This window comes from Palaemon carinicauda, chromosome 43 (genome assembly GCF_036898095.1).
Source record: "Palaemon carinicauda isolate YSFRI2023 chromosome 43, ASM3689809v2, whole genome shotgun sequence".
Taxonomy (NCBI): domain Eukaryota; kingdom Metazoa; phylum Arthropoda; class Malacostraca; order Decapoda; family Palaemonidae; genus Palaemon; species Palaemon carinicauda.
The window spans coordinates 10487741-10559829 of record NC_090767.1 but is presented as its reverse complement, the minus strand read 5'-3'; the positions used below and the strand labels follow the sequence as shown (position 1 = coordinate 10559829).

The 72089-nt window shown below is 41.7% G+C and overlaps 2 protein-coding genes across 3 annotated transcripts; one reads left to right on the top strand and one right to left on the bottom strand.

The window, feature by feature from the left end:
- Window positions 1-12294: 12294 nt before the first annotated feature.
- On the top strand, window positions 12295-61724 carry Tmx3 (Thioredoxin-related transmembrane protein 3). 2 transcript variants are annotated; one of them, XM_068366217.1, is made up of 13 exons: window positions 12295-12361; window positions 26103-26191; window positions 37093-37256; window positions 43073-43256; window positions 43525-43602; window positions 47253-47319; window positions 50119-50246; window positions 50735-50805; window positions 51039-51062; window positions 55754-55807; window positions 57476-57668; window positions 58819-59008; window positions 60041-61724. In XM_068366217.1, exons 1-13 carry the CDS (start codon window positions 12328-12330, stop codon window positions 60067-60069), a joined length of 1305 nt encoding a protein of 434 aa, XP_068222318.1. In that variant the 5' UTR covers window positions 12295-12327; the 3' UTR covers window positions 60070-61724. The 2 variants fall into 2 exon arrangements, with proteins under 2 accessions (XP_068222318.1, XP_068222319.1); XM_068366218.1 differs by lacking the exon at window positions 51039-51062 and having other exon boundaries at window positions 60041-61723.
- Window positions 61725-64757: 3033 nt separating this feature from the next.
- Window positions 64758-65474, bottom strand: LOC137633714 (uncharacterized). Its single transcript, XM_068365962.1, has one exon. It carries the CDS (start codon window positions 65472-65474, stop codon window positions 64758-64760), a length of 717 nt encoding a protein of 238 aa, XP_068222063.1.
- Between the last annotated feature and the right edge of the window lie 6615 nt (window positions 65475-72089).

The following is a 72089-nucleotide window of genomic DNA, read 5'->3' as shown; positions in this document are numbered from 1 at the left end:
CTGGCTTTGACACAGTTTCACCAGATCAAACAGTACTAGGCAGGCAGTAGGCACTGAGCTATCGAGTGAACCTTTGACTTGGACCACGTGTGTCAGATGCCCATCCAGTAGTTGTCCTCTACTTGCGATGGCTATCCACTTGCAAAATTGGTAACAAGTGTCTGCCAGCTGTGCTTTTGCCCCTTTTCAAACATTTGAGAATGCACAGTAGGTAATCACCACAGACACTGTAATAATCAAAAGATTTTGAATAGATCTTTCATAGATACAAACCATTGTTTTACAAATAGCTTTTTTATCATTATGTTGAAAAAAAAATTTCTGAAAATCAAACTACATAATCAGTACATAAAGAGGCATTATGCTAATTTTCAATTTCTGAATATCAAACTACATAATCAGTACATAAAACGGATTTTGAGCTAGGCGAAAAATCTATTTTTGGGTGAAAATGCCATGTCGTGATGGAAGGGTTCCTTTAGGTAGCTTTCTAAGGGATATTTGCCACAGTGATACTCCCAGAGAAATAAACCGAAGGTCTCCAGGATTGTAACTCCTGGCGCGAGTATCCAATTAAGGATATCGCATAATATCAGGGGACGTATTTTAGATACGACACATAGCAATCTTCACCCCGAATAGATTTAACTATTTGATGTAAGGGGGAAGAATGCCGAAAGAAGGGGGTGCCGATCTAGGTACCCGGTGGACCCCTTTCCCTATTACTACTACGACGCCATTCCCTTTCTTGTCGTTAAGCAGAAATAGCCGCAGATAGAGTAATTTTGGGAGGGGTCAGCAAAAGGGTGGGTCCATCAGGACGACATGGTACTCTCACCCAAAAATGAATTTTTCGCTTTGCTCAAAATCCGTTTTTTGGGCTCAAGCCATGTCGTCCTGATGGAAGCATACTAGAGAATTAACTTGAAATTACTATAGCTGTGGGTTTGTGTATGTGCCTTCTACCTACCTTGAATGGATTCCCTTATTTGGTCTGCTAGACCTGTATGTGAAATTCCAGTTGACTGTCATTTTCACTAAGCCTGCAACTGGTTTAGTGCTTCCTGACCCCTGCAGGGAAAGTGTCGACATCGACAATAAGGATTCAAGGTTTGAATTTCCGCAGGAACGGAAGGTAAAACTTAAGAGATTACCTTTCATTTACCTTGGAACTCTGTATCCTGATTTCAAGTTCTGGGCGCTTCTAGGGCCTAATTAAAACTCTAGCATGTTTTATTTGTCCGTAACTGAGATAGCAGTAATAGGACGCAAATACGTTTAGTATTTTTACTTTGCAACTAGATTATCAAATGTATTTACAAGAGTATGAATCTGATCCAGCATTAAAACACATCAGGGTCTATATTTTCTCTTGTAGAGAAAAATATGTAATTTCATTATCGGAATAATGCCACTCAATGGAGATGTGAAACCAAATCTGTCTGACTTGTACAGATTTCGGGAATGCATAAACACTGACACAAACGTTCACTCGGCACTGGTGTTGTCGGTCAGATATGCACCTACAGTGATACCTCTGGATACGAAAGTTTCTGCTTACGAAAAATTCAGGATACGAAAAGCAATACAAAGATTTTTATGCCCCAGTATACAAAAAAAATTTCAGGATACGAAAAGCTTACGAGATCCCAACTCGTCACCGAGAGCACAGTACCTTTTTTTCAGGGTATCAACCCTTAATTTAGGTGTACAGGTAACAATACACCTTCACTGATCCAAATGCTTTACATACAGTACCGTAACTTTTATACAGTAGTAAAGAAAATGGACCGTTTTCTTAGGGCTTGCAGGGGATAACTAGGCTATAACTACATTATTGAATAATCTCATGGTGGTTTCTGGAATGGATTAGGCTGTTTTTAACGGTTGGGTTAATTATTGAATGATAGAAATGGCTGCATTGCATGTTTATTACTACAGTTTAGCGTGTTTATGAAAGAAAAGGTGACTTTTTGTAAGGCTTGGAACGGATTAGGCTATTTACATGTAAAACGCGACTCAGGATACGTAACCGTATCCTGAACGGATTACTTTCGTATCCTGAGGCATCACTGTATATGGAACGGTGTGTTTATCATCGTTGTGATTTGCACTAGAAGCTAAGTACTGCATACCCATGCACCCAATGCACTGTAAAGTCCCAAAACAGTTCACTGCTCATCGCAGCACTAGACGACGGGTTTTATAACACTACCCGCCGCCACCACAAAATGTTTTCTTTCATGTACTTGCATCGCATAGTGTTTGTAGAAGGCCCTGGATGATCTCCACCCAGTGTATGAGCGGAGTCTTTCAAAGTCCACATGTTGAAAGATGTTCAACGAAGAAGCAACTTTCCTCGGATCGTGACCTGCTGGTGTACTGTCAGGATCCGTTCTGCGAATAAAGTAGGTGAGCTTCGTTCTCAGTTGTCTTAGGGATAGGTTTGATCCTGAGGTTTCGCCTCTGAAGAGCTGTCCTCCCTTGAAGTCTGAAGTTCTTTGAAGATAGACTTTAAGACACTCTACTGGGCACAGAGAGGCATCTTCCTTCAGTGGGCAGATTCTCCAAGGACCCCATCTCTTAGTGGGTAGCTCATTCTTGGCAAGAAAGGCAGGATCAGGTAAGAGGTTCAATTCTCCTGTGTCTAGGAACTGAATATGGCCTTCATTTCTAGATAAGACCACTATTTCACTAACTCTAGCCCCTGAGGCTATGGCAAACAGAAAAATGACTTTCTGTGTTAGATCCTTTAGAGTACAATTTTCATTGTTTAGGTTCGAAGCATAGTGCAAGACTTTGTCCAAAGACCACGTGATGGGCTTTGGTGGGGTTGCTGGCTTGTGTCTAGCACATGCCTTTGGGATCTTATTAATGATTTCACTAGTGGTCACTCCAAAGGCGTACAGAAGTGGTCTAGCCAGGGTCGACTTACACGAGGTAATCGTGGTAGAAGCCAGGCCTTGTTCGTGTAGGAATATGAAGAATGCTAGACAGAAATCTATCGATATTTCTGTCAGTTTCCTTACTTTCACAAAGGAAACTCACTTCTTCCATGACGATTCATATTGGCTCCTAGTCGAACTTGACTTACACTCTTCGATGAAGTCAACTTTATCCTTCGAGAGTCCAAACTTTTTGTTCATTGCTAGGGCGAAAAAATCATGAGATGTAGGTTGTAGATTCTCGAGGATGAAGCGTAGACAGTCGACTTCTGGACCAGTTGGGATAATACTGGGTCCGGCAGAGGAAACAGCTTCAGTTTCAGCTCTAGAACTAGAGGGAACCAATTGCTTTTGGGCCACTTGGGGGGCCACTACTGCTGCTGTCCCTCTGAAGGATCTTAGCTTGTCGAGGACTCTTAGTTGGAGATTGGTTGGTGGAAACAGATAAATGCGATTCCACCTGTTCCAGTCTAGGGACATGGTATCCATCGCCTCAGCTTGAGAGTCCATATAAGGGGCTACGTAACGAGGTAGTTTCTTGTCGCTCGTTGCGAAGAGGTCGGTTTGCATTTCTGGGACTTTTTCCGAGGTGAAGGAAAATGAGTCTGCGTCTAGGGACCATTCTGTCTCTATGGGCTTTCACCTGTATAGAGCGTCCACCGTCACATTGCAGAACCCTTGTAAGTGAACTGTTGATAGGTGTCATCCCTTCTTCCTTGCCAGGTAGAAGGTGAGTAATATCACATGGTTGATGTGAGGCGATCTCGAGCCTTGTCGATTTAGACATTTTACTATCACTTCGTTGCTCAGGACCAATCTGATGTGGATTGTTCTGCGAGGAGATAGTTTATTCAACATCAGGAAAACTGCCAGAGCTTCCAAAACATTGAGGTTTTGAACTGGTGCTGTAGTGGTTTGCGGACTGTGGCCTTAGGTAGCACCTGAACTGCCTAGTATCCGAATGCCGACCACATAGGCCAGAGGGTCCAGGTTGGGAGCTACATAACATTGTAGCTTGTGGTTGGATTCCGTGGCAAATAGATCTACTTGGAAACCCGGAACTTGTTGGTAGGTCCAATTGAATGACTTTTTGTTCAAGGACCATCCCGACTCCCGCGGAGGTGTCCTCGATAGTTCATCCTCGACCACATTTCTTACTCCTGCCAGGTGAACAGCTGACAGGTGCTAATGGCTTCTTGTTGCCATTGAAAAGATAGCTATCATCACTTGATTTGGAACCTCCCCTGTTTATGCAGTGGACTATCACTTGGCTGTCTAGTATTAGACTGATATGTTGTTTCTGTGACGGGGAAAGTCTTTTTAGAGTCATGAACTCTGCCATGGCTTCTAGGATATTGATGTGTAGTTGTCGGAATGTCACTGACCACAACCCCTGGACCTTTCTGTATAGGGAATAGCCTCCCCAACCGCCTAGGGAGGCATCTATATGAACCACCAATGTTGTCGGTGGGAATCGTTTGCTAGGTTTTTGACCTTCGTCCATGGTTGAAGTCTTTTCCTTAGTGTTGTTGGAATCCGAGAAATTTGATCTCGATATTTCCCGTTTGCTTTGGACCGCCAAACTCGATTGATGTCTTTCGACTTGACTCAGTAATGTGTCTGTTACTGAGGCAAACTGGAGTAAGCCTAGGATTCTTTCTTGGTTTCTCCGGGTCGTTAGTTTGTCCTTGAGAAATCCTTTTGTGTTTCTTGCTATCTCTTTCCTCTTCTGTGGTGGAATCGACCGCTTGTGTTTGTGGTCAGGATCCATTATAGACCTAACCACTGGAAGCACATTGCTGGAGTAAGACGGGACTTTTTGAAATTTATTTGGAATCCTAAGTATTCCAGAAATTTTATTACTTTGTCCGTCGCCTTGTGGCATTCCTCGACGCTGTTGGCCCAGATAAGCCAATTGTCTAGGTAGGCCACTAACTGTATTCCTTGAGTCCTCAGCTCTTGGACTAGTGTCTCCGCCAACTTTATGAATATCCTGGGCGCTATGTTGCCTCCGAACGGCATCACTTTTAAGGTGTAAGCCCGTTTGCCTAGCTTAAATCCTAAGATAGGACGAAAAAGCCATGCTATTGGAACATTAAAATAAACGCCTGTAATATCGATAGAGGTGGTGACGGCCCCACGGGAACATAAAGTCCGCACCTGTGAGACGGTCAGCTTATGGAACTAGTCGCACTGAATATATGTATTCAAATGGGACAGATCTAAGTTAATCTTCGTTTGTTTGAGTCTTCCTTTGGCACTGAACAAATGTCCTTGAAATTTTAAGTGTTTTACCTCTTTTATTGCTTTCTTCAGAAGGAGATCTTCGGTGCAAAGTGTTAAATCTGCCGTTGGAATCTGATCAAAACTGGTTGGTGGAGGGGGCTTTTTCATCCAACTCCACCGCAGACCTTTCGTAATGATGCTGTATGCCCATTTGCTGAACGTCCAACAGCTCCGAAAGAGGTACAGCCTTCCTCCTACCTGGGGAGTCTCACTGGTTTGCAGAAGGTCTGCTTCCACGGCTCCCTCGAAATCCTCTACCTCTCCCGGAAGCTCTTCCGCCGCCTCTATGCGGGAAGGCTCCCCTAGCTCTACTACCTCTAGCATGTGTATTATATCCGTGAAACACTCCCTGTTTCAAAGGAAGGATTATACACTGGAGACGCAATAAACGGAGTAGTTGAAGTGGTTGGCTTACCCGTACATATTGATGTTGTGGATGGGTTCTTGAGGTGGAAGGCTGGCTCATCTGGGATCCTGGCATTGCCTGTAGCACATCTTAAGCCTGTGGCCCTTGGAAGGACTGAAACTCCCTCGGTCTTTTCCTGCCTCGTGATTGTGGGCTCGAATTTTCTTTTAGGAATTAGACCCCACCGGACTCTGAGGCTTTGGTTGACTCCAGCTGCTTCTCCGAGGACGCTATTTACCACGTCCTTTGGGAATAAGTCTGCTCCCTAGATCGAGGCCTTGATTAATCCGTTAGGCTCATGCCTAATGGAGGCCTCAGTTAAGACGTGCTTCCGGCAATTGCGTCGGACCACTGCAAAGTCGTATGTATCACACTGTAGTGTGTGAGGCAAAGACTCTGTCAGGATTTTAAAAAGTGGCTCCTCGCGTAGACTAATGAAGTCATTTCCGCCATCGTGGCGGAGTTGATAGATCGACTCAGCCTGGTTCTTGCATCGTATTCTATTTTAATCAGAGAGTCTGGAAGTCCGGGGAGTCGTTCACTAAACTGTGTGGTGGCAGTCCGAGTTCAATGACCCTGCTGTGAAAGTAGCCGGTGCGTCGATCCGGCATTCTTGGTCTCCCAGGAACAACAGAGAAGTTGGTTCCGTATCCTTTAGTTGCGGCGTGGGCTTGCCTAGACTAATTGGTAAGGGACCTCTGATAGTGGTTTCAACACGCCCTAGTTATTATAACCGACGCCCTATAAGGATGAGCGAGCTGGGTATATTCCTGGCAGTCCATGCAACTTTTTTTCTCTGGTATATTTAGCAGTATTTATACCTTAGAAATGGTGCTTTAAGGAGCATTTCACAGAGCGACACAGGTTGAGCCCAGAAATAATAATAATAATAATAATAATAATAATAATACTAATGTGGTTTCTGCCAAGTGGACAATACAGTAGTCAAAAGAAACTGCTATCAGTTGTTACTCAGATGCCGCTAAAACAAGTGACAGAAGATTAGAGGAACTTGCAAGCAATTCAGAAATGGCTAGCGGGATTAATTGTACGGCTCTGCCCACCCACATGGAGTCACAACCTGAAATGGCAGCTCTTCCATCCTGTTCTTCTACAACATTCCACTCAGTCCTTTGGGTCATTTCATTGATCCTCAACCTACACCTGTAACTGCATCGGACATCCCAGACTTGCTGCAAAACATAACGTCTCGATTAAACCGTGAATGGAAAATTGAGAAATTGAACAGCAATATAAAAATAGAAAAAAAACCTGAACAGAGAGATAAAACATTGAGAAATGGGAAAACATCTTATCAACACAGAAGAGGTAGTCTTGAATGTCCAGAAGTTCTTGTATAGATATAACTACACAGACAAGAGCTCAATATTGCAGTCTCATAGCCTGCTGGTGGAAATTATTTCCTCTCCTGTTACCTTTGAATGACAAACTGACTCAAATATATGAAATGAAAAAACAAAATACAAACAAAATAAAACTTGGGTCATTTTTATCCTATCTTACGTGGGTCTTTAAGACATGAAATAAGAATTAAGTACTGTACTATATTTCTCATGGATGATTAATATGTATCTGTTTTTTTTTATAAAGTGAAATGGCAGGTTTAAGTCATTTAAAGTGTTCAAGGGTATATTCATGCTGCGAAAATCCAGCCTACATCAAAAATCGACTTGGGTCGAGTCCCATGAAACCAATTTTAAAGACGTAGGGCAGGATATTACTGTTCAGTCACAACAGATTATTATTATTACTATCCAAGCTACAACCCTAGTTGGAAAAGCAAGATGCTATAAGTCCAGGGGCTCCAACAGGGAAAAATAGCCCAGTGAGGAAAGGAAATAAGGAAATAAATAAATGAAGAGAACAATTTAACAATAAATCATTCTAAAAAAAGTAACGTCAAAACAGACATGTCATATATGAAATATTAACAATATCAAAAACAGATATGTCATAAATAAACTATAAAAAGACTCATGTCCGCCTGGTCAACAAAAAAGCATTTGCTCCAACTTTGAACTTTTGAAGTTCTACTGATTCAACCACCCGATTAGGAAGATCATTCCACAACTTAAAACATAGTTTAAAGCAGATAAAGCATTGTAAAATAGTACTGTATGTACTAATGAGGTAATGCATACAGGACTATATACCCTCAACTCGACTGTTAAACTTAACGGATATCACCATACCGTACACTACATATAATATAACATCACAACTTATTAGTCATTTGTATTTTTCCTAACATACTTACCGAGAACTACTTTCTCAGGAGTTACTTGGAACCTCCTCTCAAACGACCAGAGTTTTGTGTAGTTTACCCTACTCCCGTTTTCTATAGTGGTAGGCCTAGCGGAGGAATACGTGCCCTGAGGGCAATACCAAGGTAGGCCACATGTTGGGGGGGGGGTAGCCGACATCAACAAATACAGCTCGCTAGCATGGTATGACATGCCCAAGAATTTTGGCGAGGATGAACCTGCCATCCTCAACTGGAGCCAGAAACAGATATCTTTTTCTTAAGGTGCTACAAAGTGAGGCATTCGGTCAACACTGTTAAGGGTACCAAACAGTCGTCGCAATATGGATGGTGTTGACCACTTAGTAGAAACGTGTGTCAACCGAGCGTGAGCAATGCAGAGACGATGCAACGAATGTTCTTATCTGATATATCTATTGTTAACATTACAGAATTGTCACTGACAGGAGAAAAATTCAGTTTGGATATTTACCCAGTAACAATAAGCTATCAGCACAAACAATGCCAAAAAAAAGACCAGGGTAAGCTAACCATAATTCTAAAAACTATATTATAAACCAAACCCCAATCTTGAAGAGGGGACAAAGTTTTAAAAGGTTGACTAGATAACACGATTGGACAAAGTGAAGTACACATGTATATACAGTATAAACAGATATATACATTTAGAAATTTATCCGTAGGATGTTACCATCTAGCTTCTTTCCAAAGCCATCCATACAGCAATAGTATATAAGCAGAGGTTAGCGATGGGGAGAGAAGGAACACAGGATAATTTTAAGCGATAGACGTCGGTGAGAGCTTCTCGACGCAAGGGCAGCTTTTCGAGGATGAAGCCACACGAACCTCGGAGGAGTTTCATAGAAGCAAACAGATAAAATTAGTCTGCAAGAACCTCTCTTTTATAATACTGTTACACCGCAATTAGCTTAGTCACTGACACATGTCCAGGGAGTCACTTCACTTCACTTCCACTCCCAGGTAGGCTTTCAGCCTGTCAGTGGAATCAGTTGTCTTCTCCACTCAATTCTGTTTTCAAAAATTTCCTCTCTTCTCAGCTATTCAATTGTTGGCATGCTGTTCTTTGTCAAAATCTCTTCAATTCCATCCCTCCAGCGTTTACGTGGTCTACCTCTTGATCTCCTCCCACCAGGCGTCCAGTCCCATCTATTCCTTGCAATTCTATTTCCATCCATTGTCATTAAATGTCCCAGCCATCTCAGCTGTCCCTTCTCAATCTTGTTCAACATAGGAGAGTGCTTAATTAAAAGCTTCCTCGCTAACCGCTTTCGTAACATGACATTAATAGGTATTGCATGTGTCTGCCTACTTACAAGGTTTCGATGATTGAAGTGTGTGTGTAGTTGTGTAGTATAAGAGAAAGGGTAGTGTGATTTATACAGACATTGGGAACCAGTTAATGTTTTTGGCTAAAAAAAGACCGAGCGAACCATAAAAGCATTGGGACACGTCGAATGTAAACACCAGTTCCTCCGTAATGACTCGTAGGATAAATGAAACAGCGTACGTCGAGATTTAATTCATATATATATAATTTTATAATTCCATATGAAAGCCTTAATCTAAATTATCATGCCCCTGACCCACATCTCTTAAATAAGGAATCAGAAACAAAAAGCAAAAAACTGAAGCTTCTCCTAAAATATCATTCATTCTTTAACAGCATATTAAATCCACATTCTTGGGAGGCAGTAGGAGACTTAGACTCACGACCCCCAATTGATTTAACAATTAAAAAAATACCCTTATTATTATTATTATTTTTATTATTATTATTACTTTCTAAGCTACAACCCTAGTTGGAAAAGCGGGATGCTATAAGAACAAGGGCTTCAACAGGGAAAATATCTCAGTGAGGAAAAGAAATAAGGAAAACCTACAAGAGAATAATATTAAAATATGTTTATATTTATATATATATATATATATATATATATATATATATATATATATATATATATATATATATATATATATATATATATATATATATATATATATATAAACAATAATAACTTGAAAACAACAAGTCTAAAAAGTTCAAAATAATGAGAGGAAGAGAAACAAGATAGAATAGTGTGCTAGAGTGTACCCTCAAGCAAGAAATCTCTCTTGCAATTTATCTATTTCCTTATATCCTTTCCTCACTGGGCTATTTTTCCTTGCTGGGGTCCTCAGGCTTATAGCATACTGCTTTTCCAACTAGGGATGTAGCCTAGCTAATAATAATAATAATAATAATAATAATAATAATAATAATAATAATAATAATAATAATAATAATAATAATAATGATATTATTATTATTATTATTATTATTATTATTATTATTATTATTATTATTATTATTATTATTATATTATCATTATTATTATCATTATTAATTATCATTATTATTATTATTATTATTATTATTATTATTATTATTTTTATTATTATTATTATTATTATTATTATTATTATTATTAGCTAACTCTTAGCACTATTAAACTACAAATAAGCAAGAAATAACTAAATTAAAATATACTAAAGCAAGATAACTGATTTAAAATGTATTAAAGTCAATAATATTAAAAAGATCATTTGCATATTAGGGGAAAAGGTCTGAATTATGAAGAATCTTATACAAAATGCACAAAAAACTAAACCACGGTGCCAGAGAATAATATCTAGGCTATACACAAAATAATGTATTTATTCAATAGTAAGTTTTGATTCAATTAATTAATGCAAAATTCAGCTGCTGAAAAGCAGACAGGAGAACGATATTCAAAACATGGTATAATTATAGTTAATCTATTTCCTTGTTTCTTTTCCTCATTGGACTATTTTTCCTTGTTGGAGCCCTTGGGTTTATAGCATCATGACTTTCCAATTAGGGTTGTAGCTTAGATAATAATAATAATAGTAGTAGTAATAATAATAATAATAATAATAATAATAATAATAATAATAATAATAATAATAATAATAATAGTTTCGAGTTTTAAGTTATCAGAACCGGACGTACCAATATATGAGAGAATTGCTATATATTGTGCAGCCAATAAATCGTGTAGACACGAGAATAGTTACAGATTATTTCAATTTATTAGACTCTAGATATATGTCTACTGCAGGTTCTAGAGCTTTCAAATATGAGGCCAAAGACAGAATAAAAAGCTCTTGGACCCTAGATATATGTCTACTGCAGGTTCTAGAGCTTTCAAATATAAGGCCAAAGACAGAATAAAAAGCCCTTTGACCCTAGATATATGTCTACTGCAGGTTCTAGAGCTTTCAAATATGAGGCCAAAGACAGAATAAAAAGCTCTTGGACCCTAGATATATGTCTACTGCAGGTTCTAGAGCTTTCAAATATGAGGCCAAAGACAGAATAAAAAGCTCCCACTAGATATAAGAAAGACTGGCTATAATAAGACAAAAGGAAACTAAAAGCTTTCTTGTTTTTAAGTGCTTCGATAATGTGGATTTGACAAGATTTAATATCCCTACTATTCTGTTAGTTATTTATATAGTTATTAAAGATATTAAATTATAAACGTTTCTTTGTAGCATTACAATTATGACTCATGAATCAGTAAAGCAGTATGATTCCTCGAACGTCATTTATAAATTTGGAAATTGAAACACAAAAGACAAAAACGTATTTAAATCAGTAAAACATTTAAGAAATCTAGATTTTATCACGTTATGAAACGTCACATGAAACCATTTATTAATAATGATAATAAATGATGTATTGATACGTTTATTATATCAATTAATTTATATGATATAACATGGAAAGCATTAAAGATTTGCAATTTATTATCTTTGGCTATGGTCCACGTTTTTCGAGAATGGCCTCCTGAAGCGTTTTTTCTCGTAAAGTTGGTCTTATATTGTTATAATTATAGTAAATTCTATGATTATTTAGATCATAGACATATTAATAGCACAATTATATATGAATATTTAATATATTTATTTAATAACTACCTATAAAAAGAGTAAATAGCGAATAAAAGCTTTATTTAAACATAAATCTCAAATAGACTTAAATAAACAGTGCAAACGTTTCTCCTACCGTCAGTCAATCATCTGACAGACCATTGCTCGCGCTGTCGGTTGCATCATGAATCGTTCGTTCTTATAAGTTTTGTATTTCACTGTAATAATTAGCGTATAAATTAATATTTTAGATATTAAAATAATATATTTGAATAAAAATTGAATTTATATTTATAATTTAATTATTTAATAGGGATAATATAACGTAAAAAAGCTTTAATATAACACAATTTTATAAATTAAAAGGAAAAAACGGTTCCAACGTTTGTTATTGTCTCTGGCAATCCTCTGACGAAACGTTCATCTTCAAGCGTCTAGCAGAAGACATCGCCATGGAAATCTTCAAAATACTTCTCTATTTCTCGGGTAAAATCACAATTTTAACATTTTTAACCCCATTTCACAGTAGTTTTTGTGTATTTAAATAATTTTATAACATTTTGAGAGGCAATTCACCCTGATATATTGTCTGGAAAGGAAATTATAAACGATTTTAAGTCGAAATTTTCCGCACGTTATTGATTTGTTAGCGAAGCCATTCAACTGTGAAAGTATACACAGCATTATTAACTATTGCTTATGGTGGCAGAGTCTTAACTTAATTGTTAGTATTTAGGCATCTGTGTCATACGTAATCTTTCGTAGCCATAAATAAAAGATCTTTGCTATATATCCAGCTTTTTAGCTTTTATGCCTCCGTTTCTGTCCGAACCTTTAAGCAGGCCATACACGTAAAGCCTTGCCTCTCAAATTTTACCCTGATTGGCATGAACCGGCTAAATCTTATCATGTATGAGGGTTAAAAATGGCAAACTGGCGAGACTAGCTTGTTCTTATATCTATTTAGCATGTTCAATCGGGCTGGCCAGTCTTGCCAAGACTGGCAGTATCCTATGCCAGTCTGGGGTTGTATGGGGATGAACTAGCATGGTGACTGGATTGGCTCACCTATTTTGACACAGTATTATGCGGCCATACCTTGACTTTTGATCGGAACGGTTTCCCAGCTAATAAAATAATGATAAACGGATTGCATAGGGTGTATGTATGATAGCGGCCACCTACTAGTATGATTACGGCTAACTTAGAATACGGCAGTGTAAGGGGGTCGCAGGGAAGCGTTTGGTAAGTAGGTAAGGACAAGGCTTGTAGGTTAGGTTAGAGGAGAAAGTTTAGGTTAGTTGATGTCCATTTTTAATCCACATGTGAAGAACTGGCCGCTGATATTTAAAAGCTCTCAGTGTAAGGTAAGATTACGGTAGCGTTACTTGGGTTGCAGGGGACGTCAGCTCCCCTTTAGGTAAGGACTCAGCTCGTAGGTTAGGTCAGATGAGGAAGTTTATGGTATGTTGTGTTCTTTTGGAGAAGTTTTGCTGAAAAACTATTTTATGTCTGACTAGAAAATGCGATGGAAATTCTCATTTTCTATGCACGAGGGAGAATCTGGCCGTTGATCTACAAAGGTTCCTGGTTTTCCAGCTATCAATATGATGATAAACAGATTGCGAGGACTGTATGTATGATAGCGGACATCTGCTAGGAGTGAAACAGGTTACGAATTTAACACAGGGTAAGCTAAGAATACGACAGTGCAAGGGCCCCCCCCCCCCCTCGTTAATTAAGTAGGTAAGGACACGGCTTATAAGTTACATTTAGTGGGGGGTAAGTTTATCCAAGGTGGTTCTTGTGTAGAGGTTTTCCTGATAAACTGTGACAGTTTTTGTCTTACGACCGACCAGAAAATGGGAATAAAATTCCCATTTTCTATGCTCGAGGTAGGAGCTGTATGCTGATATACACTACAAAGGCTCCGATTGCATTTCACAATCTTGTGACTTACTGTATTGAAACCATTTTTGCTTTATCATTTTTGTATTAATTTTGCATATATTACATTAGTTATTTGATGATCTTTTTCATTAAAGTTAATAATTATCGGTCATTACCTTTCATTATCTCATATAACATTTTCTTATAATCTTGCCGGTAGATTAACTTCTATTTATTCTTGTTATATGAATTTTCTGTCTGCCATACTATCAATTTCCAAAACAAGTTTGTAATATTTGGGATTTCATTGGCCAAGTTATGATTTAATGAAATTTTATTTCCTTTTGTATATTTTGTCTTTAAAACCACACGGTATTCTGCTTGAAAATGAGTATGATAAAATATGAGAATAAAAGTGTAAAGAATACTGTTCATGGGAAAAATGAGGGACTATAATAGGGACAGATTATAGATTAAGTAGCTGCCGATAATTCTATTTTTGCAACCTACCGGTATGTATATCCCTGCCAAAGTTTCTCTCTGTTTATTAGGCTATACACAATCCTCTTCAAATGTCTGTAAATTGACGCAGAAAGAAGTACGTTTAGATTGAAAGTGTAGTCTTTTATCAGCATGAGATAATCCCAAGAAAAGTCCAAAAATCAATTTAGTACAGTGATACCTCTGGATACGAAAGTTTCTGCTTACGAAAAATTCGCCGAGAGTACAGTACCTTTTTTTTCATGGTATCAACCCTTAATTTAGGTGTACAGGTAACAATACACCTTCACTGATCCAAATGCTTTACATACAGTACCATAACTCCTATACAGTGGTAAAGAAAATGGACCGTTTTCTTAGGGCTTGGAGGGGATAACTAGGCTATAACTACATTATTGAATAATCTCATGGTGGTTTCTGGAATGGATTATGCTGTTTTTAATGGTTGGGTTAATTATTGAATGATAGAAATGGCTGCATTGCATGTTTATTACTACAGTTTAGCGTGTTTATGAAAGAAAATGTGTCTTTTTGTAAGGCTTTGAACGGATTAGGCTATTTACATGTAAAACGCGACTCAGTATACGAAAAAATCAGCATACGAAACCGTATCCTGAACGGATTACTTTCGTATGCTGAGGCATCACTGTACGTTTAAATTAAAAGTGTACAGTAGTCTTTTATCAGCATGAGATAATCCCCAGAAAAGTCCAAAAATCAGGTTAGTATATCGGTCCCAGTAGACATTTGGACGCTCGGATTGAAATGGATAAATGGAAAAGTTAGTCCTATAACGACTTCAAGAGAATAATATTAGCACCGTAGCAGATGAAGGCCTTTAATCGCCACCATGTAAAAGCCAATAGGGAGAGCCAGACTTTCATTAATTTATTTCCAAGTCAGATTTCATAGATTTATATGCAATAAAGAAACTTAAGAATATCAAAATTTGGCACTTTCAAAATACATTGTATCAATTGTACACTTTCAAAAGGAGTTGTACCAGTGTAACAAATTTAGTACATTAACGTAACCATGTAGCGTTCTTAAAATGAGCGGGCAAGTCGGTAGGGTATGTACGTCCAGTCCAGTGTGGATAAACCCGCTGCCTTGTCTTTGCGTGTGTGGCCGGCTTGACTTTGTGGACACCAGCTCTGTAAGAGTTGAGCTTGACTCATTGGGCTGGTCAATCTCTTCCTTTCAATAATTATGATAATTTACTTTGTGGAGCAACAGTGGAGATTTCTGAAGGTACTCCCAGGCCCCAATGACGGTCCATTGGATCCAATTTCAATCAATTCAGATAGAAAAACATGACTCAAAATACTTGAAATCAATTGGTAAAGGGATAGCTCACCACCCGTACCATCTCACTGCTGTATTAACCAATTTAAGTAATACAGTAGTATTGCATTTCATATGCTGTATGAATGAATGTGTGTATTATACGTAAATATATACTTGGGGTGAATTTAGTTTGTTGGGATAGGCATGGAGTTTCTTATTAATTGTCAAATCGATTTTCTTGACAGGGAAAATGTTGTTTAACTTGGTCTGATATACGATAATATGACACTAGTGTTACTGTTCATAAAATATTATTATTTAGTGTTACCTTGAGACTTGGTCTTAAGGTACCCTAAGACTAAGTCTCAAGGATAAGGTGGTCTAAGGATGTCGCACCTGGTTAGGTGGGGAACCTTAGGTTAGGTGGTGGTCTTGTGTTTGTGGCTTTTCAGTCGTAACTTTTGAAATTTTACACTCGGTCTGTCCCAACCAGTGACAAAGGACCTTTTACTTTTCATTTTGAATTAGTGAAAGTGTAGATAATGTACAGAAACAGGTCAACTAAAGAGGTCCAGTAGAAGGTGCCTCACCAACTCATCGCTGTTTTGAAGAATGCGACAGGGCGGTGAGTTGTCTCGATCCCTGACCTCGGTTATCATAATTATCATTACTAGCCAAGCTACAACTCTAATTGGAAAAGCAGGATGCTATAAGCCCAATGGCTCCAACGAGGAAAAATAGCCCTGTTAGGAAAGGAAACAAGGAAATGAACATACAAGAGAATAATGAATAATTACTTCAGCCTTCATCCTAACACAAGTCTCGTGATGCTCCGATCAGTCGCCTCGTATGCTAAAGGGTTAGACGGTGCGATGCCAAGGACCAACCCAGTCAGGTAAGGTTGCTCGGTATGTGGGTACAGTATTGCAAGCTCCTACTACCATTGCTCGGGTTGGTATGAGACAGACCTCGAGATTTGACGTCTTCTACATGTTCTTTTAGAAGCCACATCCAAGACTAAACGAGATGAGGCAGAGGACGATAATGGAATATCTCTGTCTCTCACCACAGATACTATAGTTGTGAAGGGAAGGAATATGCCTCCTTGTGAGATTCCATTGCGTATGGGAGATAGAGAACTGGGCATGAGAGGAACCAGTAAGTGACAAAACATTCTAAAGCACGATTGCGAAGAACACAATTCTTGGTCTCCTCATCACTTTTTGTCCTAGATCTGGTTTCCTCATGTTCGTGCTATTGGGAACAAGATCACTGACCTCTGATCTCCTCTTTAAGAGCAACAAGAGAAACGGTAGCCGTGTGTTCATTTATCTGGAGTATGATCACCAGTATCCCTGTGACTATAGGATCCTGGGGATACGTTTCCACGGTCACCTGTCTGCCAATCTTTCCTATTCTATCGACCATGGACCGTGGAGTTGACGTCTATATGAGACTGGGAACAGGAATGGTCTCTGCCTCATACGAGCACTTCACATGCGTGCTTTCACGAACAAGGTCCATCTACCTAACTACCGGATTTACTCGCTGGCTGATACCTAGCTCCCCTGTGCGCTCCTTCCGTTTTGGAGGAGATGAGTTACAGCTGAGATCTCTCCGATATGGGCGGTGATTGCCCACATCACTTTTGCATACATCTTCACCAAGAGTCAGGCCTCGCACTGTACTTTAGAGCATTGAGACGGGCTATTGCCAGGAAGGTATACGCTGTGTCGTCGCTTCCGTCATCGTCGCGCTGGAGTCGATGGGCGAAACCTGAACCCTCTGAGACCGAGATACCTTTTTTGTCCCGAGAGAGCTGAGTGTTTAAGGTTTAAAGGCTGCTCATGAATGGCAGAATCAAGGGACAGTTACATTGCTCTATCAAGCAGGACAATGCCTCAGAGACTGACCATATATACATATGATCAGTTCCCAAGCCCCCTCTCCATTCAAGCTATGACCAAATAGACCTGTAAGCTCCCTTAAACCCCCAATGCCCAGTTAGCGATGTTACCACATATTCCTCCACAACCCTAGAACGAGGGACAAGGCTTCTCGCTGGCTTTGTAAGACGATCAAGCGATTGTATGTACTGTCCGACGAAGCGAATAAGCGTACGCCTCGGACAAGAGCTCACAAAATCATTGGTATCAGCCTTCTCATTTTAGGAAATTTCTCACTTTCCCCCTTGGCCTTGTGGTGGCTGTTAAACAGAATTCATAGCCAGCCCAGCACCCCAACAGGGCAGATAAATATTCTTCTAATGTCGGTAAATTCCGTAACCAAGTAACCGTTCTTCCTAACCTAACCAGCCACCCATTTGAGTCTTTTGACTGGCCAGACAGTAATAAACTGGATCCTTCTCTCTGGTCAGTGCTCATTTTTCCATTGCCTACACATATACTGAACAGTCTGGCCTGTTCTTTACACATTCTCCTCTGTCCTCATACACCTGACAACAATGAGATTACCAAACGATTCTTCTGTGCTCAAGGGGTTAACTACTGCACTCTCATTGTTCCATGGCTAATTTCCACTTGGTAAGGATAGAAGAGACTCCTTAGCTAAGGTCAGCAGTTCTTCTAGAAAAATAACACTCCAAAATCAAACCATTGTTCTCTAGTCTTGGATAGTGCCATAGCCTCTATACCCTGGTCCTTTACTGAGTTATGGTAGAGTTCTCCTACACAAAGGCACATTCTTCTATCTGTTTCCTTATTGCCTTTCCTCATAGGGCTGTTTTCCTTGTTGGAGCCCTTGGGCTTACAGTCACCTGTTTTTCCAAATAGGCTTGTAGCTTATCTAGTAATAATAATAGTGGGAGGATGGTCCATTGTGTATGTCCCCTTCATAGGGAGGTGTTCTCAGCTGTTGCCATCTAGGTATTCCCAGAAATTGGGTAGTACTGGCGCAGGTTGTAACAGCTTGTTAGTCCTAAGGTCGAAGGGGCCTTAGACTACCCTCTTCTTGTTAACGACTGAATGGCCAGAACCGTCTCCTGCTAAAAGGGTTTGTATAGGAAAATTACGAATTACTTTCGGAAGTATATTGCGATGCAGTTTTTCTAAAGTTAATGAGACACCTTAATTCAACCATTTTTGTTTGTGTTTGTCAATGATTATATAATTATCACTTGCTAAGCTACAACACTAGTTGCAGGATGCTATAATCCCAAGGGCTCCAACAGGGAACAATAGCCAAGTGAGGAAAGGAAACAAGGAAATAAATAGACTTTATAGGCCATAAGAAGTAATGAATAACAATATAGAATGTCTTAAGAACAGTAACAACATTAAAATAGATTTTTCAATATTAAACTTACCCGATAATCATGTAGCTGTCAACTCTGTTGCCCGACAGAATTCTATGGAGGGATACGCCAGCTATCACAATACTAGAAGGGGGTGTACTTACCAGCGCCACCTGTGGCCAGGTACTCAAGTACTTCTTGTTGACACCTCCTCAATTATTCCTCTGTCGTGCTTCTGACAAGACGTTCTGGGATACGCTTATGTTCTTGGAGTATTTTCACGACTTTGGTGAAGTATTTCTCTTTGATTTCGGCTGTCGCTTTACTGGAAACTTCTATTTTAGCTTAGTTAGCTTTTGGAATTAATTTGATTAATTTTGGTGACGAAGAGAGTATGAACTCTCGTTCACCTTTCAATGGCCGACCCTTCCCTTAGACGGAAGTGTTGGTGTCTAAGAGAGTATAGACTCTTTTTCTTAATTTTGCTTAACAAAAGTTATAGATTTATTTTATATCTCTCCGCCTCTTATAGGCCTCTTCGATTAACTTCCTTTTATTATAAACTTATTAAAATTAATTTTTATATTTGTTTATCTTCGACCTTCCTAATAGTAGGCGGTCTTTTCTTGGTACCGAAGTTAATTATCGTGAGCCCGTCATTTCGGTTTTACCTGTTAACATATTATGCTATTTTAAGGTCTTTGAAAGAATTTCTTTGATAGTCTCGTACTTTTTCAAAGTTGAACTAACGTTTTGTTTGTCTCAGCAGTTGTTGACGTTCAGAACGTTTCAACTTGCACTCTATCGTTACGATAGAGAAAGAATGTTCACGGTTTCACATTGCAGTAAGAGTAACCGTGTTTAGCGTTTTGTTCATTCTTTCTTAACTTAATGGTTTTGATCCTAATAAGGAACTTTTCTTTTTGGGAAATATTTCAGTTTTTTCCTTTAACAATAATATGTTTTAACGATATATATGATTGGGCTCTTCTCTCAGGTTCTAAGTCAAGAGAGAGAGAGAGAGAGAGATAGAGACGGAGGGAGAAAGAGGATAAACGTTTCCCTCAAGCCTGCCAGGCGTACGAGTAACGTCGTTATCGTTTTGCTCTTATCCCTAGTCTCTTTAGGGGAAGAAACTAAACGTTTCTAGAGTGATCTAGTGTTTAGTCTCTTTCCAGCCACTGAATTTTCTTTCATTAGTTTTTTCTGTTACATTGTAATTCTGTTTTCGCAATTACTAACTTTTGAGAAGGATAGAATTGCGTGTTTCAGGTACAAACCACTTAAAGTTTCGAGTTCAGTGAAATAAGTGCAAACAGAAATCAAAGTGATAAGTGATTAGCGCAAAGTATGTCAGTGTTATGCGTGAGGGTACTTTTGTGCGCGCCAGTCGTCCTCCCAGTCCGGGACCTCTTGCAAGCTCCCAAGCCCAGGGGAGAAGCAATGTCGAAGGATTAAAGGGTTCGGCAGGCCTTGATCGGCGCACAGAAGTATCCTCGGTGGTTGTGGGCGTGTCTTACCGAGACCGTCACTCCCACCCGCAGACGATTGAGCCCTTATTTTGCTCGTCTGCAGAAGAGATTTAGAGGAGAAAATAGCAGAGTAACGCTGGTCTCAGGTCTCAAGACCTCTTAAACGTAAGTCCAGACCTATGCCAGACGTACGAAGTAAAGTTCAACAACCCGGATGCAGTCATTGGGTTAGCTCTGACTCTCCTCAGTCATCAGTTTGTCGGGCTGAGAGTGCGCCTATGCTCGCTCCACCTGATCGCAGTACCACCTGCCAGGCGTACGATGTTGTGGACTCTACTACAGTCCATGCAAGCACAGCTTTCGGACCTGATGCGTGAGTGTCGTGCTGAGAGTGTTGCACCTCCTCCTCCTCCTGCACCGGTGGTGCACCAACCGCCTGCACCCGTTCAGCCTGTGCTGCACCCGCCTGCACCGGTGGTGCACCAACCGGCTGCACCCGTTCAGCCTGTGCTGCACCCGCCTGCACTCGCTGCACCCAGTCGCAGCACCATCTGCCAGGCGTACGATGTTGTGGACTCTACTACAGTCCATGCAAGCACAGCTTTCGGACCTGTTGCGTGAGTGTCGGGCTGAGAGTGTTGCACCTCCACCTGCACCCTTTCAGCCTGTGCTCAACCCGCCTGCACTCGCTGCACCCAGTCGCAGCACCATCTGCCAGGCGTACGATGTTGTGGACTCTACTACAGTCCATGCAAGCACAGCTTTCGGACCTGTTGCGTGAGTGTCGGGCTGAGAGTGTTGCACCTCCACCTGCACCCGTTCAGCCTGTGCTCAACCCGCCTGCACTCGCTGCACCCAGTCGCAGCACCATCTGCCAGGCGTACGATGTTGAACCTCTTTCTGTGTTCGCTGTTCCCAGTGTTGTTCAGCCTCAGCCTTCTTTAAGGCAACCTTTGGTTTGGGATCAGGAGGATTACTCCACTCTTCCTCCTCCTCCCCTGGCTGCTCCACCGGTGGTGCAACTCTCGGTGGAGGTACAACCTCTTCCACCTGTGAGTCAGTCTCCTCAGCTGCTGCACCGAGCTCAACCCGTGCACCCTGATCCTGCGCCTCAGACACCTCTGCTTGCGGGAACTTTACCTTGTTCTGCGCAACCTCGGTCTCTTCACGCTCCACTCATACCACAGGAACAGGAACTTTCTGCACCTTCCACTGTTGTTGTTCCAGCTCGTTCTGACTCTGCTGTTCAGCATACCTTACCTCCATTTTCAAACCATGGCAAAAATATGAATCATGAGTTATGAATGTAAGGTAAACATTATGTTGATTTTTAAACCCCATGCAAGCATGCATAAAGCACTCTAGCACTGGTCATGGAATTTCTGAGAATGTTAAACGCCATGCACACGCTCTGCTTTCCTTACAGCAGGCTCTGCTTACAGCAGGCTCTGCTTACTACATGCTCAGCATTCAGCATGCTCTGCATTCAGCATGCTCTGCATACAACATGCTCTGCATACAGCATGCTCTGCATTCAGCATGCTCTGCATACAACATGCTCTTCATACAGCATGCTCTGCATACAGCATACTCTGCATTCATCATACTCTGCATACCTTACCGCATGCTTCTCAACATATCTTGGGTTGTTGCCAACTCACTAGACTGTCAAGCAGTTTCATAACGTTGCCTTCTAGTCTGCTGCTTTTGCACCAGTGAACCCTCACTCAGAGAACTTAGCTTTTCTAGGATAAGGTCCCTGTAGATGAGAAAGTTCTTTTCTCCCTCCTTCTGATATTCCCTTGAGGACTCTGTCATTTGGAGGGAGCCTTTAGCTGCATAACCTCTTATGGACTTTTATTTAAGCATAACATGCTTACAGGGAAGGTAATGGTTCCACTTCAGCCGCTAATCCCGTCTGTTACCACACCTGCTCCCATAGACCTTGAGCTGTGTTGCATGACATGCAGTCCAAGCTTAGTCCTTGTTAGAGGATTTTTTGTTTACGGAGTCAATGTGTCACGGGGAAGACGTTCAACAACCAACAGAAGGGACTTGTTGTGACGCAGTGCGGCTACCTCAGCAACCCGTTAAGGAGTTGTCTGTACGACCCAGATAGTCTAGACAGATTCGGGTTGTCACTGTATTTCCTCGCTTGCCCATGATTGACAGTTTACAGACTGTGCAGCAGTATCATGATCTTGTGTCCGGCTCCGTCAGACGACTGGCTTTTAAGAGCTCCCACAAGTCGTCGCTGTCTGGAGATTTTCAAATGGACTATGGTTCTGACCAAGGAACTGGGCCTCCTGGTCAATTTTGAGGAGTCTCAGCTAGTTCCATCCCAGACCATTGTTTCCTTGGGTATGGATCTTCAGAGTCGAGCTTTTCGGACTTGTCCGTCGGCCCCAAGGATCTTCCAAGCCCTAGAATGCATCCAGAGCATGCTGAGAAGGAACCGATGCTTAGTCAGGCAGGGGATGAGTCTAACAGGGACACTTTCATCGCTGGCCCTGTTCATCGAGTTAGGGAGACTCCACCTCCGCCCCCTTCAGTATCATCTAGCTGCTCACTGGATAAAGGACATGACGCTAGAGACGGGCTCAGTTCCTGTTTCCGAAGAGATGAGGTCTACTCTAACGTGGTGGAAGAACAGCATTCTTCTCAAGGAAGGTCTACCTTTGGCTGTTCAGACCCCCGACCACCGTCTCTTCTCGGACGCATCGGACACGGGCTGGGGTGCGACACTGGACGAACAGGAATGCTCGGGAACATGGAATCAGGAGCAAAGGACACTTCACATCTATTGCAAGGAGTTGTTGGCAGTTCATCTGGCCTTGATAAACTTCAAGTCCCTCCAGCTTAACAAGGTGGTGGAGGTGAACTCCGACTACACCACAGCCTTGGCTTACATCTCCAAGCAGAGAGGGACTCATTCGAGGAAGTTGTTCAAGATCGCAAGGGACCTCCTCATTTGGTCAAAGATCGAAAGCTCACGCTGGTAACGAGGCTCATTCAGGGCGATATGAATGTCATGGCAGATCGCCTCAGCCGTAAGGGTCAGGTCTTCCCCACAGAGTGGACCCTTCACAAGAATGTTTGCAGCAGACTTTGGGCCCTGTGGGGTCAGCCAACCATAGTTCTATTCGCTACCTCGATGACCAAGAAGCTCCTCTTGTATTGTTCTCCGATTCCAGACCCAGCAGCAGTTCGCGTGGATGCCTTTCTGCTGGATTGGTCCCATCTCAACCTGTATGCATTCCCGCCGTTCAAGATTGTCAACAGGGTACTTCAGAAGTTCGCCTCTCACAAAGGGACACGGTTGACGTTGGTTGCTCCCCTCTGACCCGCGAGAGAAGGGTTCACCGAGGTACTGCAATGGCTGGTCGACGTTCCCAGGACTCTTCCTCCTAGAGTGGACCTTCTGCGTCAACCTCACGTAAAGAAGGTACACCCAAACCTCCACGCTCTTCGTCTGACTGCCTTCAGACTATCGAAAGTCTCTCAAGAACTAGAGGCTTTTCGAAGGAGGCAGCCAGAACGATTGCCAGAGCAAGGACGACATCCACTCTCAGAGTCTATCAGTCTTAATGGGAAGTCTTCCGAAGCTGGTGCAAGGCCAATGCAGTTTTCCTCAACCAGTACCACTGTAACCCAGATTGCTGACTTCCTGTTACATCTAAGGAACGTAAAATCCCTATCAGCTCCTTCGATCAAGGGTTACAGAAGTATGTTGGCAGCGGTTTTCCGCCACAGAGGCTTGGATCTTTCCTCCAACAAAGATCTACAGGACCTCCTTAGGTCTTTTGAGACCTCAAAGGAACGTCGGTTGTCCACTCCAGGCTGGAATCTAGACGTGGTCCTAAGGTTCCTAATGTCATCAGGATTTGAACCGTTCCAATCAGCCTCTTTTAAGGACCTCACATTAGAAACTCTTTTCCTCGTGTGCTTAGCAACAGGTAAAAGAGTAAGTGAGATCCACGCCTTCAGCAGGAACATAGGTTTCACATCTGAAACGGCTACATGTTCCTTGCGGCTCGGTTTTTTTTTGGCTAAAACGAGCTTCCTTCCCGTCCTTGCCCTAAGTCGTTCGAGATCCCAAGCCTGTCCAACATGGTGGGGAACGAACTAGAGAGAGTACTTTGCCCTGTTAGAGCTCTTAAGTACTATCTAAGAAGGTCAAAACCATTACGAGGACAATCAGAAGCCTTATGGTGTGCTATCAAGAAGCCTTCTCTACCAATGTCTAAGAACTCAGTTTCTTACTACATCAGGCTTCTGATTAGAGAAGCAAATTCTCATCTGAAGGAAGAAGACCTTGCTTTGCTGAAGGTAAGGACACATGAAGTGAGAGCTGTGGCTACTTCAGTGGCCTTCAAACAGAACCGTTCTCTGCAGAGTGTTATGGATGCAACCTATTGGAGAAACAAGTCAGTGTTCGCATCATTCCATCTCAAAGATGTCCAGTCTCTTTACGAGTACTGCTACACCCTGGGTCCATTCGTAACAACGAATGCAGTAGTAGGCGAGGGCTCAGCCACTACATTCCCATAATTCCATAACTTTTTAACCTTTCTCTTGAATACTTTTTATGGGTTGTTCGGTCGGCTAAGAAGCCTTCCACATCCTTGTTGATTTGGCGGGTGGTCAATTCTTTCTTGAGAAGCGCCGAGGTTAAAGGTTGTGATGAGGTCCTTTAGTATGGGTTGCAGCCCTGTATACTTTAGCACCTTTGGGTTGATTCAGCCTCCAAGAGGAACGCTGCGCTCAGTAAGGAAGACGAACTTAAAAAAGAGACAGAGTAACGGTTCAATTCGACTTCCTTACCAGGTACTTATTATTTCATTGTTATTTGAGATAACTGTTATATGAAATATGGGATACTTAGCTATCCTTTAATCTTGTACACTGGTTTTCACCCACCCCCCTGGGTGTGAATCAGCTACATGATTATCGGGTAAGTTTAATATTGAAAAATGTTATTTTTATTAGTAAAATAAATTTTTGAATATACTTACCCGATAATCATGATTTAATTGACCCTCCCTTCCTCCCCATAGAGAACCAGTGGGACCGAGGAATAATTGAGGAGGTGTCAACAAGAAGTACTTGAGTACCTGGCCACAGGTGGCGCTGGTAAGTACACCCCCTTCTAGTATTGTGATAGCTGGCGTATCCCTCCATAGAATTCTGTCGGGCAACAGAGTTGACAGCTACATGATTATCGGGTAAGTATATTCAAAAATTTATTTTACTAATAAAAATAACATTTTAATGATTATAATTATTTTTATTAGTATTATTATTATTATCATTATTTATCCATTATCAGGTTCTGTAAATAAAGATAGGCCTAATGATGTTTCAATTTGTATTACTGTAGTTCTGCGATTCCTCATATGACTGTTTTCCCTCGTCAGAAATCTTTCTATTATATTTCTATCATTATTTTTATTATAGCTGTTATAAGTCATTATTACTATTATTAGCTTCCTTCTCATTAATATTATTGTTAATAATATTATAATTTGTATTATTATTGAAGACAATTATCATTATTTTTGTTATTAGCATTCGTATAAGTAGTATTGTTATCATATAAAAATAATTATTATTGTACTGCTATTATCATTATTATTTGTATTATTATCATTAAAGGCGATTATTATTATTTTTATTGCCATTCTCATAATTAGTATTGTCATATAATGATAATTATTGCTGTACTATTATCATCATCATCGTCATTAGATAGCATATAAAAAAACACACTCGAACATTAGTATGTATTGACACTTTAAAGTAACCTGTCTCTCTCCTTTCGCAGCGTGTTCATTCGGAAGCGCCACGAATCGAGTCCTGGAATTAAGCGACAGGTTCCTGGAGCTGCGAGGAGAGAGTCCATGGCTCATCATGGTGAGTCTTTCTTACATCCTTTAGGGTTCTCTCACTATCGCGCGGAAGTGTAGTTTGTTCCATCACCAAATACAAAACTTTTGGCTCTAAACCGTAAAACTTTTAGTGAGTTGCTGCTCCCTAGCGCTAGTTTGGGTTTGACTAACCCGCTCACACTCGCAGTGGCAAAGCCACTTTTTATTTCGGCTCGGAGTTGAGCGGACGCTGTCAGTTCTTCTCCACTGTACTCAGTTTAACAATCCTAATAAAGAACCTGAAATATTAGATATTCTAACATGAGGCCTGCCTCGAGATTGCCCTCAGGGCACGTATCCATCCGCATAGGCCTATCACCACAGAAAACGGAAGTAGGGTAAACTACACAAAACTCTGGTCGGTTGAGAGGAGGTTCCAGGTAACTCCTAAGAAAGTAGTTCTCGGTAAGTATGTTAGGAAAAATACAAATTACTAATAATTTGTGATATATTCTTTTTTCTTCAATATGGAATAGTTTCTGTGTAACCCTCTTTACTTCTGCTCACCTTCGTTCCTATAGCTTCGGAGTAGGAATGAGAGCGGAGGCAGACTGAGTCCTTTTGGAGCTTCCAGTCGGGAGAAACCCAGAAACTAGTTTCGGCTACGTCTCACAGGCAACACTCGATGCCGACCTTCAACTTAAGCTATGCTTGTTGTCGGGAAGCACGGAACGCTGCCGGAGCCCCTCCTCCAGGTGTTGGACTCTCCTTCCGAGGAAGAATTAATCTTCACCAGGTGTTGGATGACTTTTCTCTTTTGAGGAAGAGTTACCCTTCACCAACCGCTGTCCAGCAATCTCCCCGGGGAGAATTTCCAACAATGGCAACAGAGGTTGATTGCTTTTCCCTCCTGCGGGAGAGACGGTGTCCATCTGATTGTTTTCCCTTCGGAGGATTCCCCTGATGGAATTGGCTTCGTCCATTCCCTGCAAAGCTTTTCAGAGCTTGATGGCGAAGGAGTTAGGTGACTGCTTGCAGTGCCTGCTTTTCGCCGTCATAACCTTGGGGTACAATCCGTCTCGTTAAATGTCGACCGCATGCGGTCGCCGCCTTTCATCGACGAGTTGTAGGCTTTATCTCCCGAGTGTTATCTCCTACATCATGCCTTTTGAACACAAAAGAGCTTAGATCCTTCAGGATCTGTGCCTCATAGTTTCAACCTCTTCACAAGGAAGAAACCACCCCTAGGCTATATAACTCTTCGAGGTTGTGAACTACATTATAGCACAACAAAGGTCATGGAGCTTTATAAGGCAAGGACCTTCGGGACCTGGTCTCATAGTTCCAAACTCTTACAAGAAACTTTTATTCATTGACGAGAAGGACGAACCTAACTAGCACGGTTGACCTCTCACCCTTTGAGGTTAGGGGACGAGGAGCTCTAAGCACAAGGAACTAATGAGGGAGTTCAGCGTGCAACCACAACTACGCACTGTACCTCATTCTCCTTTGCGCCTAACACAACATTCACCAACTGTAGAAGTTGCTCAGCTCGCTTGCCATCCTAAGTGCTTGATACTTCACTCACTCATTCAGGATTTGTATAGCACAGAAGTACAGTTAGAATACGGCAAATCTCTCTATGCAATGCATCTTATTATAACTTTGTCTTCTCACTATTAGTAAGCAGTAACTATGCGAGCTTTAGCTCGCTATACTGAAGAGAGATATCATGCGCAGGCAATTAAGTTGCCTGCACATGTCTGCGCAATTGTCTCGTCAGCACTCACTAACTTTCGCCGGCACTCGCTAACGCTCGTCTCGCCAAACATCGAGTCTGTTCTTGCGGACGAGCCTTGTTCACTGCTGCGCACCCAACGTAGCTAGCGAGGTGGGTGGGCGAGCTCTTCTAGGAGGATGCCTATAGGGTATTTGGCAGAGGTAGATGCCCCCCGGTAATCCAAACCTTATCGGACTCCATCCTCGGGGCAGAATAGCATATCCCGTTCATGCACTCTCTTCCTGTTCTAAACTCTCATCCTGTGAACACGAGTTCCTACGCGAGGGGATATCTGAAGGAAGTGGCCCTTCAGATCAAAGTCAGGATCATGGTTGTGAAGAACGCTCCAAGAGGTCCTACACGGGTTTTCCAGCCTCCTTCTGGTCATAAACCTCTCGGCTCCGAGCGAGTTCGATCAACAAACCCCGTTCAAGATAGAGGTGGCCCAGACGGTCATCCCGGCCTTCAGACCAAAAGATTTCATTCTCGCACTGAATCTCAAAGACGCGCACTTCCCATCCTCAAGGAAGTACCTGAGGATGTTAGAGGAGTTCCTTGCGAGGTTGGGAAGGAAACACCATCATGAAGTTAACCCTTTTACCCCCAGGCTATTTGGAAATTTCCAACCCTTAACCCCCAAGGGGTTATTTTTACCCCAGCACATTTTGCAGTATATTTTTTTTAAATTGCTCTAACAGCCTTAATTTTTGTCATGGAGAGGTCAGGTTGGTCTCATTCTCTTGGAAAATGCCTGAAGTTTCTCAAAAAATTATCAAAAATATGAAAAAAAAAATTTTTTATAGCATTTTTTTGCAAGGACGTACCGGTACGTCCATGTGGGTAAAGGGATGAGTTTTGTGAAACGTACCAGTACGTCCTTTGGGGGTAAAAGGGTTAATGTAAGTTGTACTGTATTGAGAAGCTGCAATACAGGAATTATATACAACAGGCAGAGAAAACATTGGACCCTTCTTTATGGTTACGTTCATTCTCCCTTTGCCCACACATACACTGAATAGTCTGTCCTATTCTTTACAGATTCTCCTCTGTCCTCATACAACTGACAATACTGTGATTATCAAACAGTTCTTCTTCACCCAAGGGGTTATGCTCTGTAATTGTCAAGCCCCTGGGCTTATATCATCCTGCTTTTCAAAATAGGGTTGTAGCTTAGCAAGTAATAATAATAATAATAATAATAATAATTATATGAATGTATATTGTTACATCCCCAATCTCCCTGTGAGGTAGGAGTCTGGTAACATACAGGTATGAAAAGCATAGCTCCTACGGAAGTTTTCCCTTGACGAGGCACATTGCTTGGTTTTCACATCTTCCCTCAATTGCTCAGGCCGTTATCTTTCAGTGGGAGTTAGTGAGGTGGTAGGGTACGCTCTTCCAGAGCTCATGCGAAGTATATTTGCCTGTTCAATCGTGTAAATTTCAAACAGGAGAGGACCTAGTACACTGCCTTGAGGCACCCCTTTGGTTAGTTTTCTTGTCTCAGATTCAACATTTGATTTTTCAATATTAAACTTACCCGATAATCATGTAGCTGTCAACTCCGTTGCCCGACAGAATTCTATGGAGGGATACGCCAGCTATCACAATACTAGAAGGGGGTGTACTTACCAGCGCCACCTGTGGCCAGGTACTCAAGTACTTCTTGTTGACACCTCCTCAATTATTCCTCTGTCGTGCTTCCGGCAAGACGTTCTGGGATACGCTTATGATCTTCGAGTTTGTTCACGGCTAATTGGTGAAGTATTCTCTCAGATTTCGGCTGTCGCATTACTGGAAACCTTCTTATATTAGCTAGATAGCTTTTATATAGTCCTGATTAACGGTTAACGATCTTTTGCTTGATTTTGGAAACCCCTTTGGCTAACTCTTTGGATTCAAGATGTCTGACAATTCGCAAGCCCCCTCCCATAGACGATGTAGGTCTTGCAATAGGCGTATTCCGAAGGCCTCGGTAGATCCTCACACCGCTTGTTCTGACTGTAGGGACAGGCCCTGTCAGTTAGAAAATCGATGTGAGGAATGCGCCGGACTTTCGGAACTGGAATTTGTCCGTCTTTTAAAATATTCATCTAAGTTAGAGAGAGGTAGAGTTAGGAGGAGTTCTTCTCACTCTTCAATGTTTTCCTCACCTCATGATCCCCTACCTTTTCCTACCCCTGTAGTGGCTACCCCCGAACCTACTGTTTGCCCTCCGCCTGATATGTCTGTTGTTTTGCGTGCTATTCAGGCCTTAGGCGATAAAGTAGAGTCAGTGGTAAGTGACCATAAGTCTCTGATGGCCGAAGTTAAGGAACTTAAGGTCAAGAGTGCAGTGGGTGGAGTTAGTGCCAGTGCTGTGACGAGTGCTAGTGTCAGTGCAGTGCCAAGTGCTAGTGTCAGTGCCAGTGTGGTGCGTGAGGATTCTTCTGTGCGAGCCAGTCGTCCTCCCAGTCCGGGACCTCTTGCAAGCTCCCATGCCCAGGGGAGAAGCAATGTCGAAGGGCATAAGGGTTCGGCAGGCCTTGTTAGGCGCACAGAAGTTTCCTCGGTGGTTGCGGGCGTGTCTTCCAAAGACCGTCACTCCCACCCGCAGACGATTGAGCCCGTCTTTTTCTCGTCCGCTGATCATCTCTCAGGGAAGAAACGTTGGTCTCAGGTCTCGAGACCACTTAAACGCAGAGTCCAGTCCGCGAGTGCTCAGCCAGGTTGCAGTCATTGGCTCAGCTCTGACTCGCCACAGTCATCTGTCGACTGCACTCCGCCCAAGAGGAGTAAGGTTCTGCCACAACAGAGCTCGACTGTCGACCCTAAGTGGACTCTACTACAGTCCATGCAAGCACAGCTTTCGGACTTGATGCGTGAGTGTCGGGCTGAGAGTGTTGCGCCTCCGCCTCCGCCTACACTCCCTCCGCCTGCTCTCGCTCCGCCTGCTTTCGCTCCGCCTGTGCTCGCTCCGCCTGATCGCAGTACCACCTGCCAGGCGTACGATGTTGAGCCACATTCTGAGTTTGCTGTTCCCAGTGGTGTTCAGCCTCCGCCTTCGTTAAGGCAACCTTTGCTATGGGATCAGGAGGATTATACCCCTCTTCCTCCGCCTCCCCTTGCTGCTCCACCAGTGGTGCAACTCTCGGTTGAGGTACAACAACCTCTTCCGTCCATGAGTCAGTCTCCTCAGCTCTCGCTGCAGCGAGCTCAACCCTCCACCAGGCAGGCACCACTACACCTTGGCCTTGCGCCTCAGGAGCCTCAGCTTGCGAGACATTTACCTTGTTCTGCGCAGCCTCAACCTCATCATGCTCCGCTCAGACCACAGGAACAGGAACTTGCTACTCCGCTTCCTCCAACCGCTCAGCAAGCGCTATCCCTGGGTTCAACCACTCATGCTAGGAGTCAGCCTCCTCCACCCATGCGCCTTCCTTCTGCTTCGTCTGTTATTCAGCCTTTGCAGTCTGAGCCTCAGGTTTTCCCTCAACAGACACTTGAAGAGGAAACCACTAATATTGTTCCTTCTCGTTCTGACTCTGCAGTTCAGCATTCTTGTCCGATCTCTTCGCTACACTCTGGTGATGAGGCTTCGGATGATGAGGAGGCACACCTGGATCCCTCATCAGATGTGGATGAATCCAAGCTTTCTCCACAGTCTATTGATTTTCGTAAGGTCTTGGCTCTACTTAGGGAGGTTTACCCAGACCACTTTGTCTCTGCTATTCCCCGCTCTCCACCTTCTGAGTTTTCGCTGGGCGTACAACAAGCTAAGTCCACCTATACTAAGCTAGTCCTAGCTAGATCCTCTAAGAGGGCATTAAGGATCTTAGGGGAGTGGCTGCAGTCTAAGCAACACCTTGGCAAGACTTCCTTCATGTTCCCTCCAACGAAGCTCACTTCGAAAGCGAGCGTTTGGTATGCCACAGGGGAAGCACCAGGCTTGGGAGTTCCTGCCTCTGCCCAGGCTGACTTCTCAAGTCTGGTAGACTCGCCTCGGAGAACTGCTATGAGGCGATCTAAGGTTTGTTGGACCTTCTCAGACCTGGATCACTTACTGAAAGGAATGTTTAGAGCATTTGAAATGTTCAACTTTCTCGACTGGTGCCTTGGGGCCCTCAGCAAGAAGACCTCTCCTGCGGACAAAGATTCTGCCATGCTATTAATGTCCTGCATGGATAAGGCCATTAGAGATGGATCGGGTGAGCTTGCGTCGATGTTTGTATCAGGGGTTTTGAAGAAAAGGGAACAACTGTGCTCCTTCCTTTCCGCCAGCATTACACCTTGCCAACGGTCACAACTCCTTTTTGCTCCGCTCTCGAAGTTCCTCTTCCCCGAAGAGCTGGTTAAGGACTTGTCTGCTGCCCTGATACAAAAAGATACACACGATCTTGTAGCCTCATCGGCTCGTAAGTCTAAGGTTGCTACCTCAGTCCCCAAGACTTATCGCTCCCCAGTGGCTGATACCCCTGCTACGAGGTTCATACCGCCCTTTCGTGGTAGAGCCCCCAGCCGAGGAAGCTCCCGTCCAGACTCTCACAGGAGCAAGTCTAGGAAAGGATCCAGGACATCAAAAGGAAAAAACTGACTCTCCGCATCTCCAGACAGCAGTAGGAGCCAGACTCAAGATCTTCTGGCGAGCCTGGGAGAAGAGAGGTGCAGACGCCCAGTCTGTCAGTTGGCTGAGGAACGGTTACAGGATTCCATTCTGCCTCAAACCACCTCTGACCACTTCACCCATCAACCTCTCTCCCAACTACAAAGAAGAGGACAAGAGGCTAGCATTGCACCAGGAGGTGTCGCTACTTGTGCAGAAGAAGGCAGTGGTTATAGTCCGGGACCATCAATCCCCGGGCTTCTACAACTGTCTCTTTCTTGTGGCCAAGAAGACAGGAGGTTGGAGACCGGTGCTGGACGTCAGCTCTCTCAACGAGTATGTCACCAAGCAGACGTTCACGATGGAGACGACCAAGTCGGTCTTAGCAGCGGTCAGACAGGAGGACTGGATGGTCTCGTTGGACTTGAAAGATGCATACTTTCACGTTCCTATTCATCCAGACTCCCAACCTTTCCTGAGATTCGTTTTTGGAAAGGTTGTCTACCAATTCCAAGCCCTGTGTTTTGGCCTAAGCACAGCTCCTATGGTCTTTACTCATCTGATGAGGAATATAGCAAAATTCCTACACTTGTCGAACATCAGAGCCTCCCTCTACTTAGACGACTGGCTGTTGAGAGCCTCCACGAGTCGTCGTTGTCTGGAGAATCTCAATTGGACTTTAGACTTAATCAGAGACCTAGGTCTATTAGTCAATATAGAGAAGTCTCAACTCATTCCCTCCCAATCCATTGTGTACCTGGGAATGGAGATTCGGAGTCAGGATTTTCGGGCTTTTCCATCGGCCCCCAGGATAAGCCAGGCCCTAGAGTGCATCATGAGCATGCTGAAGAGGAGCAGTTGCTCAGTGAGACAGTGGATGAGTCTCACAGGGACCCTCTCATCACTGGCCCTGTTTGTCGAGCTAGGGAGACTCCACCTCCGCCCTCTTCAATTCCATCTTGCAGCTCATTGGGACAAGGGTTCGACTCTCGAAGCAGTCTCTATCCCTATCAACCAAGAGATGAAGACCACTCTCCTGTGGTGGAAGCACAACCTCCTTCTCAGGGAAGGTCTATCGTTGGCCATTCAGACCCCCAATCTTCATCTCTTCTCAGATGCATCGGACTCGGGCTGGGGTGCAACCTTGGACGGACGGGAATGCTCAGGAACGTGGAACGAGGAACAAGGATTACTCCACATCAACTGCAAGGAGCTGCTAGCAGTTCATCTAGCCCTGTTGAACTTCAAGTCCCTCCTGCTAGGCAAAGTGGTGGAGGTGAACTCAGACAATACCACAGCCTTGGCTTACATCTCCAAGCAAGGAGGGACCCATTCGAGGAGCCTATACGAGATCGCAAGGGACCTCCTCATTTGGTCAAGAGGTCTAAACCTCACTCTGGTCACGAGGTTCATTCAGGGCGACATGAACGTCTCAGCAGATCGCCTAAGCAGAAGGAATCAGGTCATTCCCACGGAATGGACCCTCCACAAGAGTGTGTGCAACAGACTTTGGACCTTGTGGGGTCAACCTACCATAGATCTGTTTGCCACCTCCATAACCAAGAGACTTCCGCTGTATTGTTCCCCTGTTCCAGACCCTGCAGCAGTTCATGTGGATGCTTTTCTACTGAACTGGTCCCATCTCGACCTGTACGCATTCCCACCGTTCAAGATAATAAACAAAGTTCTGCAGAAATTCGTCTCGCACGAAGGGACACGGCTGACGCTGGTTGCTCCCCTTTGGCCTGCAAGAGAATGGTTCACAGAGGTACTTCAATGGCTAGTCGACTTCCCCAGGACTCTACCTCTAAGAGTGGACCTTCTACGTCAACCTCACGTAGACAGGTTGCACCCAAACCTCCACACTCTTCGGCTGACTGCCTTCAGACTGTCGAAAGATTCGCTAGAGCTAGAGGCTTTTCGAAGGAGGCAGCCAGTGCGATTGCCAGAGCAAGAAGGGTTTCCACTCGTAGAGTCTACCAGTCTAAGTGGGAAGTCTTCCGAAGCTGGTGTAGAGCCAATTCAATATCCTCTACCAATACCTCTGTGACCCAAATAGCTGACTTCCTTCTACATCTTAGGAATGAGAGATCCCTTTCAGCACCTACGATTAAAGGATATAGGAGTATGTTGGCTTCAGTTCTCCGCCACAGAGGTTTGGACCTGTCTTCCAACAAGGACCTTCAAGACATTCTTAAGTCTTTTGAGACGTCTAAAGAACGTCGTCTTTCCACTCCAGGCTGGAATCTAGACGTAGTCTTAAGTTTTGTTCCTTATGTCATCTAGGTTCGAACCTCTCCAGTCAGCTTCCTTCAAGGACCTTACCCTCAAGACTCTTTTTCTCGTTTGCCTTGCAACAGCTAAGAGAGTCAGTGAGGTTCATGCCTTCAGCAAGAACATTGGTTTCACAACCGAATCTGCAACATGTTCTTTTCAGCTTGGATTCCTAGCAAAGAACGAGCTTCCTTCACGTCCTTGGCCTAGATCGTTCGAAATACCTAGCCTCTCCAACATGGTAGGTAACGAACTAGAGAGAGTTCTTTGCCCTGTCAGAGCTCTCAAATATTATCTTAAGAGGTCTAAACCTATTCGAGGACAGTCAGAAGCCTTATGGTGTGCCATCAAGAAACCTTCGAGACCCATGTCCAAGAATGGGCTTTCGTATTATATAAGGCTTCTGATCAGAGAAGCACATTCTCACTTAAAGGAGGAAGACCTTGCATTGCTGAAGGTAAGGACCCACGAAGTAAGAGCCGTAGCTACTTCGATGGCCTTTAATAAAAACCGTTCTCTGCAGAGCATAATGGATGCAACCTATTGGAGGAGCAAGTCAGTGTTTGCATCATTTTATCTGAAAGATGTCCAGTCTCTTTACGAGAACTGCTACACCCTGGGACCATTCGTAGCAGCGAGTGCAGTAGTAGGTGAGGGCTCAGCCACTACATTCCCTTAATCCCATAACCTTTTTTAACCTTTCTCTTGAATACTTTTATTGTTGTTTTTATGGTTGTTACGGTAGGCTAAGAAGCCTTCCGCATCCTTTGATTTGGCGGGTGGTCTATTCATTCTTGAGAAGCGCCTGGGTTAAAGGTTTGGTAGAGGTCCTTTAGTAGGGGTTGCAACCCCGTATACTTTGGCACCTTTGGGTTGATTCAGCCTCCAAGAGGAACGCTGCGCTCAGTAAGGAAGACGAACTTTAAATAAAGAGGCAGAGTAACGGTTCTATTCGACTTCCTTACCAGGTACTTATTATTTCATTGTTATTTGAGATAACTGTTATATGAAATATGGGATACTTAGCTATCCTTTAATCTTGTACACTGGTTTTCACCCACCTCCCTGGGTGTGAATCAGCTACATGATTATCGGGTAAGTTTAATATTGAAAAATGTTATTTTTATTAGTAAAATAAATTTTTGAATATACTTACCCGATAATCATGATTTAATCGACCCTCCCTTCCTCCCCAGAGAGAACCAGTGGACCGAGGAATAATTGAGGAGGTGTCAACAAGAAGTATTTGAGTACCTGGCCACAGGTGGCGCTGGTAAGTACACCCCCTTCTAGTATTGTGATAGCTGGCGTATCCCTCCATAGAATTCTGTCGGGCAACGGAGTTGACAGCTACATGATTATCGGGTAAGTATATTCAAAAATTTATTTTACTAATAAAAATAACATATTACTACTTTAACTTTGCGGTTTTCAAGATAACTCACAAACCAGTCATATGCTCGTTCTACGATGCCCACAGCTTTAAGGTCTTCCATCAGATATGTCGGTGGCCCGCCAGTTGGTCTCGGACTTCCAACCACCCAAGCATAAGTCTCCATATTAAAGAGCTGAAAGGTTTGCAATTGCAAAGTGCTGTAGTGTTAGCTACTGCGAGTGTGAGCGGGGTGGTTGGTGTAAAAACACACACACACACACACACGCGCGCTAACTAACGAAGGAGAGCAGCACCTCACCAAAAGTTTTATGGCTAGTTTCAGCTTTCGCTGAAATACATCTTCAGGTTTGGATGAGTAGGAAAAATACAAATTATTTCCAAATTTGTAATGTTCTGTTGTGTCATAAGTACAGTAGTACTGTACTGCATTATTATTATTATTATTATTATTATTATTATTATTATTATTATTATTATTAATTTGAAGAAAACACCATGCTGTGTCTAAGAATCTTGGGTGTTAAAAATCCACAGATATATATTGTTGTATATTTTAAAAATACAGGAGCTTAGCAATTTTCTAAGTGCCTCTTTAGCTGAAGAGGAATTGATAGTGTAAAAGAATTAAATCCGGTAATGGAATTGATAGAGTAAAAGAATTAAATCAGGTAATGGAATGGAGAGAGTAAAAGAATAAAATCAGGTAATGGAATTGATAGAGAAAATGAATGAAATCAGGTATTGCAATGGAGAGAGTAAAAGAATTAAATCAGGTAATGGAATTGATAGAGTAAAAGAATTAAATCAGGTATTGCAATGGAGAGAGTAAAAGAATTAAATCAGGTAATGCAATTGATAGAGAAAATGAATGAAATCAGGTATTGCAATTGATAGAGCACAACGTTGCCATTCCAGTTCTACGCTCCGTGGTGCGGACACTGCAAGAAGCTGGAACCCGTCTGGAACCACGTGGCCCACGCTCTCTACGGCACGGACATCCGGGTCGGCCGTGTCGACTGCACGCGTTTCACGGCCGTGGCCACCGAGTTCGTCGTCAAGGGATTCCCTACCATTATGTAGTAAGTTTCTCATCTCTTTATGTCTGTTTTTTTTTTTTTTTTATTAGAATAAGCACCATTGTTCCTACCTTATATTTTTGTCTGACGTTTATTTCTTCCTACGTAATTACAAATCGTTAGTTTTGCCGAACACTTTACAAACACAAGGGAAAGCACAAGGGAAAACAAGCGGACACGCGAGAGTACAAGGGAAAGAATAGCGGGCCACGCGGGGACCACGTGGAAGACACGAGTCGGGGACGCAAAGGGTCGCACTGAGACAAGGAGAGCGTCGAGATGATGTCACGATGCGACCAGAGAACTTACTGAGGGTCGAGACCCAAGCAAACGCGCGACCTGGCTCGAGACTAGCCTCAGGGCACGTATCCTTCCGCCTGGGGTAGTCCTCACAGAAAATGGAAGTAGGGTAAACTACACAAAACTCTGGTCGGTTGAGAGGAGATTCCAGGTACCTCCTAAGAAAGTAGTTCTCGGTATGTATGTTAGGAAAAATACAAATTACTAAAAATTTGTGATTTTTGCCGAAGCTGGAACCGGCCATTTAAACCCTTGACTGTCTGCAAAGGCTGCTATTTATCTACTCGTACACGTAGTGATAGCGTACATACTGGCAACGTGCCCATCCACAGGTAGACATGTCAGTACGCATTACAGATGTAAACCTTCCCCCGTAGCGTTGAATTCAGAAGTCTTGACGCTGGCTGAAGAATTAGATGTTTCCTTCTTTAATTGGTTCTTATATGTCAATTGTACGCCATCGGCCGTCGCTGAAGTAGGAGCCTATGTCAGGTGTTGGGAAGGCTAGCACGATGTTCTAATAAGGCCGTCTCGAAAGAAGGCCAGGTCAGTGGGGGGTTAAGAAAGCTCCCACGCGTCCCGAGTAGTGCTATCACACTGCTCCTGTAGGCTTTAAGTAAAGGGGTCGCGCTCTATTTCTTTACATTTTTCTGCTGGTTTTTAATGAGAACGAGTAATGTACACTCATTGATTGGAATGAATGTCTCCGCCCTATCCGTTCTTCTGCATATAACAGGAAGACTTAAGGATTTCCCCTAAGAAGATGACAGCCCTGAGTGACTCACCCCTTTGGGTTCAATCCCCTCACTCAACTTCACATTTCCAATCTCCTGGAATCGGTCTGTTTGCTCTCCGTCAATGCATGATCTGTCACAGAACACTCCTAACTCTTCCAGCATTCCAGGCCACACTTTTCTCCTAACTCTTCCAGCATTCCAGGCCATACTTTTCTCCTAACTCTTCCAGCATTCCAGGCCACACTTTTCTCCTAACTCTTCCAGCATTCCAGGCCACACTTTCCTCCTAACTCTTCCAGCATTCCAGTCCACGTCCTAGTGGAGAGGAACCTACAGTCACCCTTTTTGTTTGTACAAGCATTGAGATCTATTGCTGTAGCGGGGGTGCAAAGGTAATCCAGGATCTCAACTTAGTCTTTTTATTCAACCTCCCTGGGATTGTTACTCTCGCCTACTTCTTTGCAAAGGTTTTGATAGGCGTGTATTTGTTTGTCTGTCTGTGATTTACATCACTCCAATCTGATCCAATCTCATGAAACTTGGCGGGAAGATAGGTCATGATCCGAGGACAATTTGATTAGATTTTCGGAGTGATTGGGTCAAAGGTCAGGGCCAAGGTCACAAAAGAGGTAAAAATATGTCTTTTGTATGACTAGTGCCAAAATGTGCATAATCCAATTGCCAATCTTGTGATATACAACACGATATTAGCAAAGGTATGCGCTTTACAGAGTACATGTTCTAGTTTCAATTGCAATCGGTCACCGCGTGATTGTTGCAACCGGAATCATGCAATCAGAACCTTGTGCTCATTCTATGTGCGATAGATTTTTGACTTGCCAGAGAACTAGAGCAACTGTTACCTATTTCATCCCATCGCTCCCAGTCCAGAGAGCTGGCACACTGTGATCTTCCTATGTTCTGACATCTTCCCATGCTCCTTGATCTTCACAGGCATCAGGACGTTCCAGCTTGTTCGCATGAAAGGGAACTGGAACAGGAGACTTTAAGAATGCTCTCGGCATTCACATGTACCAACCGTGGGTCACACGATCGTACATAAATTATTTTGTATATATTATGCTTGTATCTGCGCTCTTCCCTCGCACTAAAAAGAACCAGAATAAACATGTCTGCGTTTTTCCTAACATTGTGTTTCTCGAACATGAAAATTCCTGTTGCTTTGAGGTTTTGTATATAAAGGAGAGTGTTCTTTGATAAAGTTACACAGTTGATTGCATCCTGCCTTTGAGTCATAACCTTTCTCTCGGCCGTCACACACGCGATCTACGAGATACCACATTCTCTCGCACGACACGACAGCGTGTCATCTGGTGTCCCGTTCTGCCACTTGCTCTCCGATGGCTTAGACACCGGTGTCATTGTAGCCGTGGGACTTGAAAGCCAAAGCCTGTGTAGTTTCTGAAAATGAGCCCAATCAATATTAGAATGTCCCCTCTTCTTCCTTTGCAGACGACGTATCACCCTTTTCAGTTCTTGGTCTGGCCTGGGAATACTTCAAGGGGGTTAAAGGATTCTTCCCACAGCCTTCCACTGTCTTGTGTTAGAGTTCTCCTGCTTGAGGGTACACTTGAGCACACACTTCTATTTCATTTCTCTTCCTATTGTTTTGTTAAAGTTTTTATAGTTTATATAGGAGATATTTATTCTAATGTTGTTACTCTTCCTGAAATATTTTATTTTCCCTTTTTCCTTTCCTCACTGAGCTATTTTCCCTGTTGGAGTCCCTGGCCTTATAGCATCCTGCTTTTCCAACTAGGGATATAACTTAGCTAGTAATAGTAATAATAATAATATTCTGTTGTTCTCCAGGAATGAGCCTGGCTTCTTTCATTTCGCCATCATCTGATAATCATGATATATCGGTGAAACCCAGACTCATGGCCAAGCAGAGGAGAGAGTACGGGAGTAATTTATCCTGTTAAACACATCGGGCAATTGTATCTGCAGACTAAGTACTTCTGGCTAGGCAGTGATGTTGTCTGGGACGTCTTTTGCTGTCGTGAAATTTGTTCAGCAGTGGCTCCTCCACCAGTGATTGCTCCTTTCATGCTTGAAGCATCGCTGGTCCGCAGCCTTTGATTTCCCTAGCATCTTGTTCTAGTGGATCCACAGGACGATGTTGTCTGCCTGAATGACGAGAACTTTAAAACCCCACTCTTTACCTCAAGGGATGTGGCTGTTCACTGATGCACCCTAGAAGGAGTGGGAACCAGACCGCCTCGAGGACGTGGTCTATGCAAGCAATCGCCTGCATATCAATCTGTTTGAAGTGCAAGCGAAGCTATTAACGTTGCAAGCCTTGCAACCGAGTTTGATACACACGTTGATTGATGATCGACAACCCTGCCATCGGGATTCGTGTCAACGTGAAAAGGCGAAGCAGGCTACGCCCCTGGGCAGGCGATAATCTGTTATAGATATTCAAGAAGGTTCATTCCAAGCAAGATGAAGAGAACACGTTCTCTTGCCAGGGATACAGTTTAGGACATAAGTGGTTTCTACATCCTTTTATGGAAGGGGGCTGCTTGCTCTTTCATGGTAAAGACTTAGGTTAACATTTGCTAAGGTCGATAGTTTATAACTTACCCCCGGCTACTTTGTGCCCTTAACCCACCAATGACTACAAATACCTCGTTTTCAGCGGCACCCTGGTTCAACGTGGTAATTCATGACTCCACTGCGCGGGGCCCTCCTTGACGACCTTCTGGCACGTAGAACCTCTTCTGCGACCTTAGCCCAGGGAGCAGCTTCGAGGAACTTTGGCTCCTAGGGGCGTCTGCCAGGCCAGCCAAGAATTTATCTATGTGCTCCCTACCAAGCTTGACGTCTCAGGAGCTAGGGGTAGAGCTAAGGAGGGCTTCTACTGCACAGGATTCTCCGGAGAGCGCTGCGAGATGGTAATCACGTCGCGACCAGAAACTTACCGAGGAGCACGACCTGAGCGAGCACGCTTTCCGACCCCAGGTCGCCTCAGGGCGCGTATCACTCCGCCTGAGGTTACCCCCGTAGAAAACGGGAATAGGGTAAACTACACAAAATTCTGGCCGGTTGGGAAAGAGTTACCAGTAACCCCTAAGAAAGTAGTTCTAGGTAAGTATGTTAGGAAAAATACAAATTACTTGAATATTTGTGATTTCCAGTTTTGCCCAATTTCTACTTCTATTAGAAGATTCGAGTTTCTATAGTTTGGCAAAATACAAATGACTTTGAAATTTTGATTGTCAGAAAATCTAATGTATTTTGACGGAGGAGATTTTTGTAGCTGTCATTAAGGAAAGAATTTACTGTGTAATCGAAGTCTCAGGATAGAGACAACTGTTGAAATCTAACTGAGGCCCTTTGCGTCAATAGGCATACGAGGAGACGGTGATGATAATCAGTTAAACTTAACTTAACCTACTTTTGATAAACATTGTCATTTTGGGGGAATCTATGAGTGTTCTTCAGATAATAATCAAATATTAATACAGTCATTTCTTTTTGCCATCACAGTTGATAATGTTCCTTTACTTGCTCAATATATAATGATATTTTTTGCAATTCTTCCTTTTTTATTTTTATTAGTATGAAACTTTACATAAAACTGACATCTTTCATTATTTTCCAATGATAATAATGATGATAACTGGTAAAAATAGATATCATCATCATCATCATCATTATCATCATCATCATCATCATCATCTCCTATGCCTATTGATGCAAAGGGCTTCTCTTCGGCTTCTACTTCCGATGACTTGTGGTTGATCTTACTGGAATTAATATGGACTGGCAGGGGTCATTTGCCTTAGTAATATTCTGCCCGAAAATCGGCCGAAATTTTCGAAACAATTTTCGGCCCGAAAAAAAAGACGAAATTTTTGAAAACAATTTTCGGCCCGAAAATCGGCCTAAATTTTCGAAAAAATTTTCGGTCCGAAAATCAACTGAAATTTTCCAAACATTTTCGTCCCGAAAATCAGCCGAAATTTTCGAAAAAATTTTCGCCCCGAGTTTGGGCCGAAAATCTTTAAAAAAAATTCGGCCGATTTTCGAGGCAAAAATTTTTTTGAAAATTTCGGCCGATTTTCGTGGCAAAAATTTTTTCACAAATTTCTGCCGATTTTCGGGCCAGGCACTGCTTATCACAAGGAACTGGCTATCCTTCGATGAATCTAGCCAATGAATCCTCTATGGATTTAGCCAGTCTATGGAAAGTGAAGATGACAGAATGGGCCCCAGTCCCGGGCGTAGTGGGGGTATAAGAATCTCGTTTATAAATAAATAAGAAAAAAATTAAAAATAATATTCAAAATATTTAGGTATGAAAAAAACTTCTAAATAAAGTAACACATAAAGCTTGGGGGCCACGCAGGCCGCAGCAGCTTGCCTGGGCTTAGTATAAGGTTCGGAAAGTCTCCTCGACAGTAGCTACCTTCACCAACTTTGATAAGCGTGTATTTGTTTATATATGTTTGTTTGCTTGTGGTTAGATTAACTCAAAAACTATTTGACTGAATTTTTGAAATTTTGTGGTTATGATTGGCAATGATCCAAGGGTAATTTGATTAGATTTTGGGAGTGATTGGATCAAAGGTCAGGGTCACAGAAAGGTAAAAAAAATTTCTTTTTGCTATATCGTAGTCATTCTTTCATACGATTTGCATGAAACTAAAATGTGCATAACTCAATTGCCGATCATGTGATATACAACGGGATTTAGGCAAAGGTATACACTACGGAGTGCTCGTTCTAATTCTCAACTGTTTCGTCTTTCAGCGTCAAGGGCGACGAACGTCACACGTACAAAGGCGAAAGGGCAAAGGAGGATATCGTCGGGTACACGATCCGGATGTCGAGGTCGCCCGTGCAGACGCTGGCGTCGCCGCAGCACCTGAGAGACACCGTCGCCCAAGGGGACCTCTTCTTCACCTTCGTGGGCACCAGAGAAGGGCATCTGTGGGTAAGCGGTTTTCCTGCATCTCTATTTGATGTTGGTTGAACAGACGGTAAAGATAGGAAGAGAGTATTGTACTATTAGGCAGTGGTAAAGGGGCCCTTTTTATACTGTTGGTGCCCAAGTTTTCTCTAGATTCGAATAAAAGAAGAATTTGCTTCATTAAGATAATTGTATTTGTATAACTGTTAGGGGAAGAGCAGTGTGTCTCCATAAGATGGGTGTTGTTTCAAGTACATTTCTGTGATGAATCACTGTCGTTTTTTACTTGCAGGAAGTCTATAAGGAGATAGCGGAAGAGTATCGGCCGTTCCACTACTTCTACGCGATAGAATCTACCTGTATGCAAGATGTAAGTAATGTGGCTCTCTTCCTTACGAGGTAGTCTCTCTCTCTCTCTCTCACTGAACTTGTACCTATGCAAATATAAGATGTAAGTCATGTGGCTCTCTTCCTTACGAGGTAGTCTCTCTCTCTCACTGAACTTGTACCTATGCAAATATAAGATGTAAGTAACGTGGCTCTCTTCCTTACGAGGTAGTCTCTGTCTCTCTCTCACTGAACTTGTACCTATGCAAATATAAGATGTAAGTCATGTGGCTCTCTTCCTTACGAGGTAGTCTCGCTCTCTCTCTCTCACTGAACTTGTACCTATGCAAATATAAGATGTAAGTCATGTGGCTCTCTTCCTTACGAGGTAGTCTCGCTCTCTCTCTCTCACTGAACTTGTACCTATGCAAATATAAGATGTAAGTCATGTGGCTCTCTTCCTTACGAGGTAGTCTCGCTCTCTCTCTCTCACTGAACTTGTACCTATGCAAATATAAGATGTAAGTCATGTGGCTCTCTTCCTTACGAGGTAGTCTCTCTCTCACTCTCACTGAGCTTGTACCTATGCAAATATAAGATGTAAGTCATGTGGCTCTCTTCCTTACGAGGTAGTCTCTCTCTCTCTCTCACTGAACTTGTACCTATGCAAATATAAGATGTAAGAAATGTGGCTCTCTTCCTTACGAGGTAGTCTCTCTCTCACTCTCACTGAGCTTGTACCTATGCAAATATAAGATGTAAGTCATGTGGCTCTCTTCCTTACGAGGTAGTCTCTCTCTCTCTCTCACTGAACTTGTACCTATGCAAATATAAGATGTAAGAAATGTGGCTCTCTTCCTTACGAGGTAGTCTCTCTCTCACTCTCACTGAGCTTGTACCTATGCAAATATAAGATGTAAGTCATGTGGCTCTCTTCCTTACGAGGTAGTCTCTCTCTCTCTCTCACTGAACTTGTACCTATGCAAATATAAGATGTAAGTAATGTGGCTCTCTTCCTTACGAGGTAGTCTCTCTCTCACTCTCACTGAACTTGTACCTATGCAAATGTAAGATGTAAGTAATGTGGCTCTCCTCCTTACGAGGTAGTCTCTCTCTCACTCTCACTGAACTTGTACCTATGCAAATATAAGATGTAAGAAATGTGGCTCTCTTCCTTACGAGGTAGTCTCTCTCTCACTCTCACTGAGCTTGTACCTATGCAAATATAAGATGTAAGTCATGTGGCTCTCTTCCTTACGAGGTAGTCTCTCTCTCTCTCTCACTGAACTTGTACCTATGCAAATGTAAGATGTAAGTAATGTGGCTCTCTTCCTTACGAGGTAGTCTCTCTCTCACTCTCACTGAGCTTGTACCTATGCAAATATAAGATGTAAGAAATGTGGCTCTCTTCCTTACGAGGTAGTCTCTCTCTCTCTCTCACTGAACTTGTACCTATGCAAATATAAGATGTAAGTCATGTGGCTCTCTTCCTTACGAGGTAGTCTCTCTCTCTCTCTCACTGAACTTGTACCCATGCAAATATAAGATGTAAGAAATGTGGCTCTCTTCCTTACGAGGTAGTCTCTCTCTCTCTCTCACTGAACTTGTACCTATGCAAATATAAGATGTAAGTAATGTGGCTCTCTTCCTTACGAGGTAGTCTCTCTCTCTCTCTCACTGAACTTGTACCTATGCAAATATAAGATGTAAGAAATGTGGCTCTCTTCCTTACGAGGTAGTCTCTCTCTCACTCTCACTGAGCTTGTACCTATGCAAATATAAGATGTAAGTCATGTGGCTCTCTTCCTGACGAGGTAGTCTCTCTCTCACTCTCACTGAGCTTGTACCTATGCAAATATAAGATGTAAGTCATGTGGCTCTCTTCCTGACGAGGTAGTCTCTCTCTCTCTCTCACTGAACTTGTACCTATGCAAATATAAGATGTAAGTAATGTGGCTCTCTTCCTTACGAGGTAGTCTCTCTCTCTCTCACTGAACTTGTATCTATGCAAATATAAGATGTAAGTAATGTGGCTCTCTTCCTTACGAGGTAGTCTCTCTCTCTCTCACTGAACTTGTACCTATGCAAATATAAGCCATCGTCCTCTGATAGAAGTAAGATTTGAGCTCGCCTTAAGCGATCGTTAGACTCTCAACGAGGTAATGTAATTGTAGTAAATGGTACTTGGTCACAATGTAATACAGTCAGCCTTCTCGGCTGCCTTGAACTTTAATGCTTTTCTTTTTCCTTTTCCGGAGTTTTTCTCTCGTTTGTGTTTGATGGTGACTCCATTGGCCGATGTGAGGCGTTGGCCCGGTAAACCCGGTACGTGAGCAACCCTGAGATAGGTCCACATTAACCTTGTACCTTCAACAGGAGGCATAACTACGCCATCGTCCCCCTCTGACAAGTGTAGGGTGTGGTGGCATCTTTAGTGAGTGGAGTTTGCAAAGAAGAAGTCTTAAGATGGATTCTTGGCCGTTGGACTTAGCAACGCTCAACCTCCTACCCAAGAGGTTCCGTTGTTCTTTCTTTACTTCTTCGGACTTGATCCTTATTTCCGCGCGAGAACCGTCCTTGCTTGTAAGGAGCTTTGATAAGTGTTGTCCTCCCTGGAAGTTCCCAGGGGAGTTCTGGTCCCCTTATTGGGATGTCCTGCATCCTTGGTTCTCTCATGAGTGCTCCATATGAGTCCTCAAGAGGGGGGCTAAAGAGAGATTTAAACCTCAAGAAGACTGTCTTTTTATTTTGGCCGTGCAGAGAGAGTCGGTTAGTTTTATGACATCTCCTATGTCACGAATCTTAACCCTTTTACCCCCAAAGGACGTACTGGTACGTTTCACAAAAGCCATCCCTTTACCCCCATGGACGTACCGGTACGTCCTTGCAAAAAAATGCTATAAAAATTTTTTTTTTCATATTTTTGATAATTTTTTGAGAAAATTCAGCCATTTTCCAAGAGAATGAGACCAACCTGACCTCTCTATGACAAAAATTAAGGCTGTTAGAGCAATTTAAAAAAAATAGACTGCAAAATGTACTGGGAAAAAAATAACCCCCTGGGGGTTAAGGGTTGGAAAATTCTAAATAGCCTGGGGGTAAAAGGGTTAAGAGGGGGGCTAGAGAGAGATTTAAACCTCAAGACTGTCTTTTTATTTTAGCTGTGCAGAGAGAGTAGGTTAGTTTTATGACATCTCCTATGTCACGAATCCTAACAGAGTCCGCGTCCAAGACCCAGAACCCGGCCATTCGTGACTCCAGATTGAAGTCCCTCTCCTAAAGAGAACTTTGCGCTTCAGGCCGGCGCAGCGGAATTTTTTCTGCAGCTCCGAAAGGATAAGGAAGACGATATCCAAGAATGCTATTTTTCTTTTTTTGGCTTTGTGAGATCGGAAAGCATTGAAGGGATGAAAGGACCATATAATCGAGTTAAAAGCAAGCGCATGGCTGTCTGTAACTGTTCCTCGGTAAAAGTTTGACGGCTGTTTCTAGCCGAGCTAAAATCATACTCCTATTGAAGGACTAAGCTTTTTATTGTTGGAAAAAAATACTTGTGTTAAAATTTCTGATAGCAGCATCTTGTGTCAGCATGATTATGATATATCACACGGAAGTTTTATTTATGCGCTGTGCAGCATACGTTATTTTGTATAGAGTCATCATCACTAATCGTTTTATTACCCTGTTTTTCAGTACACAGAACTCGAGCACAACCCAGGGGTGATGGTCTTCAAGGATAATTCGCATTATTTCTATCCAGGTAAAAATTTTTGTCGTTGCGAATTTTTTTGCAACCTTTTTTTTTTTTTTTTTTTTTTTTTTTTTTTTTTTTTTTTTTTTTTTTTTTTTTTTTTTTTTGTTTACTGATGCAGTCTTCAATTTCCTTATATTGTAGTCTACAGCTTTCAGAGTCCTTTTGTGCACCTCGAAAAGAATGACTATGATTTGGTGGTCCTCATCACTGAGGGAAACCGGCTGGAGATTATAGTTGCTCCTTGTTGGTGACACCAAATTATTGTTGTTATTATCATTATTATTATTATTGTTATTATTATTATTAAAAGCTAAGCTACAACTCTAGTTGGAAAAGCAGGATGCTATAAACCCAAGAGCTCCAACAGGGATAAATAGCCCAGTGAGGAAAGGAAATAAATAAACTACAAGAGAAGTAATGGACAATTAAGATAAAATATTTTAAAAACAATGCCAACATCAAAATAGATCTTTCATACATAAACTATAAAAGCTTAAACAAGAAGAGAAATAAGATAGAATAGTGTGCCTGAGTGTACCCTCAAGCAAGAGAACTCTTACCCGAGAGACAGTGGAAGAAGACCATGGTACAGAGGCTACGGCACTATAGTTGTGACCAGATTGTGAAATGGTGTTGCTAATTAAGGAGTTGAAATGAGGGAATTTCAGAAGTTCAAACTTGCAGCAAATGCTTTCATGTTGAACAGGCTAACTTTAGTCTAGCTACTTTATATATGACAAATCTTTTTAAACATTGTTATTGCTACCAATCTCGTTGATTTCTATCCATCATTCATTACTTCTCATGTAGTTTATTCATTTCCTTATTTCCTTTTCTTAGTGGGTTATTTTACCGTATTGGAGCCCTTGGGCTTATAGCACCCTGCTTTTCCAATTAGGGTTATTGCTTAGCTAGTAATAATAATGGCTTGTTTCATAAGTGGTTAGGAAGAGTAGAATGTCACGATCCTGCAACTGGCTACAATAATTAACAATGGCAGAGGACTGATAATTCACATACATACACATACATATACCAAGGCCCTTCCCCCAATTTTGGGGGGTAGCCGACATCAACAAATGAAACAAAACAAAAAAGGGGACCTCTACTCTCTACGTTCCTCCCAGCCTAAGAAGGGACTCGACTGATAATTCACGATGGTTTAGATTATATAATACATTCTGTACTTGATATTCAAAACCATTCTGTGACACAGTTACCACCACCTTCGTGTGGTCCGGTACCACAGAGGTTTTCAGAAGTCTGATTCCATTAGCTATGACTGAGTTGGGCAACGTCGTTGAGTGGATATAACGAAATTACGGTTCTTTCTTGCTAAGAAAACTAATTTTAAAACTTAATTGTGTCTATATGTATGTATTGTACAAGTAGAAAGAGCAATCAGTGATTTCAGACCTCCTCCTCCGCCAATGAGGATTGTCAACATTTTACTCAAGTCTATGAAGCAAGTTTTATGTCTTTCATATCAGTTGACCATGAATGAATCTACTCTATTATAATGATAACAATAACAACAAGAATCGCAATCTTTATCCGGATCGCCTCCAAAATTAGACAGGCTCATCAGGAACATGATACCTATGCGTTGTTCAAATTTCTTGAAAATCCGGCAAAAATATTTGAAGTAATCCTGCTCTCCCAGATAAACAGATAAATTGGTTGGTAGAGACTTAGTGTAAAATGCCCTCAAAAGTTATGAATGAAAAACCACATTTTAAAAGGGACACAAACACGAGAACATCACCTAACTGAAGTTCCTGCCCTAACCTAACATGGAAGCCCATAGCTGTACCTACTTACTTACCAGGAGACCCTCTGCAACCCCACCCCCCCTTTTAAACTGCCGTATCCCTAGCTTACCCTAAGACTAAATCTCAACCTTGTGTTTGCTTCCCAACTGGCTGCACTCCTGGCAAGGAAACACTAAAATGATATTTTGTAAATCGTAATAACCGGCTTCATATCGTATTTCAAACAAAGATAAACATTTTCCCTGTAAAGAAAATTGATTTGACAAGTAATAAGAAGTGTTTGTCTGTCCCAAGGAACTATATTCGCTCCAAATAGATAAACATAGGTCATTTTATATAATTCGAGAAGGGAATAATATTTTCTCGAGTTTTCTCAACAGTTTGTAATACAGAAAACCCTCAACTTAAAAACTTAATTGGTTCAAGGAAAGTAGTTTGTAAGTCTGGTTTTTCTACCTGAACCCATTGTTTATAATTTCCCACTACAAAATACAAACAAATAGTCGGGAGGATAGATGTAAGAGAGGCAAGAGAGTGTGCTAGAAATAGGAATGAATGGCGAGCGATTGTGACGCAGTTCTGGTAGGCCCCGCTGCTTCCTCCGGTGCCTTAGATGACCGCGGAGGTAGCAGCAGTAGGGGATTCAGCATTATGAAGCTTCATCTGTGGTGGATAATATGGGAGGTTGGGCTGTGGCACCCTAGCAGTACCAGCTGAACTCGGTTGAGTCCCTTGTTAGGCTGGGAGGAACGTAGAGAGTAGAAGTCCGCTTTTTTGTTTTTGTTTCATCTGTTGATGTCGGCTACCCCCCAAAATTGGGGGAGGTGCCTTGGTATATGTATGTATGTACTGTATGTATTAAATGATATGGTTTTTTATTTCAGTATTTTTTAATCTATGTTATTTTCAGTTGTCTTTGTCTGTATCACCAAATGTTTGTAAGTAATAATAATAATAATAGCAATAATAGTGTAATATCTCTCTAGTAGCCCACGTAAGTAATCCCCCCTTCTCGTTCTTCTCGATCCCGCAGTGCCGGAAGAACAGGAGATGGTCGAGAACGAGTCAGTGGTGAACACGACCCTGAACGAGTGGGTGAACCACGAAAGGTTCCCTCTCTTCACCAAGTTCACGCACGGGAATCTTCACCAGCTGTGGAAGGTGAGGCATGTGTATTCTCTCTCTCTCTCTCTCTCTCTCTCTCTCTCTCTCTCTCTCTCTCTCTCTCTCTCTCTCTCTCTCTCAAGAAGTTTTTAGTACCAGAAGTATAAGAGCTAACTTATGTTAACCCTTTTACCCCCAGGCTATTTGGAACTTTCCAACCCTTAACCCCAAGGGTTAATTTTTTTCAAGCACATTTTGCAGTACAGTATATATTTTTCAAATTGCTCTAACAGCCTTAATTTTCGTCATAGAGAGGTCAGGGTGGTCTCATTCTCTTGGAAAATGCCTGAAGTTTCTCAGAAAATTATCAAAAATATGCAAAATAAAATTCAAATAGCATTTTTTTGCAAGGACGTACCGGTACGTCCATGGGGGTAAAGGGATGAGTTTTGTAAAACGTACCAGTACGTCCTTTGGGGGTAAAAGGGTTTAATGGAGAGTCTTTCAACATAGTACAGTTGTCATTTCTTCTTCTTCTTCCCCAGATCAGGAAGTACTTGGCCATCACTGTCGTCAAGGAAACCAAAACCGGGCGTATCACGACGGACGAAGACGCGTAAGTATGATTTCGAACGATCATATTAGACATTAGTTGCTCATTACTGGTCTTTAAAATATGAAAATATATTGCTATCATAATCGGAATTATTAAAAATATGAAGAATAATTATATAATGATACGTTAAATTGCTGTCATGATCAAAATTAAAAATATGAAGAATAATTATATACGTCATAATGGTATGTCATCGTCTTCCATCTCTCCTCGTTTATGTCTTGCGATCTCAGGGAAGAGTATGTGGATGGGTACAAGTAAGTACAGGATCCTTAGCAATCTATTTATGTGCTTCTTCTTCTTGTGATTCCTGCATAGTTTCAGACACACGTCATCTTTGGACTTAGTCTCTATCTGTCTGTCTGTATTTGTTGTTTCTTCTCCTATCTTAGCGACGTTATTACTTTACATCGGGTTATTTTTTTATAGTACATATGAGTCTTTCAGTCGAGAAACATGCCAAGCGCCATTTTTAAAGTGTCAGAAATCTCGATTGAAAAATAATAATAAGGATAATAATAATAATAATAATAATAATAATAATAATAATAATAATGATAGTAATAATAATAATAATTATTATTATTAGTATTATTAGTATTATTATATTGATAATAAGGATAATGATAATATTGTAATAATAATAATAATATAAATAATTTGAAAATTGGCAATTTTCAATCGCGATTTCTGACACTTTTTAAAAATGGCGCTTGGCATGTTTCGACTGAAAGACTCATATGAAGTGATGTGAACTAGTGTTGTAGTATTATTATTATTATTATTATTATTATTATTATTATTATTATTATTATTATTATTATTATCAGAAGCTAAGCTACAACCCTCTTTGGAAAAGCAAGGTGTTACAAGCCCAAGGGCTCCAAGAGGGAAAAATAGCCTAGTAGGGAAAGGAAACAAGGAAATGAATACATTATAAGGGAAGAATACAATCAAATTAAAATATTTTAAGAACAGTAGCAACATTAAAATTAATTTTCCATATATAATCTATAAAACTAAAAAAAAAACAAAGGAAGAGAAACAAGATAGAACAGCTTGCCGAGTGTACCCTCAAGCAAGAGAACTCTAACCCAAGACAGTGGAAGGCCATGGTACAGAGGCAATGGGACTACCCAAGACTAGAGAACAATAGTTTTGATTTTGGAGTGTCCCTCTCCTAGAAGAGCTGCTTACCATAGCTAAAGAGTCTCTTTTCTACCCTTACCAAGAGGAAAGTAGCCACTGTACAATTACAGTGCAGTAGATAAGCTCTTGAGTGAAGAATTGTTTGGGAAAGAAGACTATGGAACAGTTCAGAGGCGTAGGAGGTGGTTATTATTATTATTACTAGCCGCGAAAATCGGGCGAAATTTTCGGAAAAATTTTCAGCAGGAATTTTCAAAAAAATTTTCGGCCCAGAAATCGGCCGAAATTTTCGAACAAAATTTCGTCCCGAAAATCGGCCGAAATTTTCAAAAAAAAATTTTCGGCCCAAAAATTGGCCGAAATTTTCAAAAAAAAATTTGGCCCCAAACGCGGCCGAATATTTCGAAAAAAATTTCGGCTCCAAAGACGGCCAAAAATTTCGAAAAAAATTTTGGCCCGAAAATTGGCCGGAATTTTCGAAATAATTTTCAAAAAAATTTCGGCCTGAAAATCGGCCGGAATTTTCTAAATAATTTCCAAAAAAAATTTCGCCCCGAAATTTTCGAAATAATTTTCGGCCCGAAAATCAGCCGAAATTTTCGAAAAAATTCGGCCCGAAAATCGACCGAAATTTTCGAAAAAATTCAGCCCATAAATCGACCGAAATTTTCGAAAAAATTTTTGACTCGAATTTCGGCTGAAATTTTCGAAAAAATTTTCGGCCCGAAAATCGGCTGAAATTTTCGAAAAAATTTTCGGCCCGAAAATCGGCTGAAATTTTCAAAAAAATTTTCGGCCCGAAAATCGGCTGAAATTTTCGAAAAAATTTTCGGCCCAAGGGAATCTTACTCTATTACTATTGTCTATTATAAAGAAGGTTATGGAAATAACAAGATTACCAAGTAGGTAATACAGCGATGCTCCTCGTCATGCCGGTTTCCACTCGACATCCCTCGTCCTCGAGTAACGAATACGAAAATAAATTCAAAATTATGAAGACTAATTATTCCGGAATTTAACAACAAAGAAAATAAATGAACAAGTATTCGGTATTCTACTATTTTGAGAAGGGAAGTTTTTTTATTTTTTTTTGAGAGCCAAATAACGGTTATTCTTTATTCCATGAATGAATATTGGTAAGATAATCAGAGAGAAAATTAACTTAGAAAAAATAGAATTATCTTCATATTTTGATTAAAAGAATAAAGTCATTTTCTTTGCTATCAGACTACATCCATACATATACCAAGGCACTTCCCCCAATTTTTGGGGGTAGCCGACATCAACAAAAGAAACAAAAACAAAAAAGGGGACCTCTACTCTCTACGTTCCTCCCAGCCTAACAAGGGACTCAACCGAGTTCAGCTGGTACTGCTAGGGTGCCACAGCCCACCCTCTCCCGTTATCCACCACAGATGAAGCTTCATAATGCTGAATCCCCTACTGCTGCTACCTCCGCGGTCATCTAAGGCACCGGAGGAAGCAGCAGGGCCTACCGGAACTGCGTCACAATCGCTCGCCATTCATTCCTATTTCTAGCACGCTCTCTTGCCTCTCTCACATCTATCCTCTTTTCAGACTAGGATAATCTTTTTCTAAGTTATAAAAGAAAAGTTAAATGCTGTACTTCACATCGAAGTTTATTTGGTGCTGGTTTTAAGTAGATTTTCCCGTTCGGTATATGAATAGAGACTGTGTAAAGGCGGGTTTACTCGGTCCAACAATAGACGAGTGTTTGGAGCGATGTTCGAATGTGTGAACGGGATATTTGGTTCTCAAACGGTTAAAAGGAAGTCTGTTCTCGCCTGACTTTTGTGGGCGGGGCTTCATTGTCTACAACCTTTATGCATTCCTTGCAGACTCCATCTCCTTGAACCGTTTGAGAAGCAGGTTCGACAACCGGCTTCGACAGACTGTTCGACCGTGTTAACCCGACTTAAGTCCTTTAGGGGAAATTCTGAACCAGGACGGAAATCGGCGGTCGTCTCAAATCGACCTACATCTTGTGTCTTGTAACCGGTTGACTATGTAGGGCAGGGTATTACTGTAGTACATACTATTACGAAAGTTCCTTAACTTACGAACTTAATAGGTTGCAGGAATCTGTTTCTAAGCGGAATATTGTTAAATATTTCCCTAGGGTAGTCTTCGCCTAATTCACCTACCTGCGATTCCCAGCTGTGAAAGTCAGCTAATAGTCCTATTTTATATGAAATAAATATCAGGGTATTACAAATGTTATTTTTGTTAACCCTTTTACCCCCAAGGGACGTACTGGTACGTTTCACAAAACCCATCCCTTTACCCCCATGGACGTACCGGTACGTCCTTGCAAAAAACTGCTATTTACATTCTTTTTTGCATATTTTTGATAATTTTTTCAGAAACTTTAGCCATTTTCCAAGGGAATGAGACCAACCTGACCTCTCTATGATGAAAATTAAGGCTGTTAGAGCAATTTGAATAAATTATATTGCAAAATGTGCTTGAAAAAAAATAATCCCTGGGGGTCAAGGGTTGGAAAGTTCCAAATAGCCTGGGCGTAAAAGGGTTAATGTATGCTATCTAGCATTATCAAAACATAATTACAATACTTAACTTGGGAGTAGGGATCTCCTAAACGTCGGACATCTTCAAAACGCAGAAACACAGAAGCTATGAAAACAAACGCGTCTGGACTTCACTGTGCTAGAAAATGCTACTAAAGGAATGAGGGAAGAAGCGTGGGTAGTGGTAGGGGTGGGGGGGAATGGGTTAGTCGTAGTAGCGGGCAGTAGATGTAGAACGGCACCTCGTAGTATCGGGGGATATTGAGGAAGGAGAGGACTAATTGGTAAGGGACCTCTGGTAGTGGTTCTAACACGTCCCAGTTACTATACCGACACTCAGAGTGAGCGAGCTGGGTTTATTCCTTGCATTCCATGTAACTTTTTTCTCTGGTATATTTAGCAGTATCTATACCTTAGAAATGGTGCTATAAGGAGCGTTTCTCTGGGCGACACAGGTTGAGCCCAGAAATAGATTTAATCCTTTGTCAAAATCCCTTTTTTACAGTACTGTATTTTATTTTATCTTTGTTATTTTCAGTTAAATTTGTGTTTTTATCTGAATGTTTGTAAGTCGGATTTATTCCTACACTAAATACAAACCCTCGTTCTTTACTATAGGAGATATTCTAGCGCGAGCTGGAAAATACGGCAGAAAACCTTAACGAGGTCGTTAACGACCGTGCCGGTAGTTACCCGCCTGGCAGGGAGAACCTTCAGAACACCTATGACCTCTGCATGAAGGGCATAGGGAATGAGGATCCACCTCCGGTGGTGACATGAATGTGCCACAAGATTTCGGGGGAATCCCGGGACACTTCCTCATAATAACGAAAAGAAACAGAAAAAGTTAATCAAAAAGACACTTAAAGAAAGGCTAGTCTGCCAGTGAAACAAAAGCAGGAGCGGCGGTGTTAACACTGCGACGACTAGAATTTGATTGTAGGTATTCAGTAGCTATCGACCGGCAGTCCCCTATCCCTAACAGGTGGATAACTACCGGCCCGGTCGTTAACGACCTTGTTAAGGTTTTCTGTATTTTCTAGCTCGGGCTAGATTATCTCCCCTAGTAAATAATTTGGGTTTGTATGCTAGTTAAAATACAAACTCTGTTATAAGTTTGTCGTGTTTCTGACATTATTCCTCTTTGGGATTTTAATAATAATAATAATAATAATAATAATAATAATAAGCATCATCATCGTCTATAAGAGATGAAGCATAATTCCTAAAATCTCATCTTATTTCCGCAGGTTCCGAGACATGGTGGAGTCGGTCATCCGGGATAATCGAGATAAGTATCATCAGTAAGTGTCTCTCTCTCTCTCTCTCTCTCTCTCTCTGTCTCTCTCTCTCTCTCTCTCTCTCTCTCTCTCTCTCTCTCTCTCTCTCTCTCTCTCTCTCAAGATAGAAGCCAGTGTAGGGTTTCCACTAGATTGTATAATTCTCTGTGTGTTGTTTTGAGTATGTTTAAATAATATATACATAGCTCCTATTTCTTTGTTCGCATTGTATGCATTAATACCATCTTGGATATGTTTTCATTAACTGGAGTAGACAGAAAAATTCCTATTCGTTTTTAACCCTTTTACCCCCAAAGGACGTACTGGTACGTTTCACAAAACTCATTCCTTTACCCCCATGGACGTACCGGTACGTCCTTGCAAAAGAATGCTATTTGAATTTTTTTTCCATATTTTTGATAATTTTTTTTAAAAAATTCAGGCATTTTCCAAGAGAATGAGACCAACCTGACCTCTCTATGATGAAAATTAAGGCTGTTAGAGCAATTTAAAAAAATATACTGCAAAATGTGCTGGGAAAAAAATAACCCCCTGAGGGTTAAGGGTTGGAAATTTCCAAATAGCCTGGGGGTAAAATGGTTAAAATCACTTGTTTGTTGCGACTCCAACGAAAATCATCGTTTTTGGGCCCTTATATACCCGACTCTCGCTAGACATCTATGGACTCAATATAATTTTTCGGTACATTATCCTTGGCGACTGCTGCCTACGCCAAGCGCTACTGCCATCTGTTATCTAGTGTACACTTTTTTTTTTTTCATGCAAATATCAATTTAACATTTTCTGAAGCTTTACATTCATTAATTAACATTCCTTTACAGTACGTAACACTTGAGCATTTTATATTTTTTCCTCACTAACACTCGTGATTGTCATCATTTCAAATGAATTGCAAAAATGCCCTGTGATGGTAGAGATAGGTTGATTTCAAGCACAGAGTCCGAATCAACTCTTATATCTCCTTACGGTTGAACGGTCTAAACAATGTATATCCTTATTTCTATCGATCATAGTTTCGAATAATTTGCAGGTCTGAAATATTTATTATTATCCCTTTTACCCCCAGGCTATTTGGAAATTTCCAACCCTTAACCCCCAGGGGTTAATATTTTTTCAAGCACATTTTGCAGTATATTTTTTTTTAAATTGCTCTAACAGCCTTAATTTTTGTCATAGAGAGGTCAGGTTGGTCTCATTCTCTTGGAAAATGCCTGAAGTTTCTCAAAAAATTATCAAAAATATGCCAAAAAAAATTTAAATAGCAGTTTTTTGCAAGGACGTACCGGTACGTCTGTTGGGGTAAAGGGATGAGTTTTGTGAAACGTACCAGTACGTCCTTTGGGGTTAAAAGGGTTAAAGGCATTTGCCTCTCCCATTCGGGAACAATTGACTGTTTTATTTAATTTCAAACAATCAGTTTGTCAGTCGGGATCAATTCTGTATTTAATTTCAAAAGATCAGTTTTTATCAACAGTTATTGACACGATCCAAATTGAATTACCGTATCGGGTTTTCGAAAGTCCCAACTAGGGGTGTAGCTTGGTTAATAATAATGATAATAATAATAAGATCAATTGTCTGTATTATTTAATTTCAAAAGATCAGTTTTCATCAACAGTAACTGACACAATCTGGTTTTCGAAAGTCGTACATTTCCATATCTCGTCACAGACACTTCCAGTTCGGGTGGACAGGCACCCCAGACCTGGCCAACAGCATCGCTATGGAGCGCCTCCCCCTCCCCTCCCTGCTGGTGGTGAACGCCTCGACCATGCACCACCATCTGCCGCAAGACCCCGCCCACCACCTGACGACCGACGCCATACAGGTCTTCCTTGACTCTGTGATTGCCCAGTCTGCTCCGGTAAGTCGAGGCCTTGTTCGTAGAAGACTCTTATAGGAGGACTCTACAAAATCAAACCATTGTCTAGACATGGGCAGTGCTATAGCCTCTGTACCATGGTCTTCCACTGTCTTGGATTAGAGTTCTCTTGCTTGACGGTACACTCAAACACACTATCTTATTTCTCTTCCTGTGGTTTTTTTTAAGTTTTATAGTTTATATATAAAAGATTTATTTTCATGTTATTTCTCTTCAAATATTTTATTTCGATTCTGCATTACTTCTTTTGTAATTTATCTACTTCTTTTGTAGTTTATCTACTTCTTTTGTAGTTTATCTACTTCTTTTGTTGTTTATCTACTTCTTTTGTAGTTTATCTACTTCTTTTGTAGTTTATCTACTTCTTTTGTAGTTTATCTACTTCTTTTATAGTTTATCTACTTCCTTGTTTCCTTTTCTCACTGGGCTATTTTCCCTGTCGGAGCCCTTGGGCTTATAGCATCCTATTTTTCCAAGTAGGATTGTAGCTTAGCTTGTAATATTAATAATTTTTAAATCTTAAGAAAATGAATGGGAAGGAAAAAGTTTGTATTTGAAAATAAAATTTTTAACCCAAAGTGACTTATAAAACTATAGAATCTGCAGAGTTATTATTATTATTACTAGCCAAGCTACAACCCTAGTTGGAAAAGCAAGATGCTATAAGCCCAAAGGCTCCAACAGGGAAAAATAGCCCAGTGAGGAATGGAAATAAGGAAGTCCTCATCTTAGTATGGTCCAGAAGGCTTTCTTTGCCTCACTCGCATGCCTACGATTTTCAGCTGCAAAAGTCAACGAATAGTTTCATATTGCCGAGGTTTTCTAGCTTACTGTATTAAATTACATAATTGTTTTAATTACAGTATTTCATTATAAACTTTCTGATACAATATCTGATATCTATAATTTCAGTTTGATTTGTATTTGTAAATTTAAGACCTTCACGATAGTGTCGTCAAGCTCGCTTCTCAATTTCTTCTTCTTGCCTCTATTATTTAATTTCAAACAATCAATTTTTCTGTCAGGATCAATTGTCTGCGTTAGTTAATTTCAAAAGATCAATTTTTATCTACGGTAACTGACCGAATCCACGGTAATGTTGTTAAGCTCGCTTCTCATTTTCTCCTTGCAGAGTTTCGGTGGAGATTCGTGGCCCATAAGACTCTTCCGGGTGTACTACAACGCCAAGACCTCGCTGGAGGATATGTGGCAGGGAAATCCCGTGTTGACGGCGTTACTCTTTGGCCTGCCGCTCGGATTCCTCTCTCTCATCTGTTATTCCATTTGGTGCTCTGATATCCTCGATGCAGACGAGGAAGAAGGTATGATCCCTGTTTGTTTGCTTCCGTACGGTATGGTTGCGCTAAGTGTCCGTTGTTGTTGTTCTTGAGCTATTAAGGTTCACTACTATTAGGTCAGTAGTTCCTCTTGAATCTCCTTTAGGTCTGTAACTCCTGTGAATTTCCTTTAGGTATGTAGCTCCTCTTGAATATCCTTTAGGTATGTAGCTCTTTGAATCTCCTTTAGGTCAGTAGCTCCTCTTGAATCTCCTTTAGGTATGTAGCTCCTCTTGAATCTCCTTTAGGTATGTAGCTCCTCTCGAATCTCCTTTAGGTCAGTAGCCCTTCTGAATCTCCTTTAGGTCTGTAGCTCCTCTTGAATCTCCTTTAGGTATGTAGCTCCTCATGAATCTCCTTTAGGTCTGTAGCTCCTCTTGAATCTCCTTTAGGTATGTAGCTCCTCTTTAATATCCATTAGGTCATTAGCTCCTCTTGAATATCCTTTAAGTCAGTAGCTCCTCTTGAATCTCCTTTAGGTCAGTAGCTCCTCTTGAATCTCCTTTAGGTATGTAGCTCCTCTTGAATATCTTTTAGGTATGTAGCTCCTCTTGAATATCCTTTAGGTATGTAGCTCCTCTTGAATCTCCTTTAGGTATGTAGCTCCTCTTGAATCTCCCTTAGGAGTGTAGCCCTCCTGAATTACCTTTAGGTCTGTAGCTCCTCTTGAAATACCTTTAGGTATGTAAATCCTCTTGAATCTCCTTTAGGTCAGTAGCTCCTCTTGAATATCCTTTAGGTCTGTAACTCCTGTGAATTTCCTTTAGGTATGTAGCTCCTCTTGAATATTCTTTAGGTCTGTAACTCCTGTGAATTACCTTTAGGTATGTAGCTCCTCTTGAATCTCCTTTAGGTCAGTAGCTCCTCTTGAATATTCTTTAGGTCTGTAAATTATGTGAATTTTATTTAGGTCCGTAACCCCTCTTTAGTGGAATTCCCCCATCAATAACATCAAAATAAGCAGTTTTGAGGACCAGAATCAAACGCTACAATTTCCCAATATTTTCTTCTTTACAGAAGTCAATCAACACGAGAAGAAGGAATAGTGACGTGGAGAGACTCGCCCTTCGTGCGTCAGATACCTTGATATTCTCAAGAAGAAGAAGAAGGGTTTGTTTACGTTTGTCCCCAGACGAACGCAAACCATCGGCCAGGAGTACGACTTCAGCAGAGCTGGAAAGGCTGTTAAAGTTTAACGAGGTAGTTACGACTAACGACGGGTTGGGGGAAGTCCCGCCCGTGTGTCAGCAGTGTTGCCGACTTGGCAAATAAGTAGCTAGATCTGGTTCTAACTGGTTTAGCAAATTTTTGAAGACTTGTGAATAGCGGATTTTCTAGCGAATTTTTGCCTCGTCTGGCGAATATATTAGTGAATTTAAGAGGAAAATTTATTCTAGAATACAGTATTTAATGAAAGTTGTGAATAATCATAGAATTAGATTTGTTTATTTACTTATATTGTCACCGTGATTCGTAGCATTCCCATACAGTTCCTGTATAGGGTATCTTTTCATAACTGTTGGTTTGCGTTACGTAATACCAATCGAGTGTGTCATTGTCTGTGTGTATATCGCCGCTCAGCCATCGGAGTATTCACAAGCTTATAGATAAAGTTTGAAATCATTCCCCGATTTGGAAAAACTGGTTGAAACCGGTAGAAACAGATAAAACAAAAGTATATTGCGTTAATTGTAAGCGTGACTCAGTCCAGATAAGCAAATACTTAAACTACATTAGACATAAAGAACAATTAAAAAAGAATATTTTAAGAGTAACAACATTAAAACACATCTTATATAAACTATAAAAAGAGACTTTAAGTCGTCCTGATCAGGCCAAACCTCCTCTCCACCCAAGCTAGGACCAGAAAGGCCCAGATAATGTCTGCTGATGACTCGGCAGATAGAGGTATAGGCTCTCCCAAATCCCTCTTTACTTAAGCTCACAAGGATGGTGAGGTTGCAGAGAAGTAACTAACGAGTTTGAGCGGTACTCGAACCCCAGTCTGGCAGTCAACAGGCAGAGACATTGCCAATAGGCCACGACAACTTTTGTTGTGGAATATGGAGTAAGGTGGGCCGTGGCACCCTAGCAGTACCAACTAAACTTGGCTGAGTCCCTTCGTTTCTTTTGATGTTGGCTACTCCCCAAAAATTATGGGGACTGCCATGGGAGATAGATGGTGGAATTGATGCAAAGCTCATTGATTTGCGTGAGAATATTGTTCTGAATGTACGTGACATTAGTTAACCCTTTTACCCCCAAAGGACGTACTGGTAAGTTTCACAAAAGCCATCCCTTTACCCCCATGGACGTACCGGTACGTCCTTGCAAAAAAATGCTATAAATTTTTTTTTTTCATATTTTTGATAATTTTTTGAAAAAATTCAGGAATTTTCCAAGAGAATGAGACCAACCTGACCTCTCTATGACAAAAATTGAGGCTGTTAGAGCAATTTAAAAAAAATATACTGCAAAATGTGCTGGAAATTTCCAAAGAGCCTGGGGGTAAAAGGGTTAACTAATCGACGAGTCAACCGATGTATCGGTAGTCGGGGGTAGAGCGGCTATTTAGTCAGCTCGATGAAATCAAGTCAAATTTTGGAAGCGAATTGAAAACGGATGCCATTAACCCTTTTACCCCCAGGCTTTTTGGAACTTTCCAACCCTTAACCCCCAGGGGGTTATTTTTTTCCCAGCACATTTTGTAGTATATTTTTTAAAAATTGCTCTAACAGCCTTAATTTTTGTCATAGAGGTCAGGTTGGTCTCATTCTCTTGGAAAAGGCCTGAAGTTTATCAAAAATATGCAAAAAAAAAAAATGTAAATAGCAGTTTTTTGCAAGGACGTACCGGTACGTCCATGGGGGTAAAGGGATGAGTTTTGTGAAACGTACCAGTACGTCCTTTTGGGGGTAAAAGGGTTAATGCCATTTTTGTAGTAAGGCGAGGCCTTAAAAGAGTAGGAATGTGTGTCATATTCAGCCTATGAGTTAACATCGAAAAGCATAAAGGATGACGACGACGATTTTTTTTGTCCTGAAAACTTATGGTAAGCGTTATCAAACTAACTGTCTCTCTCTACACATATACAGTATACATATTTTACACACATACACGCAAATGAGTCCATCCACTTGTAATGGAGTCTGGTGAATTTTGAGGCTTCTTACTACGCTGCCTGTCTGTGCAGACAGGATTTTTTTGGTTGCATGAACCTGGATGAGGTGAAGGAAAAGTGCAATAATACGCAGTTACTTTTTAAAGCCAATAGTTATGACGACCTCATTGAATTTTAACGGCCGTACTCCTTGTAGAGGACTTAGGTTTTGTATAGTTAGGAAATTGTAGATTGCTTCAACATCTTGCCAGTTTGGCAAGATCTTGTTTGTCGACATTTGTGCGAAGAAGAAGAGAACAAGAAAGAGCAAAAGAACACTGAATAGTCTCAGAAATTATTCAAATGTCATCTTAGTTAGTTTGTATTTAATAAAAGTTCTTTATTCAAAGTGGAGAAAGAAGAAGAAGAATCTATTTTGTTGTCATTCTTTGAAATCTCTCTTTCTCAGATGTCTTCTTGAAACGCGACTTCTATGAACTGGGAGAATTGCGATTTCTTTTCCGTTGAATTCTCTCCAGACTTTAGTATCTAGTCAGGCATATTAATTGTTTAGGGAAAGACCATTCCCCTGGTGTTGACATTCCTTTGTGTTTAATTTTATTGGGACCTAAAGGACTTATGATTCGGTACTTTCAGCGGAGAAGGTCCATTCGATAGATGTATGTACAAGATTATTGGTATAGAAGGGTTTACTGTATGTGAAATCATTGACAATTATATTCGTTCATATCCTACCTTGTCATGCTGTCATCATGATGATTGCCATGCAATGCCATACTTTGCCAATGGAACCCTTGTCATGCTGTCACCATGATGATTGCCATACTTTGCCAGTGGAACCCTTGTCATGCTGTCACCATGATGATTGCCATACTTTGCCAATGGAACCCTTGTCATGCTGTCACCATGATGATTGCCATACTTGGCCAATGGAACCCTTGTCATGCTGTCACCATGATGATTGCCATACTTTGGCAATGGAACCCTTGTCATGCTGTCACCATGATGATTGCCATACTTTGCCAGTGGAACCCTTGTCATGCTGTCACCATGATGATTGCCATACTTTGGCAATGGAACCCTTGTCATGCTGTCACCATGATGATTGCCATACTTGGCCAATGGAACCCTTGTCATGCTGTCACCATGATGATTGCCATACTTTGCCAATGGAGCCTTTGTCATGCTGTCACCATGATGATTGCCATGCATTGCCATACTTGGCCAATGGAACCCTTGTCATGCTGTCACCATGATGATTGCCATGCATTGCCATACTTGGCCAATGGAACCCTTGTCATGCTGTCACCATGATGATTGCCATCCTTTGCCAATGGAACCCTTGTCATGCTGTCACCATGATGATTGCCATGCATTGCCATACTTGGCCAATGGAACCCTTGTCATGCTGTCACCATGATGATTGCCATACTTTGCCAATGGAACCCTTGTCATGCTGTCATCATGATGATTGCCATCCTTTGCCAATGGAACCCTTGTCATGCTGTCACCATGATGATTGCCATGCATTGCCATACTTGGCCAATGGAACCCTTGTCATGCTGTCACCATGATGATTGCCATACTTTGCCAATGGAACCCTTGTCATGCTGTCACCATGATGATTGCCATCCTTTGCCAATGGAACCCTTGTCATGCTGTCACCATGATGATTGCCATGCATTGCCATACTTTGCCAATGGAACCCTTGTCATGCTGTCACCATGATGATTGCCATGCATTGCCATACTTGGCCAGTGGAACCCTTGTCATGCTGTCACCATGATGATTGCCATACTTGGCCAGTGGAACCCTTGTCATGCTGTCACCATGATGATTGCCATGCATTGCCATACTTTGCCAATGGAACCCTTGTCATGCTGTCATCATGATGATTGCCATGCATTGCCAATGGAACCCTTGTCATGCTGTCACCATGACGATTGCCATACTTTGCCAATGGAACCCTTGTCATGCTGTCACCATGATGACTGTCGTGCGTTGCCATACTTTGCCAATGGAACCCTTGTCATGCTGTCACCATGATGATTGCCATACTTGGCCAATGGAACCCTTGTCATGCTGTCACCATGATGATTGCCATCCATTGCCAATGGAACCCTTGTCATGCTGTCACCATGATGATTGCCATCCATTGCCAATGGAACCCTTGTCATGCTGTCACCATGATGACTGCCATACTTTGCCAATGGAACCCTTGTCATGCTGTCACCATGATGATTGCCATACTTGGCCAATGGAACCCTTGTCATGCTGTCACCATGATGACTGCCATACTTGGCCAATGGAACCCTTGTCATGCTGTCACCATGATGATTGCCATACTTGGCCAATGGAACCCCTGTCATGCTGTCACCATGATGACTGCCATACTTTGCCAATGGAACCCTTGTCATGCTGTCACCATGATGATTGCCATACTTGGCCAATGGAACCCTTGTCATGCTGTCACCATGATGATTGCCATGCGTTGCCAATGGAACCCTTGTCATGCTGTCACCATGATGATTGCCATCCATTGCCAATGGAACCCTTGTCATGCTGTCACCATGATGACTGCCATACTTTGCCAATGGAACCCTTGTCATGCTGTCACCATGATGATTGCCATGCATTGCCATGCATTGCCAATGGAACCCTTGTCATGCTGTCACCATGATGATTGCCATCCATTGCCAATGGAACCCTTGTCATGCTGTCACCATGATGACTGCCATACTTTGCCAATGGAACCCTTGTCATGCTGTCACCATGATGATTGCCATACTTGGCCAGTGGAACCCTTGTCATGCTGTCACCATGATGATTGCCATACTTGGCCAGTGGAACCCTTGTCATGCTGTCACCATGATGATTGCCATACTTGGCCAGTGGAACCCTTGTCATGCTGTCACCATGATGATTGCCATACTTGGCCAGTGGAACCCTTGTCATGCTGTCACCATGATGATTGCCATACTTGGCCAGTGGAACCCTTGTCATGCTGTCACCATGATGATTGCCATACTTGGCCAGTGGAACCCTTGTCATGCTGTCACCATGATGATTGCCATACTTGGCCAGTGGAACCCTTGTCATGCTGTCACCATGATGACTGCCATACTTGGCCAGTGGAACCCTTGTCATGCTGTCACCATGATGACTGCCATACTTGGCCAGTGGAACCCTTGTCATGCTGTCACCATGATGACTGCCATACTTGGCCAGTGGAACCCTTGTCATGCTGTCACCATGATGATTGCCATACTTGGCCAATGGAACGTCTCTCTGCTTGTTTCGTATTTGTTTGTTTTTGTTTTTGTACGGCATTTTTGTCGTACTATGTTTGCAATTTACTCCGTATGAATCTATACGCTGTGTGTGCTTGAGTACGATTATGTCTCTCTCTCGTGCAGATCAAGTAAAAATAATCTCCCTAGTCCACCGCAGAACAAAGGCCTCAGACATGCATGTCCTCCCACTTGCGTCTGTCTATGATCTTTCTCTGCCAGTCCATGCCCGCAAATTTTCCAAGTTTGCCAATCCATCGTCTTCTCTTCCTTGCCCTGATTCTTTTACAATCGCTAGGGATCCATTCTGTTACTCTTGATGTCATTCTCATTATGTGTCCTGCCCATTTCCTTTTCTTACATGTTACAATATCCTGTACTTTAGTTTGTTCATGTATCCATGTTGGTCCTTTTCTGTCTTCTTGTGTTATTCCCATCATTATTCTTTCCATATATTTAAATATACACTGTGTGTGTATATATATGTTTAATTATTTATTTATTCTTGGTCACACTCAGCTCTCACCGTCCCTCCGGTAGGGGTGAGAGGGCTCAGTCATACCCTGTGTGTGCGTATCTATCTAAATATTTAGCCACCGTTTTTAACATGTTGCGTACTCTAGTGTTGAAAATACAAAAAATACTGTAAAGTAAAAAAAAAAAGAGAGAAGTTTATTTGTTTGTGGTGACGAGAGATAATGAAGGGAGATTGTAGTTACCGTTGTCATGCAAATGGAGTGTGTCTGCATCTTGTAGTTACCGTTGTCATGCGAATGTTTGGAGTGTGTCTGCATCTTGTAGTTACCGTTGTCATGCGAATGTTTGGAGTGTGTCTGCATCTTGTAGTTACCGTTGTCATGCGAATGTTTGGAGTGTGTCTGCATCTTGTAGTTACCGTTGTCATGCGAATGTTTGGAGTGTGTCTGCATCTTGTAGTTACCGTTGTCATGCGAATGTTTGGAGTGTGTCTGCATCTTGTAGTTACCGTCGTCATGCGAATGTTTGGAGTGTGTGTGCATCTTGTAGTTACCGTTGTCATGCGAATGTTTGGAGTGTGTCTGCATCTTGTAGTTACCGTCGTCATGCGAATGTTTGGAGTGTGTCTGTGTCTATGGGCGTTTTTCAGTCTGGGAACTTCTGTGCTTCTATGAGAATTAAAGCACGAATGTGAATAAGAGTTTACTGTATGGATGTTCAAGAGAGTTATTTATCTTTTGTTGTTGTCTTGATGAAAAATTGCAACCACGGTGCAAAGACGTGGATGCCAGAATATATTTCAAACTGTATGCATTCCCAGTCCTGTGTATTATTGTTGAGAAGCTACGAGTGTATACACAGTACCTATCGGGCATTATACAGTCCAAAGGAGATTAAGTGTATTGTGAAGTAAATATATATGAATATGCGAGTCATCGCTAATAGATGAGTGATCCTTCGTCTTCTGTATATTTTTCTTCTAAATCAACTGTGGCCTGATCAGAAGGTCTACGTGCTTGCCACGCAGGTAGACGTAAGCTGCCCCACATTAGGAAAGGAAAAAATGTAGATTGTCATAATATAGACCTTTGAGCATTGTGTACCAAGCGTGTGTCACACAATTGTACATAATTCCTTTTGTATATATTATGCTTGTATCTTCGCTCTTCCCTCGCACTAAAACGAACAAGAATTTTCATGTTCAAATATTGACAATGTTACAGAGGAGAAAAGCAGACATGAATTTTCATGTTCGTTTTTGGTGACCCTGGAGTGAACTGTTCGTTTTAGTGCGAGGGAAGAGCGAAGATACAAGCATAATATATACAAAAGGAATTATGTACAATTGTGTGACACACGGTTGGTACGATTGTCGTCAAAACAGATTCCAAGCTCCTTATATCGTAGTTGACAGATGACGAGAAGTTCATTTCGTTTACCGATTTCTTCTCCATTTTAGATGTTTAATTGTTTCGTGTGCCAGATTGCTTCGGTCTACTGATACCCTTCATTTGTCGCTCTTGAATATTAAATGTAAAAATGATAAACGGCAACGATGTAGGGTAAAGTATTACTGCTCTGTAAATTCTGGGTGTTATTGTTGTTTTATTATTATTAATATTATTATTATTATTATTGATACTATTATTTAAAATGATTGTATATAAATCCTTATGGATTGCAGTATTCAAATACAATCTGAAACCAACTTCTGCAATATTTTTCCCCTTTGATTAAAGACCTTTAAATTATTTCCGTCTGTTCCTGAAGAAATGCAAACCATTCGCTCTTCAACTGTGGGGTACATTGTTCCGGCGTAGCTAGAAACTAGACGTAAACTTTATATTCGAGGTAAGCAACCCGTCGTTAGCTATCAGACCCCAGTACATTGTCCTTACATATTTATGGTAAATAGTAACCCCGTGGGACACACGAGTCGGGGACACAAAGGATCGCAAGAGAATGGAGAGCGGCGTGATGGTATCACGACGCGACCAGAGAACTTACTGACGAGCGAGACCCAAGCTAACGCCGACCTAGCTCAGGACTACCCTCAGGGCACGTTCTCCTTACGCCTGAGTTAGTCCCCACAGAAAACGGAAGTAGGGTAGACTACACAAAACTCTGGTCGGTTGAGAGGAGATTCCAGGTACCTCCTAAGAAAGTAGTTCTCGGTAAGTATGTTAGGAAAAATACAAATTACTTAAAATTTGTGATATTTGTGGTAAATGGCATGGTAGAGATTGCAGAGGTTATAAGAGTGTCATGACAGAGATGGTGTGGACACTTATTCAGGATGGATGGTAGGGGAGGGAGTGAGGAGCGCTCGGGAGGAACCTGTTAATGGGAGAAGATCAAGAGGAAGGAAGAGAATTATATGGCGAGATGAGGCTACAGTATATCGTCACCCTCATAAACTAACTGCCTAAGTCATTTTCTCTACTTGTTGGGAAATCAAAAAAAAACCTTCTCATTTCCTAATTCTTTATATCTTAGTCTTGAGTTTCAATTCACAAATTCTTAACAGAAGAATTTGTGAATTAGAATTTGTTAATTGAAGCTCAACACAATGATATAAAGAATTGGGAAATGAGAAGGTTTTTTTTCGATTTCCCAACAAGTGGAGAAAATGACTTAGGCAGTTAGTTTATGAGGGTGACGATATATAACCTTGTTTTACGCTATTTCACCTTCTATTGGCCTATAAAGATGCCCCAGTGAGGCTTTGCACAAACCTGAAACAAAAATATTAGACAAAAGGCGAGAGGCAAGATACTGCACAAATTTTAAAACTAACTTGTTCCAACACGGAGTACTTACTTCAAACTACTTTCTTAGTAGGACCTGGGGATCTCCTTCCACCGACCACAGTTTTGCGTAGTTTACCCTACTTCCGTTTTCTGTGAGGGCTAACCTCAGGCGGATGGATACGTGCCCTGAGGTTAAGCCCGGGTCAGGGAGCGTGCTAGCTTGGGTCTCGACCCTCGCTAAGTTCTCTGGTCGCGTCGCGATATCATCTCGACGCTCTCCTTGATCTCAGTGCGACCCTTTGGCCCCCACCCCTTTGCGTCCCGCGTGGTCTCCACGTGATATCCCTGTGCTTTCCCTTTGTGTCCCCGCAGTCTAACATTTTTTATTATGATTAGCCGTATAGAAATAAATATGTGATTTCTATACAAATAATTTCTTGGACAATATTTCCCCTTTTTTAAACGTATGAAGAATCTATACCCAGTTGTAACATTGTAAATTTTGAAAGCAAATTTTAATATATATATGTTATCTGTGAAAGGAAGCTTAAACACAAGCATGAAAACCCTATATCAAATAGTTATGAAAAATTTAAACAAACAGTATGAGACAATTCCGACTTTATTGTATATTATTATTATTATTATTATTATTATTATTATTATTACTAGCTAAGCTACAACTCTAGTTGGAAAAGTAGAATACTCTAATCCCTCTAAGGGCTAAAATATGGAAAAATAGCCCAGTGAGGAAAAGAAATAAGGCAACTGATGGAATAGTGCACCTGAGTGTACCCTCGAGTAAAAGATCTTAGCCCCAAGACAGTGGAAGACCATGGAACATGGGCTATGGCACTACCCAAAGACTAGAGAAGAATGTTTTGATTTTGCAGCGTCCTTCTCCTAGAAGACTTGCTTACCTTAGCTAAAGAGTCTCTTCTACCCTTACCCTTGAGAGGAAAGTAGCCACGGAACAATTACAGCGCAGTAGTTAACCCCTTGAGAGAAGGAGAATTGTTTGGTTATATCAGTGTTGTCAGGTGTATGAGGACAGAGGAGAATATGTAAAGAATAGGCCAGACTATTCAGTGTAAATGTAGGGAAAGGGAAAATTAACCTTAACCAAAGAGGCAAAGGATCCAGTAACTCGACAGGTGGCTGGTACCTTGGCCAACCTACTAGACGTAACCAGTTAAAAGTTCACAAGCAAATATATAATACTTATCGCAACCCTTACCTCAATTAACCCTTTTACCCCCAGGCTCTTTGGAAATTATTTTTCCCCAGCACATTTTGCAGAATATATTTTTTAAATTGCTCCAACAGCCTTAATTTTTGTCATAGGGAGGTCAGGTTGTTCTCATTCTCTTGGAAAATGCCTGAATTTTCTCAAAAAATTATTAAAAATATGAAAAAAAAAAATTTTATAGCATTTTTTTGCAAGGACGTACCGGTACGTCCATGGGTGTAAAGGGATGTGTTTTGTGAAACGTACCAGTGCGTCCTTTGGGTGTAAAAGGGTTAATATCCAGTCCTTGAGGTCCATAATACTATACAAGCACTAATGAAGGTAGGTTGTGTGCTGGCCGTAGTCTCTTGGCCATTTGTTTGCTGGCCATAGTCTGTCGGCTGGATGTGTGCTGGCCATAGTCTCTTGGCCGGCTATAGTCTGTTGGTTGGATGCGCATGTGTTCCAGGCTCCAAGAGGAAACTGAAGACTTTCTTGTTTTCTTAGTGCAGTATACGATCTCTACAGTATTTTCTGGAGTAGAGTTGATGACTGTAATGTTCATCCCCCGAGAGGTTACGTCCAAAACCACAGTTCTCAAATCAATGTGTGCCGGCCGTAGTCTCTTGGGTGGATGTGAGCTGGCCGTAGTCTCTTGGCTAGATGTGTGCCGGCCATAGTCTCTTGGTTGGATGTGCGCTGGCCGTAGTCTCTTGGCTGGATGTGAGCTGGCCGTAGTCTCTTGGCTGGATGTGTGCCGGCTGTAGTCTTGGTTGGATGTGTGCTGGCCGTAGTCTCTTGGTTAGATGTGTGCCGGCTGTAGTCTAGGGGCTGGATGTGTGACAGCCGTAGTCTCTTGGCATGGATGCGCGCCGGCCGTAGTCTCTTGGCTAGATGTGCGCTGGCTGTAGTCTCTTGGTTGGATGTGCGCTGGCTGTAGTCTCTTGGCTAGTGTGTGCTGGCCGTAGTCTCTTGGTGGGATGTGTGCTGGCTGTAGTCTCTTAACCGATTGTGGATGTGTGCCGGGTTCCAATAGGAAACCAAAGAGTTTCCTGTTTTCTATTAATTGTAGGAGATGATGATGTCGCTTCTCTAGCCTCGCACACGTCCTTATTTGGCCTACCAGGTCTACTTTCCTTTAGGGTAAGTATGTGCCGCACGACATAATAACTAAGCGACGGACAGAAGGCCCAAAGTGGCTGTAACACCGAAATTTGTATCCTTCTGCTGTAGGATTTTTGCATGGTAATGTTCGCCTACCTCCGTGCTGTAGTGGTCGGAATGGATTTTGCGTGTTTTTGTCTGCTACAATTTTTTTTTATTTTATGTTTTAAGATTTTTTAAATTGAGAAAGACGGTGTGGGAAGAGTATGGTGAAGAGATTAGGTGTTGGAAGAAGACTGTGGAATATCTCGTGTTTTAGATTATGTTTGAAGTTGGTGAATAGAGATAAACTTGGTGGGAGATTGTCAGTGTTGGAGCAAAGTGTACTAGAATGTTGGAGATATATCGGTAGGCTGTAGTTTTAAAATTGTTGGAGAAAGTTGGAGGAAACCTGTTGGAAATGAAGATGAATAAGGATTGCTGGAGACTGACAGAGTGAGTGTTGGAGATAAATTGTCATGAATTAGTTATAAGAATGGCTCTGATGAAACCAGTTGTAGCATTGCGAGTCCTTGTACCTCTACCCAACTCATTTCTCCCTCCCACATTTTTTTGTACTTCACTCCTCCCTCTCCCTCTCTCCCTCTTCTATCCCCTCCTTATCTCTTCCACCCCATTCTCTCTCTCTCTCTCTCTCTCTCTCTCTCTCTCTCTCTCTCTCTCTCTCTCTCTCTCTCTCTCTCTCTCTCTCTCCGTAGAGAGTAGGGTTCCCCTGCTGTATAGAGCCAGAAAAAAACAGCCTGTAAAGTAAAAGCATATTTTAAAAGAGTTCCTGTTAATTATAAGAAACTACTAACTCTTTTAGGCACTAATTTAACTATATTGTTTATTTAAATATAAAATTATACTATTTCTCCTTAGAATATCACTAAACCATCATCATTACAAGCTAAACTATAACCCTAGTAGGAAAAGCAAGATGCTATAAGCCCAAGGGCTACAATATGGAAAAATAGCCCAGTGAGGAAAGGAAATAGGGAAATAAATATCATATCAATCTCGTGAAGTACTAAAGGCAAGGGGTTTCATCATCTAT

Excerpts from the sequence above, each read along its gene's own strand:
- Tmx3 (XM_068366217.1), top strand. The coding sequence starts at position 12,328 with ATGGAAATCTTCAAAATACTTCTCTATTTCTCGG. Across the intron at positions 43,603-47,252 it reads AATCTACCTGTATGCAAGAT|TACACAGAACTCGAGCACAA; the intron begins GTAAGTAATGTG and ends CCTGTTTTTCAG. Across the intron at positions 50,806-51,038 it reads ATCACGACGGACGAAGACGC|GGAAGAGTATGTGGATGGGT; the intron begins GTAAGTATGATT and ends TTGCGATCTCAG.
- LOC137633714 (XM_068365962.1), bottom strand. The coding sequence starts at position 65,474 with ATGCCGTACAAAAACAAAAACAAACAAATACGAAACAAGCAGAGAGAC.